Source organism: Manis pentadactyla, chromosome 3 (assembly GCF_030020395.1).
Source record: "Manis pentadactyla isolate mManPen7 chromosome 3, mManPen7.hap1, whole genome shotgun sequence".
NCBI lineage: Eukaryota > Metazoa > Chordata > Mammalia > Pholidota > Manidae > Manis > Manis pentadactyla.
The window spans coordinates 139,937,813-139,997,264 of record NC_080021.1 but is presented as its reverse complement, the minus strand read 5'-3'; the positions used below and the strand labels follow the sequence as shown (position 1 = coordinate 139,997,264).

Sequence of the window (59,452 nt, the reverse complement as noted above, 5' to 3'; positions counted from 1 at the left end):
GTTAAAAAAAAAATACATGGCAATTCCTCATCTATAAAACAGGGATAATAGTACCCATTTTACACTATTATTGAGATGACCAAATGTGTTACTATGCCTGACATGTAGTAAATTTACTGTTTTAAGATAATACATATCTTAAAATTAAAAAACCCCACAATGATCTATAAACAGTGGTTTGCATGTGTCTGAGGTAACACGCTTTCCACCTAAAGTGAGGTATTGCCTTATGCATGTAGTTCTATAGTAATGTCACTCTGTTTATTTGGTGACAGGGTTTCCAAAAGGGAATGAAACACATTTAAAAAAATTTCATATAACCTATATCCCACGTTAAGAATGATATTTTAGGCATTGCAGCATGATTTTTATCTGCTTCCTGCTGTCCACCCCTGAAGAACATTTCATGTATTACAAATTAACATTTGGTTATACATCTTAAAGTAGTTTGATAAGCCAAAATGTAATAAATGTTTACAAACTTAATTTCATTAACCAACTCCAATTATTCAGATCATTCAAGAGAAAAATAAAAGCAATAATGTGTATTTGACATAGGAAATGCTTTCAGATCTTTTTCTAACAAAATCACCTTGGCAGTTAGATTTTGCTTTTCAGCAGTCGCTAGACAGTGGGTACTAGGGAAGGCCAGCCACAGCCACAGTTAGCCGTAGTTGAGGACCAGCTGTAGAATCTGCTGCCTGGGTCATATCTAACTCTGACTTAAGATTGTTTGGCTGTCTTTATCACTTTAGTTAGAACACTGGGAAGGATGATCTTGGTGCAAAGGTGGACCAATAAAGAAAAAGGGAAGATAACAAGTATCTGTTGAGAGGCACTTATATTTTTCCATTTCATCTCCACAATTCTGCAAATGAGGTATGAATACCCCCATTTCACAGATGAGACACCTGAGGCTCAGGGAGACAAAGTGACTTCTCTAAGAACACAACTAATCAGTGACAAAGCCATAATCTGAGTCCATGCCTCTGAAACCTAGTTCTGTCAAGAGCTAACTTCTGAAAAGAAAGCAAGCCCAGGGGAAGTACAACTGAGTTAATATCCAAAAGGGTTCATTCTACTAGTGCAGGAAGCAAACCACAATGAAGCTCAATGCAAAAGGTTAATAAAATGTAAAAACAATGGGTTGTCAGGATAGGAGAGTTTAATCTATCTGTGTACTTTGAAATCCTTAAGAAATGTGCCAGTGCTTATTTGAGGTGATTCGTAAGAAAGTCCTGGTATTGGCCTGCCATATGGAGTTCATTGGAAATGAAAGCTTGGGGCTGCAAGCCACAGGAAGGCAGGAACTGCACGCATCTCAGCCTCTGCTCTTTCTCCAGTTCCAAGCATAGCAGAGTGCTTGGAACAGAGCAGGTTCAAAGCTGAATAGCTTGTTTATTAACCAAAGGAAGAAAACTGAAACCCCTATATTTCCATGTATCACACAATATTTGCACAGTGAGTTGTGAGGGAGGCCAGTTCACACTGGGCAGCCCTCCCCAAGAACCAGGGCTGGGAGGAGAATGGACACCAACTGCCTCAGATGCAAATTTTAAGGGAGCACTCACTCTCAGAGCCGAACAAGTGCAGGGTCAGGGCCTGAGAGTCAGGACCTCCTTAACTTTTGCCCTCTGGGCGCCTTGTCTAGCTCACTGTACTCCTGGCCCTGCCAAGAGCAATCTATGAGCTTGTTTGGGGTGAGTATAATGTAGTAGTTAGGAGCACCGGCTCTGGATTCAGCCAGACTTTGTCTCTTGGTAACACTAACTAGCGGGAACTTCATAGAGGTTAGCTTACCAGTAAACTCTCTAAGCATCTGCTATTACCTGCAGAATGAGCTTAATAGCTTTGCCTGTCTTACAACAGGCCTGCTGTGAGGGCTAAGTGAGATCCTGCATAGAAAGTACCTGGGCCAGCATAGTAAGGATGCATACACTCACGATTCCAGGGGAAAGCGGCAGCTAGCTGCCCAAAAGACAACCCAGAGTTGACTTCTAGGGCTCAGCTAAGTGTCTAATGGGGTAAGGATGTAACCATTACACCTAGTCAGATAAGGTTAACTAAAACAACGAAGAAAAAGCATTGATTTTGGCCTGGGTTATGGTAATGGCAGCGTACCTGTAGAGGAACAAAGACTTTCCAGGAAACCCAATCTTCTGAGAAAATGATATATCCAGGGGATAAAAAATCATTTCCTTTAATTTGTTAGTATCTGTCTGTAATGTTCAGAGAAACAGACTGCTGAGAAAACAGTTTTTGCTATGTGGAAAGCAATTTCATTCTGGGCTGGGTCTGTGTATAAATCGTCCCTTATTCTTCTCCATCACAGTGGTTAGCAATAGTGCCCAGCTACATGTGATCAGGTGAGTCAGTCTGGCATGATATAAAGGTCATGGACCCAGACCAAGGTTTGAGCACTTACGCATCCTTTCCCAAGCACTACAGTGCTGGTCATTCTATTATGGGAAACACTCTTTGTCCCTCTTCATGGATGAGAAAATAGGACATGGTTTGTAAGGGAATGGTGGGTGGTTTTGAATGGTCAGTTAAATTAGGCTACTACTGGTAAAAAAAATTTGCAGTCTCTGGAGAAAAGAATACTCAAAATGTATTCTTTACCATTTTATAACCATCATTGCAGAATCATGAATGGATGCTAAAACCAGTGGCTGGAAAAATTTGGTAAGAAGGACATTTACATAGCCTCTCATGTCTCCCCACAGATTATGCATTAATTGAAGAAAAAAAATAACAGAAACTTTACAATGGAGAAACCCAGGAGACACCAGCTTGACCAAAGGGTCACCAAGAATGGGAAAAATTGTCATCTTGTGCCTCCTGATGTGATGCACTGAGGAGGACACAACATCACTTGTGAGGTATTCCTGATCCAAATACAGAAACTGAATCAAATAATGAAGATGTTACACCCAATCCAGGGATATTTTACAAAATAACTGACTTGTGTTCTTCAAAATTGTTAAGGTCATGAAAGACAATGAAGGTAGAAAGACCATTCCAGATCATAGGGTACCAAACATACATGACAAATAAATGCAAATCATTGTCCTAGAGTGAGTTCCGGGCCAAGGGAAATGCTCATTATAACGGATGATATAGGGAAAATTGACCAAATTTGAATTTTGGTCATAGTAATGTATCAATGTAAATTTCCTCATCTTGGCAATTGTACTGTGGTTGTGTAAGACAATGTTCTAAATTAGACATTGGAGAATTTAGGAATGGAGGAATATGATGTCTGCAATTTATTCCCAAATGGTTCAGAAAAAAGCAACAACATCTAAATGTATATGAGTACGAGAATGAAAAAAGCAAACAAGGCAATATGTTAGTGGTGAATCTGATTAAGTTACAGGAGTTTTTGTTATTCTTGCAAATTTTCTGTAAGTTTGAAATTATATTGGAGTAAAAAGTCCCCAAAAGATGTTTTCTGAATTATTCACATATGCAACTGTATAAATTTAACCTCAGTTGTGTATGTGGATAGTAAAATAATTAATATCTCTCTCTGTATTTCCCTTTTGCTATTTTTATTTTTCACTGTAGTAAACAACAACCCATAATAGTACTTTGCTTCATATTCATACAGATTTTAGGAAATTACTGCCTTTTCCCCTGGTGAAATAACTTACAGGAAGGAAAGAAGTGGTACCACATTATGAAATCTGCAAATTCCAGGAGTCAATAGCTTGAAGACTACCCACAGGGGTAGGGGAGAAAATGAGTGTCACAAGAGATGGGGCAAGCACACATGACCACAAGCTGCGGAAACTGGTTGTTCCATTTTCAATGCCTCTGGCCCAGAATTCACAGCAGGCACCTTTTTCTCCTGGCACCTGCTGCCCCCACCTCAAGGGGATAATTTTTGGTCTGTGGTCTGAAAAATGCTTCCAAATGACACACAAGTTGCTCTGAGATGTGCAGTGAGAAAAGTTTATGTATGAATAAGAATCAGGCCGAAGTTCAATATCAGGAAAAGTCTATAGTGAAAAGGAAATCCAGAAGAATCAAAGTCTTGCTATTTCAACCGACTGCTTCTGTTGGACCCAGGAGGGAACTTCACAAACATTTGAGGGGTCAGATCAGCATGTACAGGGTGTAGGGTTACGTGCCTGATTAGACAGGGATCAGCTTATGCCCTGGGGCAACAGATGCACAGCCCAATTGTACTTCCTTCTAAGTGAACTGGCTTTCCTCATGATCTGGCAACTGCTTTCTTCCTTGTTGCTGGGGGTAAATATTGCCATGCTCTTGAAGTGAGCAGGTGAGCTCTGAGGTGCACTGGCCATCCTGCAAGGCAGGGGGTGACTTACAGGAGTCGGCACTTGCTGTGCTCTCGGAGTGGCTTGGACTTCCTTCAGTTCTGAGAACCTGTCCCCAAGGTCAGTCAGAGTTCATCAGCAAGCCTGGTGACCATTTACCATCTCACTGGGGCAAGGGGACTGAGTGACAGTAATTTCTGTATTGCACAGATATGAAATGTCCGTGAGTTAAAAAAAAATCACAGTTGCTCCTGAGGCTGGGCAGGATGTGGCCATGGCCATGGGCCCCTGCTGAGTCCTGAGACTGTCGAGTGGGTGGGCGCTGGCCCCAGCCCCAAAGTGGGGCATTGTGGTAGGAACCACCCACGTCAGGGCTCTGTGACTGCAAGTGGTCTGTAAATGAAGAGCCGGCTGCCTCCTCTTGGCAGGAGGGAGCCAGGGGGTGGATGTGGAAGGTAGGATTTCAGATTCACAACTGCAGGAGCTGGTGAATGAGGCCAAAGCTGGGTGATGGCATTACTCTTTCTCTGCTTGATGTAGTCCAGGCTTCCTTCATGCGAATTGCTTGGTCTTTGGAGGTGAGCCATGCGGATGGTGGGCCCATGGGAGATCCCAGACCCACAGTGGATCAGGACCTTGCCTCCCTTTTTCCCTGATACAGTCAGTTATGTCCGTTGCTTCTTCATACTGAGAGCTAATGTCAACTGCATGGTGCAGGTTGGCGAGCACCATGCACTTGGATGTGTGGTAGGCATAGAAGGATGCAACTGGGCTTCCCTGATCACTAGCCCTCACTTCCCTGATGTTGAGCACTGCTTTTCTACTCTGGCTGAAGAGGGCTCTTTTGTTTTGACCTCTTGCAAAATGGGTTTGACATCCACATAACAGTCAGGATATTCTAGGTCTTATATCCCCCTTTGAGGAAGTAGACCTGTAGGGTTGCTGCCAGCTGATGGAGTCCAGCGCTGCCTTGAATGCTCAGTGACCAGGGGGCCACTCACCGCCACTGCAGAAGCCCTAATTTTTTTAAGTCTCTGAAACTACACATGTGGTTAAATACATATTCTATACAAATTTTATTATTTCAGTTCAGATTTATTAACAACATCAAAATTTCCACTACTGATGGCAGGGGATTAAGATTTTTGGTATGGGGTTTCCTTTTATATAACATATCCATGAAACAGTGAGATTTATTATTACTAGGTCAAGTTTTGTGGCTCAAAATTATAGAAATGTCAACAGGACTTTAAATTCAAAGAACTTAGAGATTTATTCCAAATATTATAAGTTGTCCTTAAAATTTGCTCTACATCTAAAAGTCAATGTTTAAATCACATCTTGAGCTCACTTACATTTTCAGCCTCAGCCATCACTACCCAGTTATCTCACATATTGGCAGAAGCATGAGAGTGCTGGGGCTCTTAAACCAGGTGGTAGAACATCTGGAAGTTGTAGTATTATTTGGGGACACTGGGAAATACCGACATTTTATTCTATTCCATTCACTCTGCTAGAAATAATTTATGAGCAGAAAACAATCATGTTCTACATGTGCAGTGTAACAATGACAATCACAAATAGACAAAAATATATAAAATTAGGCAAGAAAACCTGTTTCCAAGTTTTCCTGCTTCCTTTAGTCATTACTGCTACTTATCATTTACTTTGTTAGCATTCATTAGCATGATTCAAAACTTACCAAAACTAATCCTTATGGGTAACTTTCACTCATTCACTCAATGCAAACTTTGATTACTAATGGAAAAGAAGAAATCTGATACCTAGCTTCCTCTTCTGAGGATTGCTTGTACTGAGATGTTGTTCACCATTGTTCTCTATTAGTGGAGGAACAGGGCAGAATGCTTAGCTCTTGCCTTATCCTGTTCTATCTTCCTTGTTCATGAATCTTCCAGGCCTCTGGACCCTGTTCTGGCCTCAGAGCATTTCCACCTGGATTGGACTGGTTCTTTCCCAGTGTTGGGTTTGAGCTCCTCAGTGGGGCTGTCCCACACCACCCAATCCTCTTGCCTGCTAGTTGAGGATGCTGAGTGCCCTGGCGCCAGAGAATCCTTGCACCAGGTGCAGGGACTGGCCTGGAGGCAGCAGAGAGCAACGCAGCTGTAGAAGGCTGTGAAGGCCCTGGTCTTGGCTTCTAAATAGCACCTCCCTCAAGGGATCCAGACCGGTAGATCTAAGACTTTCTGTGCTAGAAACAAGGAGGCTTTTAAACCTGACTGCATTGTATCTAAAGGATTGATCTGAAGAGGGCTTCAAAAGTGGTCAAAGTCGAAAACGACCTTAACATCAAAAAGAACAATGTTTAGAGTGGAAATGCATGACATTTTTGAAAACTTTTGAGTCTATGATTCTTAAAAAGAAAACTCTAGAAAAAAACCCCTCTTATTTGTCATCATTTAAGCAGGTTTAATCCCTTACTGTGAAAGTAGTTAAGGAGACAAGTTAGCACTTCTCTTGTCTGGAAGGAATTGCATTGCCAGGTAACCAAATAACCCTGGTTATGAAGAGCTGTACTTTCTGTGACGATTCCAACAGCAAATGTGGAAGGGGTGATAGGTGTCGACAGGAGTGAGTTGGAGCCCTCCTGAGCAGGGACAACAGTTGGTATTAAATTATTGGGTGGACAGTTGTAGTGCTGGCCATTTTTTGGAGCCAAGGTCACAGCCCACAGATGACATCCTGGCATGGGGGACAGTGAGAGCACAGAATAGAGACCAGGCCAGTTTCAATGCAAATAGGAAATACTCTTAAGTAGGTCCACCAGATAGTATCAGTTTCCAATTTAGGCTGAGTATGTGTTATCACTTCTGTTCGTGAATCTGTATATTTTGGTTTCTTTTTCTCAAGCACTCTGAAGTTAGATTGCTTGGCTTTAATGTTAATTCCCCCACTTCTATGCTGGGACCTTGAAGAAGTTATACAACCTCTCAGAGCCTCAGTTTTGTAGACTTCTTAGGGTTTTGTGAGGATCTCTAAAAATACTTGTGAAATTGTTGAACCAGGTGTGGAGAAAGTGAGGGTTCTTGTGGCCAAGATTCTCACCTGGCCCTGGGTGCCTAGATCACTACACATGTGTGGGCAATGTGTTGTTATTGACTCTATATAAAGAGCTCTGCCCAGTGCTCTGGGTGACACCGTGGCATGGCTGCAAGGCTGCAGGAGAGCAGAGCAGAGGCTGGAGTGGTGGCAGCACTGAGGACAGAGGCTGAGACGGCTGTGGGGACAGAGAGGCCCAGAGGCAAAGACCGGCTTGCTGCATGCAGGCTCGCTGAGTGGCTGCCATTCTAGTGATTGACCTGCCACCATGGGAATGAAGTTGGGTATAAACCCTTTCACCCCAAAAATGTTCCACTGTCATTTTTTCGGTCTCACTGAATCCATAGTGAACTTGCCAGAGCTGAAGCCCATTGGCAAGACACCAGGGCAGACACATAAAACACTCAGGAAATTAGCTATTATTATTATTATTATGCTCAACTATCTCCTGAATAAACAGATAAATGAATACTGTAGCCATAATAGCTATATGTATATATCTCCCCTTTCCCTTCACCCATGCCCGTGCAGTCCATGAGATGCCAGACTTCCCACGGCAGGAAATTTGAGAGCCCAAAAGAGTGGGAGAGCCCAGGCTGCAGACTCTCCATCTTCAACCTGCCTGCAGTACCTGAGTGAGTCACCAAGGGCTCTGCCCCTCAGTTTCCCCTTTGGGAGCCTGGAAGACAGGTGGGCAGAATGCAGGGCACCTAAAACGCATGGCAGATGGAGAAGAAAAAGACCAGATAGGAAGGCATTATTCAGCATGACCATGTTCTAAGACCCTGAGACACGATGGGTATCAGATAAACTGGGATGGTTCCCTCACTCAGTGGGCAGCACACTGACCTTATTTTTCTTAAGTTTTCCTAAACTGAGGGCTTGTCCTCATTCTACTCCTTTTAGGGTTTAGGGAACAAATATTTGTTTACTAAATTGTTCAATTTTCTTATCATCTGAATTCTTATTTCAGCATAAAACTTCCATAGCACTTCTCCCCTTATAAAGCACTACAACGTGCTTATTGACTACATTGATTGCCTGCTTCTCCTGATGGACTGCAAGCTCCAGGAAGGCAGAGATCTTTGTTTTGTTCACTGATGCATCCTGGCACTGACAATAGTGGCTGACACCTAGCAAATGTTTGGCAAACATTGGTTTAATTGTTGAAATCCTTGTTAAGTTATCAGTTTGGACAGTGATTGCTTTTGTTAAATAAATGGGGCTTAGGTCTACAGCCTATAAAATGGGTAATTTACTTGTCTCCAACCAGGACTGTTTCAAATTAGGGAAATGCCCAATTTGTTAAAGCGCTTAGGTGAAGCTGGTGTAAGTATGTGTAATATGTGTGTCATCCTACACAGCGGACAGGTTTTGCCCTTAACTCTCCCTCAGCTGTGTTACTTCCAGGAAGTGAGTAGGAATTCTGATTTCCACCCCTGTCTCTCTCTGCTGCCTCTAAGTGGGCACAGCTGACCACAAAGGAGGCTATCAAGGCTGGGAACCTAAAGTCCTTCTGGAGTTGGGTGGGGAAGGTATCAGGGAGTGGAGACCATAGTTAGCACAGTTTGACAAGAGACCTGGCTTGCCCCAGGCAGAGTTATGTGGTAAAAGGGTTGCCACACCCAGTGAACCATAATGGACCATTTAGTCAAGGCCCCAAAGAGCCCATGAGCCTTGGAAGTTAAACCTTATACCATGGGTTACATAGAATCTGCTGGAGCCAGACAAGCACCCCCCCCCTCCCAGGCTATCTACCTGGAAAACTTGGGCTTTCCCTGCTGCTTCCCTGTCTGCTTTAGGCTTCTCCAGCTCCCAAACAAATATTTACAGAGAGCCTATCACAATCCAGGCACTATTCTAGACACCTGGAGACATCAGTGAAGAAAACAAAAACACCTGGCCTGAACCACCGGCCATGGAATGCAAGCGACAGCCAAAGATCACATCAAGGACTTTGCCTTGAGTTTCTGCATGGAGCTGCTGTCCCCTGAGATGGGGGAATGTGCAGTGGGCAAACTTGAGGGTACCTTTAAAAAAATTTTTAAGGTATATGTAACTCCTGGGGGAAAATCTTTCTCCCAGCCCAGGGCAAATTACCTTTGAAGCCAAATCAGTCAAAGGGAGAAATAAAAAGTGGGACAAAACTGTTTATTGCTTACAAGCAGTTGTCTACTTCTGCTTGCCCATGTCTCTCACCACCTGGCTGCCAAAAGGGACCCCACCAGACCTCTCTGGTCAGTTATACCGTTGCTCCCCCCACCCTTGTAAATCACCTATTGATATGAAATGGATTACTTTTCTCCATCCTTGGAAATACCTATTGATATGGAGATGCAACAAGGCCAGGCCAGAGATTCTGCAAATATTGCTATTTTACCCACAACCCACCCCTCCAGAAATCTCACTTCATAATCTACTTGCTCCCCATATTCTGCAATGGACCCTGTGTGAGAAAACTGGAGCATTGTAACCAGACTGATAACATACAATAACAACAGCAATAAATCATGATAATTCTCAAGCTGAGGATTCAGCTAGGTTTAAAGTCCTATGCAGATTAAGTTCGTAGCTTGCTCATTCCACAGGCACCAGTAGCAGAATGGGTAGGAAGCTCAGAGCACCCATCATGTGGCAGCTGCAGCCAGGGGTGGGTCCAGGCCACAGGGACTGTAGAAAAAAATAACCGTAAGGACAGATTTTTTTCAGATTATTTTATTAGAAGAAATAAACAATATTAATGTATTGCTCAAAGTATAATTAAAATTTTAAAATTGTATATTATTTAAAAAATTAATAAAATCTTTATTAGTAAGAGGATTGAGCTTGGTGAGAGGACACCAGTTTTTTGATGTTTGGTGTCATTTTGTCATCAGCATTCTTAAATTGCCACGTTTCACTATTGACAATTTGTTTCTTTTCTTTGTTAATAGATTGCTGACCATGCTCAATCCTCTTTCGGCTAAATATGATGATGGAAGTGGAATGAAAAACTTCTTTGCTACATCCCCTAAGGCTGGATACAATATTGGAATTTGCCTTTGAAGCAAAAATTCTTTATATCCATTTTTTAATTTCAATTCCAACTCTTCATTTGCTGACAATTCTATCAACTCCTCCTGCAGTGATACTACTGCTATTTATAGGTTCAAGGAAGTTTCTAGGACCCAGTCTGGAATAATCATGTTGAGGAAATCCTAAAATCTATTTGTAAAATCTTCTTTAAGTGCTTCCAAATGCTGGCTATAAACCAAAATGTTGTCATCATTTGTTTCCACTGAAAAAAGATTTGGAATCTGATAAAACTGTCATTGACTCAAATTTCATCTGTACAAGTCAAGTCTTGACACAGATGCAGAAATAGTTGCCTTGGCTTTGATCAAATTCACTATAGAGTATTAATCAAACCTTTCACTGCATTCATGTGAGTATTGCCCAAGGGGTGGCAGCTGGTCCCCAACACCCCCTTAATATGTCTTAGACCAAAAATGCCCCCTCAGGTCTCTTCAGTGCCCACTGGTGGGTGGTACTGCCCCTGTTGGAAACCAGGGAGTTAGAGTGAAGTCAGAGCTGAAGATAGACATTTAAGACATTTAAATCAAGAGTTACTAACTTTTTATGCTGTGGACCCCTTTGGTGGTCTGGTAAAGCCACCAGAGTCCTCAGAATGATGTTTTAAGGTGCATAAAGTACATAAGATTACAAAGGAAACCATATAAAAATATAAATAAGTTAAAAAAATTTGTAATACAGTGATATAATATACTCCTGTATTAATACATCGAGAAACATATCCAGTAAACAGATCTGCTAAATTTGAACCCGGGCATATATTTCCTTAATCACTTATACCTCATCTAGGCTCTCCCTCCATAGTCACTTTACACACTGTATGACCTTCTAAAGATCATTAACCTTGTCTTGTCTTTTGTCCTCCTCCCTGAAGCTGGTCACAGAACCCCGGGGATGTTGGTTGGTAGCATCTGTGTTGCAGAGCTAACAAGGACTGCCAGGACCCTCTGGGCAGAGATAGAAGATGGGATGGTGCAAAATTCTGAGAAGTGTCAAGGCCCCTCAGGTTTCTGCTCTAACCCCCACGTCCTTTGCCAATAATCAGACCCATCCTTCTGCCAGATTAGGCACGGTAGATTTGGGAGAGGCTCCTGCTTTCTGGTTGGGCCGTTCTTCTGATGACAAAGTTTTCTCTGCTTTAAACCAGGTGAATCAGAGATTGGCTTACTGCACATGAGACTCCTGGAGTCGAGAGCTTGCCAACAAAATTAATGACCTGAGAAATTAATGACCATAATTTCAAAGTAAGTAAAAAATAAATGATGTCCTCAGATATCTGGAACAACTAACGTATATGAAAATGTGATTTCTACTGGTGACAAAGCCACAGGTACTGCAATACTACTGTGTTCAGATCCCTTTATTCATGAATGAAAGAAATATTAAATTTCAGTTAGAGATTAGTGAAAATAGGATATCTTTCCTCATCCAAGTTCATGGAGCCCCGGAATGGTTTTTTAAAACCACAGAACATAATGTAAGACCTGAAACCACAAGGAAAAGCTCCTTGATGTTGGTCTTGGCAATGATTTTTTTGGATATGATACTAAAATCATGCGCAACAAAGGCAAAAATAAACCAGTGGGACCACATTAAGTGAAAAGGCTTCTGCACAGCAAAAGAAACAGTTGACAAAATTAAAAGGCAACCTAGGGAATAGGAGAAAATATTTGTAAACCATATACCTGATAAGGGGGTAGTGTCCAAAATATTTAAGAAGCTCATACAGTTCAATGGCAAAAAATTAAATATTTAGGGTTCAGGAGTCCATCCTGCCTCCATCCCTTCCTTTGAACAAGTTATTTATCCTCTCCTGCCTTTATTTCATGAACTAAATGGGAGTAATCATGAAAGAGTTGTTGTGAGAATTAAAATCATGCATACTGAGTGCCTGCCACAGGGTAAGTGGCCATTATATTTGTGTCGCAGCCTTAGAACACCTTGCTTGGTATATTGTTGGAATTGAAAAAAATGAATCAATGAATGAACAAGCAATGGGAATGGTACAGTAGAGAAGAATCTAAAATACTGTTGTACAGAGTAAATCCCTATGTACAAACATAAGATTATAAATGATATATATCCTTGGGACATTTTCTTGAGATTTTTTTGAGGAATGGGGAGAGACATTTTCTTCTGGATTCTTGACTCCTAGTTCCTCTCTTACCTCACTGCCTTCTCAGTCTCTTTTGAGCTCCTCCACTTTTGCCCAAACTCCTAATGTTAGAATATCCCAGAGATTATTCCAAGGTACTCTTGTTCTTTATTTATATGCTAGTTGGTTTCACTATGAAAGGTACTCATAATTCTCTTAAAATTCTTTTTTCTCTCAGCTTTATTATGATATAATTGACATTTAACATTGTGTAACTTTATGGGGTAATTTGATATATGTATATATTATGTGAAATGACTACCACAATAAAATTAACACATCCATCACCTCACATAGTTGGAATTTGTATATGTGTGTGTGTGTTTAAGACTATTTAAGATCTAATCTTTTAACAAATTTCAAGTATACAATATGGTGTCATTAACTGTAGACCCAAGCATTACATTACATCTTTGGAACCTAATCGTCTTATAACTAGAAGCTTGTACCCTTTGATCAATATCTCCCCATTTTCTCTACCCCCAACTCTGACAATCACCAAATCTACTCCCTGCTTCTATGAGTTCAACTTTAGATTCCACATGTGATGTCATACAGTATTTGTCTTTCTCTTATTAATTTCACTTAGCATAATGTCCTCAAGGTCCATTCACATTGTCACAAATGGCAGGATTTCCTTCTTTCTCATGGCTAAATAATATTCCACTGTATATATCTATTACATCTTATTTATCCATTTATTCATTGATGGACACTTCATTGCTGTTCATTATCTTGTCTATTGTGAAGAGGGCTACTGTGAACATGAGGGTGCAGATATCTTTTCAACATACTGGTTTCATTTCCTTTGTATATAGACCCAGGAGTGGGATTGCTGGATTGCACAGCAGTTCCATTTTTAATTTTTTGAGGTAAAGTTTCCATACTGATCTCCAACGTGGCTACACCAATGTAAAATCCCACCAATAGTGTGCAAGGGCTCCCTTTTCTCCACATCTTCCCCAACATTTGTTATCTGTTGTCTTTTTGGTAATAGTCATCCTAAAGGTGTTATCTCATTGTGGTTTTGATTTACATTTTCCTGATGATTACTGATGTTGAACATCTTTTCATATACCTGATGGCCATTTATATGTCTTCTTTGAAAAAATGTCTACTTAAGTCCTCTGCCCATTTTTATTGTATTTTCTTTCTTTCTTTTTTTTATTATTGAATTATATGAGCTCCTTAGATATTTTGGACACTACCCCCTTATCAGACATATGGTTTACAAATATTTTCTCCTATTCCCTAGGTTGCCTTTTAATTTTGTCGACTGTTTCTTTTGCTGTGCAGAAGCCTTTTCATTTGATGTGGTCCCACTGGTTTATTTTTGCCTTTGTTGCCCATGATTTTAGTATCATATCCAGAAAAAATCATTGCCAAGACCAACATCAAGGAGCTTTTCCTTAAGGTTTCAGGTCTTACATTTAAGTCTTTAATCCATTTTGAGTTAATTTTAGTGGTTGGTGTAAGATAGAAGTCCAATTTCATTCTTTTTCATGTGGATATCCACCTTTTCAACACCATATATTGAAGAGACTGTCTTTTTCCCATTGATTCTCGGCTCCCTTGTCAAATATTAGTTGATAATGTCAGCGTGGGTTTAGTTCTGCTGAGCCTTACACCTTAAGCACTCTACTGTAAACACAATGGCTCTGCTCTCTGGTGGCTTAGGTGTTAGTGACTCAGCATATTGGTGAATCCTTTAGCACCCTAGTTCTTTAAAAAAATAAAGATGAAAACAAAAATTTCAATTTCTCTCTTGACTCAATGCATTCCCAGTTTTCCATTTCAACCCAACCTCTCTGCTCTTTTCACAGTTCAGCTTCACAAAATAGTCTCTTGCTGCTCTGGCTCCTGTGTCTCCCCTCATCCTCCCCACCTCATCCCATGCCGAACACATTCTGATGCCCCCACTTCTCTTGAGCCGCTCTTGTCAGAGTCTCCATGACCTCCGTGTTGCCAAGTCCTATGGCTGCTCTCTCCATCTCTTCTCTCTCTCAGCTCCCACTCCACGTTTTGAAGCCCTTTCTTCTGGCTCCTATGATTTTTCACTTCTCTGGTTTCCCATCTACCTCACTGTTCTTTCTCAGTCTCTTGCATTTTGTATGAATAATATTTCTTAAACTTTGGGCTGCGTCAGAATCATGTAAGTGTTTTGTTAAGAAACTGAAAAAAAAAAAAGACTGGGACCTGCTCCAGACATTCTAAGTCAGAATGCATGGTTGGGGTGCCCGTGTCCCACTATTTTAAATAAATGGTGAAAGTGATTTTGGCATAGACCCCTGAAACCTACCACCATCTAGGATTTTAAAATTTATTTTTTGTAGATTAGTTACAATAAAGTCAGCAAAGTACTCCTTTCATACTTTGGATGTTGCAATAATTCTATTTCTAAAATGTCATAATTGGATGTTATGAAAACAAAATGGCATTATTTCTATGATTTCAGTCCAGTTATCAAGGATACAGGAAAGTACACATTCCAAAAACCAATCATAAAGATAAATTCCCTCATTTCCATCATGTGCCTAAAATTGGGGGAGTAGCAACACTGGATGTGGGGCAGGAAAGCCACATTTAAGTCCATTTTATAGATGTGATTTTCCAACCCTAGACGGGTCATTTAACCTTTCTAGACCTCAGTTCTGTCTCATCCACAATGGAAAGATTGTCATAATCCCTGTTTAGACATGAGTCATTGTTCTGTTGGTCTCCTTCCTTCTCTTATTGCTTCAAAGTTCCAGAATGCCGGTTGTAAATGTACCCATTTGTCAGTTTCTGTCCCTGGAGGAGTTGGAATCATTACCCAAAACACAGTTTTGACACCTACACTTGCATACAACTAAAGATCATTTTGATAAAGCATGACAGGCTAGATCATAGTTTTATTGCTTTAGGACACAGGCATTTTTGGATGACTAAGTAAAAAATTGATAAAATGTGAATTGAAAAAAATCATAAATAGGAGAGAAAAGCAAGATGAGGATTCATTTCTAAGTGAAGTTGTGGCAAATCTTAAAAATCTGTGCTCATCTCTTTTAGTTCCATTAGTCATACTGTAGGAAACAATGTCCACAGGATTCTGACTATGGTGCGGGGTGGGACTGTAAGGAAACAGCTGCATAAATACGAAACCCTTTTCTTTAGCCAGGGCAAGAAAACTGCCCTGAGCAGATGTTTCTTCTTTCCCTTTCTTCCCTTCAATGTATAAAGCAAACATCTGTTAGCAAGCTGTCATAAACAGAGTTCCTACAACTTGCATCGGCACCTTGACGAAGTCCCAATTCTCTCTCTGTTAAGACCGTGGCCACCACTCCCCGTGAAGGGTTTATTTAAGGCAGATATGATAATATTCTAGAGTCGTGTTGTCCAGTGCGGTAGCCTGTAACTACCTATGGCTGTTTAGATTTAAACTTAAATTAATCAAAATGAATACAATTAAAAATTCACTTTCTTAGGCACATTAACCTCATAGGCTAGTGGCTACTGTGTTGGACCTGTACAGACAAGGAAGATTTTCATCATCACAGAAAGTTCTGTAGGACAGTGATGCTTGAGAGCGCTCTGGCTCATTGGGGAATATCTGGTAATGTCCCAAGATGTTTTGGCTTTTGGTTGTCAAAAGAGGGGATGGGCACAGGGATGCTGCTAAATGTTCCACAGTGCTTAGGATAGTACCCCACACAAAAAAGTTACCTGGGCCAAAATAACAATAGTGCCAAGGTTGAGAAGTTGCTCTCCAGGCAGGGCACTGTTAAACTGATGGTTGGCATCTCTCTGAGACTCTGGTGAGACACCACTGGAGTCAGCCCAGGGTATTGTCCCTAAGACCACAGGCAACAGACTGCCTTGGATTTCTTTATTGCATAGAGTCTGAAATATTTGAGTCAATCTGCATGTCATGAATACTAATAATTTCCCTAAATAAGAACTCACTTGTAACAACCCTTATGCCAATTATGAAGTCTACTCATTTCACCAGTGAAAATCCTTCTGTGACATTCATTATGCTAATCAGACAAGAGTCTCATACTGATTGCGTTTTGGATAGCCAAGAGAACTCTGGAATGGGAAACTTTATGATAAAAAGTGGCTGGCCACTGTCTTGGAAAAAAGAAAAAAACAGTGTATAGCTTTTGCAAAACCTGCCACCTTAAGTTATAATTATTTCGTGAAGTATTCAAACATCAGTATATCACACACACACACACAAAAAAAACCTAAGAGTGGGTATATGTGGGAATGTTCACAGTTCTGCAACTTCTTGTACTCCAGGGACCCCAAAGCCCAGTGTCCCAGTTCCTCAAGCATAAAACATCACCCAGCTAGTGTGATTAATTACCTTTTACATGGTAAATGTACCTTATTTAACCTGACCACAGGCCAATTATGCACGAATTGCATTCCCTCCACTTTCTCTGCAGTTCCCCCTATCCCAGTGCCTATGGACTGCCTTCAGGTCTCTTGGCTCTCCCGAATGACATGTATGGTCCCCTTGACTTTGAGGCCTTGTTTCCTTGCTTGTAAAATGAAATCGATCAGCCTGATAATCCTTTTTGTTCCAGCTGTCTACAGCTTTCTACACTTCAGTAGCCACTTTCTATTTATACTAAACTCAGTCAAGTGATTTTGCTCTCCTTAAAGCTCATTGTAATGGATTCTAATACACTGATTATGCTGACATAATCAGAGGTGAAGTCTTGATGTTCACAAGTTCTCAAAAGAAGAAGTAGAGAGAAAAGCAAATGTGACAAAATGCTCACAATAAGTGAATCTAGGTGAAGGATATATAGGTACACATTGTGATATTCTTGCAAAATTCTTGCCCCCTTTTATGGAAGGTGACTTATTTTCTAAATAAATAATTAAAATAAAAAACCAAATGAAGTAAAGTCTGTTAGTGTAGTTGTCCTGAGAGAAATTTTTCCTTCCTATTAAAGTCAAACTCAGAAATTTCACTACTATCCTAAGCATCATATGCTTTCTTTACAGAAGTTATTGACACATGTGAATGGAAAGATCATGGCAAAATGCTCCTCCATTGGCCTCAAAGAATGCCATGGTCCAACCCTTGGACTTCTCCTTTTAAAATAAGAAATATAGCATTTTTCTCCTCCCTGTAGTCCCCTCAAAATGTGGAGATATGGACACAAGACTTTTAAAACATGTTGAACTGCAGCTTTGATCATGAAGAAAACATGTAAGGCTTTTAAATTTGTTTCTTAGAAACAAATAAACAGCAAAGTTTTTGCTGCTTTAAATGTGTAAGTCATTTATTCATCTGTAATATTTATTGAGCACTATTGCGCCAGGAGGAGGGGGTTCCCAGCATGTGGCAAGTTCTTTGTGAATTTGGTGAGACTGAATAAAGGCGAGGGCAAGAAATTGGAGGTTTAAAGGGGGTTTTATTCTCACAGCGGTAGGTCTCAGTCTCTTGTCTGCTCTGGCTTCCCTCTGCCAGCCTCCATTCTCTCCTGGTTCTCCTGCCAGGCTTTTCTTCTCTCCTGTCTCCCCACACTCCAGTTTCAGCCCCTGGCACCAGGAGGAACTCTGTGGGCGGGTCTCTGTGACTGGCGGGTGCCTGACCAATTACGCACCAGGAACACAGGGAGAGGAGAGAATGGGTGTTTTGTCTCCACCTTCCCCTGGGCTGGTTCTCCCTGGACTCACAGCAGCTCCGTCACAGGTAAACATCCTGACGCTCTCATAAACATGCACAGCAGGCTCTTATAGATACACAGTGGGTGCTGTTAAGGCCGGGTGGGAATCCTGGTGAGAAATTTCCATTTTCTACGCAGCTGCCTACTACATGCTATGCATTGTTCTGGGGGTAAACCGGTGAATAATACAATTTCCTGTGCTTATGTTCTTACAATCTAGGAAGTGCAGATAGAAAAGAAACAACAAATATAATAAATATGTTCACTCTATTATACTGGGAAGTGGTGACTGCTATGAGAAAAAGGGTAAAGTTTAACAGAGTAAGGGGCACTGGGATGTGGGGGCAGGAGGGCTCGCTACAGTGTGCATAGATGTCCTCGCTGAGAACAATACCAGCAAGTACCTGGCACAACAGTGGTCAACTCACTGAGAAAATCTATTAAAAAATGCCCTAAGGCAGGAGCACAAAGGTGGATCAGGAGAAGGAAGGTTGAGATGCGGAATGGAGGTCAAGATGAGTCAGAGGGGTGAAGAGGGACTGGGGAGGATCCTGCAGGGTGTGCCCTGAGCAGATTCACATTTTAAAAGGGTCATTCTGGCTGTCCACTGAGAGCAGACCAACGGAACCCATCCCCTCCCAGTAGATGCGCTTCTGAGGCCCCTTCTGCTTTTGATTAGGTTAAGCAAACCTAATGAATTCTGAGCACTGGCCCTGTCTGCTTGGCTAGAGGTGACATCAGATCTGTATTTTTCCCTGGTAGCCCCATTTATCTTTATTTTTGCCCATGTCGACCTTAGATTTAAAGTTGGCATTGCTGGGGTGCCAGTTAGGGGCTTGCTGTTTTCAGAAAACATTTGCTCTAATTAGATATGATACATTTATTTCTTCTCAAAAATGAATTTTATGCATCTTTAAATCTTTTGAAAACTTGGCTTTCCCAGTGTTTGTTCTCTTCCGCCCTCATAGACCTGATAAATGCCTTAGAAAAGCTGTATTCTGACAGCACAATTAAGGCATACTTTTGTTGTATTTTCCCAATTTCTGTCACTCAGAGAGGAAGCAAAATAGAATTTACCTGCCCAGAAGAACAAGGTGGCAGTGAATTGTTTATTATGTCAGACTGGAGGAGGATATTAGTGTTTATTGAAATAAAATGGGAAAATGGCAAATGGTCTTCTAATGAGAACCTGCTGGCATCTTGTACCTGGGAAGTGGCACAGCGAGTAGCAGAGCCCTTGGGATGCTGTGGCAGGAAGCCAAGGAGAGGAAGTTTCTGTGGAGGCTTCAGGAATGTAAAGGAATCAAAGGTGCTTGAGTACTTGAGGTTGAAACAATGTAACAATCCAAGTGTGACCCAGTGATAAGGAACAGCTTTTTGATTATAGTCATGGAGACCCATTAGTTTGTAGTAGGGTATCTGGGTAACCTTTACAGAGATAGATTAAAATATGACCAGCATTGTAGCTGAACCTATAGTACACTAACAGCTACCCCTGCAACATTCCTGGGGGCTGACTCTTCTTTACTGGTGTAGTGAATGTATGAAAGGCAGGGCCCCGCTGCTCTTGGGGCTCAGCCTTTGAATATGAATCCACCGAGCCAGTGCCCGCACTAATAAACTGCTTCTTGCCAAACGTCTTGGTGTCTCAACTCCTTGTTCATAATTTCCGCAGTTCCTGCAACAATGCTTCTGTTTCAAATACAAGGGATAAATGTCAGAGTGTTACTGAACCCCCAAATCTAGATTCATGTGACCAATGTGTAGCAAGCCAATCTAAGTCACCAGGTTTGAGGCTTTATCATCAGAAGGTCAGCCCGAAGAGAAGACAGGGGGTCTTTCCCAAATCACCTTACAGGTTATATACTACTGGCAAAGAATGTGAGGGTTAGGGCAGAAATTGGAGAGGACTTGACATTTCTTGGAATTATGTGCCATCCCATCTTCCTGGAGCTGCTCTGGGTGGTTCTGGTGGTCCATGTTGACTCCATGTGTGGTGTCAGCAATGCAACATAGATATTACCAATCAATATCCCCCCAGACCTGTGACCAGCTTCAAGGAAGAGGACAAAGGACAAGACAAAGTCAATGATCCTTGCAAAATCATACAGCATTTAAGGCGAAGGGAAAGCTAAGTGAAGGTATAAGTGAATAAGGAAATATATGCCTGGTCAAGGGAAAATGAGAAAAAGAGAATGTGTGCCTTTGCCCAACACATGTAGGTTGCTGAGCTCTCTGGCTGGATCCAGGAGCTTATGCCGTGTCCATGGAATCAGGCTGAATTCCTTACCACATCCTTCCTGGTCCTCTCTGGTCCTGTACTTCTTCTGTGGACTAATCTCAGAAAGCAGTGCATCCTTCAGGCACCTTGGAATTCCTCTAACCTGCCTGTGCACTGTCTCCAAATTGCCGTTTCCTGAATTCTAAGTCCTCAAAGGCCCAAGAAGTAATGAGTGGGTCCCTCCAGTGTCCTCCCGTAGTGCTCTGTTGTAAGACCAGTTCTTGCATGGAAGTGCTCACAGTGCACCACTAGTCACAGATATCATAGCATACTCTCTCTGTCTGTGTTTCATTGATTCCTCTTCTTGGCAGTATGAGCTAAGTATGGGTTATATTTCGTTTTTCAGGTGAGAAAAGAGAAATCCAGAAAGATTAAGTCACACACTAGAAGTTATACTGAAAGACTCCCAGCCAACCCCTATATATCTGGCTACATAGAGGAATTTATTACATGAAAAAGTTGACATATCAAGTTAGTGGGGAAAATATGACTTATTTAGTGCACAGTTCTGGAGAAACACATAACCTAGAATAAAAATGGCATCCCAACTTCAATTTTCATACTGTGTAAAAAAAAACCCCACAAATCCAAAATAGGGTCACTTGCTAAGCCTAACCAAGTCTCACTACCTAACCTAATTGCAGTTTCAGTCTCTCCCAGGAGTGGAATTTTAAACCAATCACTCTGTAATTTCCTGACGAGCACTAGTGAGGTAATCTGCATGATAAGACTCCCTATTTCCCTATGGGAGGGAAACCTTACCTGAAATAATCCAGGCTTTTAACTTCCTCATTCCACCTTCCTTCTGCCTACAAAGCCGTCCATTTCATACAGCTCCTCGGAGCTCCTTCCCACTTGCTAGATGGAAAGCTGCCAGATTCGTGAATCATTCAGTAAAGCCAATTAGGTCTTCAAATTTACTCAGTTGAATTTGTTTTTTTAACAGATTTGGTGGCAGTAACAGGAGCCAAAGTAAACTTTTGATGTCATTTGGGGATGAGAAACAGGTGTGGCACATGGTAATCCCTTTGAGTACTGCCTTTTTTGCTTTTCTGGGGTTTGTGCATTAGTTCCTCTCTGTTCTGAGCTCGGTTCTCTTTGTGTCAATCTCCTGATCTAATTGGTTTTCCAGTTAGTTCCCATTTGAATAGAAACCTGAGCCCTTGATTCTCTCCCCAAATTCTACTCTGGGAATGCCTGGTGGTTCCTGTGTAGTTCCCCATTTGTTTAGAATCCTTCCCCACATTCCAAGTTGGGAGCTGTGGATGACAGCTCCAGTTATCCATTTTTACAGAATTACTCCGCCTTCCCCATTTTTTGCAGTCTGTTAGTTCAATCCTTTTCCACAGTCCAACATTCCATGGGGATTCTTTTACTGGCCAGCATTGGACTAGGTCTGAGTTAAATCTGTACTATGTCTAGGGTTGGATGGGGTCTGACTTAAGCTGCACTGGGTCCAGTAAAGGCTGTTGTTAGTGAAAATCTTGTTGGGCACAGGTTGAGCATTTAAAGGCAGTTACCAGGCTTTCCATCTCAAGAAGAGTCCTGTGATAGGATAAGTTCATCATGGAACTGGTTAGATTGACACTAGGTTGCCTGCCAACCCCAAGAAAATTTCCACACAACAAGGTATGTTGTGAAACACCCCACCTGGTGACATGCTCCTCTAAGGTGTTATTTGATTCTAAGAAACCCAAAGGCCTAGTTAAAATAAATGGGATCCTTTATATCCAAAGAATCGAGTGTGCCACCTTCCAGCCTGCCTACTTATTTCATGTATAAAGACTGTGGTCCTGAAGCTATAGATATTTACAAAAAATGGCAAAATTTCATTAAAGACAACCTAGAATTATGATGGCAATTATGGGAAAAGTTCCAATTAGATAAGATCATGTAAGAAATGCTCTTGGATGTACGGGTTCCGAATTAAACAAATGGGGTACATATTTTAATCGGCATGTAGAAGCCTCCAAAAGCCTTCAAAATTCCAAAATAGTTTCATTGAAAGATTCATTGCAAAAGACTAATGAAAAAGAGGTAAAAGGTATTTAAAACAAAACACTGTAAGACTGATGTATAAGATTAACATAGTTCCTACTGCTCCCCTCTATCCTCCTTCGAGTACTCATTCTAGTAATCTTCTAAATTGCCTTTCCATTGCGGAGAGACTATTAAACAGTTACCTTTTAAAATAAAATCACTTGAAACTACAGGTGATCCTATTCAGGTACGAGAGAGGGCTTCCATTCCTCCTTTATGCCTCCTCTCAAAGGAGGGGACAATGCAGATCTGAATTAGGAGCAGCAGTGAGTATGGAGTGAATATCAAGGAGTGTGATTATGTGATTTTAGAGTAAGAGTATGTTTAGTTTTGTAAGAAATTGCCAAACTGTCTTCCAAAGTGGCTGTGCCATTTTGCATTCTCACCAGTAATGAATGGGAGTTCCTGTGTCTCCACATCCTAGACAGCATTTGATGTTGTCAGTGTTCTGGATTTTGGCCATTTTAATAGGATTCTGGCCATTTAATTTAGTATGTGAATTATTGTTGTTTTAAGTTCCCAGTCTGATAATTCTAACATTCCTGCCATGTCTGAATCTCATTCTAAAGCTAACTCTGTCTTCTCAAAAAAAAATTTTTTTTGCTTTTTAGTAGGTCTTAGAATTTTTCTTGATTGTCAGACATGATGTAGTATGTAAAGGCAATTGCTGTTAACAGGTGTTCAGTAATTTGGTGGTAAGGTGTGGGGGTAGGAGAATAATTCTATTGTCCTATGATTGGGTCTCAGCTTTTAGTGAGCTGGTGCCTCTGGACTGCGGACTTTACAAGTGCTTCTCAGACGTTTTCCCCTCTTAGAGGTGGGGCAGGGTGGTCAGAGTGAGCTGGAGGTGAGAATTCCCCTCCCCCAGCTCAGTTAGGCTCTAATAAAACCAGAGGAGGCCAGGCTCTGGTAAAATCGTTTCTTTTGAGGGTGGGCCTTGTGAAGAAGAACAGAGTGTGTGGTGTATTTCAAAGTGGTTCCTTTTCCCCTGCCAGAAGCAGGAGGAATTTTTTTTGCCAATATTCTCTGTGAGAACCTGGTAGAGCTCAAGGAGATAAAACCCATAAAAGTGTGGGGGTCTCCTGACGACTGGATGGAAAAGTTCTGTCCCTTGATTTGGGTATAGTGACATAAAAATGTGTGTACTCTATGGATTTTATCTCTCAGTTGCAAAAATGGTGGAGGCAGAGAAGTGTGTAGGGTAAATGTCTGGGCTCTGGACTCAGGTAGATCTGGGTCTAAATCCACAGTTCTGGGACTCAGACCACTTCCACTTCTCGAGACCTAAGTTTCCTCCCTAATAAAATGTGTATTATAGCTTCTACCCTTATGGTTATCTATCTGTAGAGTTTAGCAAATCTTAAGAGTAAAGATTTAATGACTTATAAAGGAACCAATTATTTGCCTACATTATAACTGAAGATGGAATGAGGTGGGTGCGCAGTAGCAGGGACATGTCCACTAGATACCATCACAAATGTTTTTGTTAGTCAGGAGGAGGTACAATTCTTTCTTGGTAGTTTGTGAAAGTATCTCAGCTCATGTTCCAGTAATAATCTCCCCAGGCAGCCAGAGAGAGGGGGACTTAACTCTAGAGCCTGCATTAGTCATGTGACCACCTGGGGCAAGGCATGCAACTTCTCTTTAGCTCAGTTTTCCTTATCAGTCAGATGGGGGCACTCATTTCTGGTGCTATTGATGAGATGATCAAATACAAAATGAAAAAATGGAAAGGGCGATTTAAAATCCTTGTAAGCAGGTTGTTATCTGCAGGTCTAAGGAGATAACTGGAGAGGCCTGGGGGTGCCTTCCACAGGGTGCTCAGTTGTAACCCCCCGCCCCCACCATAAGGAAATGGAGTTGAACAACATGGAGGTAATTGCTACTACCTTTCTTTTTTTATCTAATCACATGGTGTTTGCTCGGCCTGGACTGGAAGAGCTAATAGCAGCATGAGACTATTTCATACACCCCTTAAAGGCTATCCTGGTGGGTTTTAAGCATGTTGTGGAAGCAGCCAGTGATGTCAGAGAGGAAACTCTGTCTTACTATTACTGCTTAGTGTGGGTGTTAAGGGACTGTGTCCTCCAGAAGCTGGTCAAAAACAATCTGGGAAATAGTTGTAGAGCATATAGTGATTCTGGTAAGCTTCTGAGGAACAGCAGGATTAGCAAAGACAAAAAAGGCTCTCAGCTGAAAAGAACTTGAAAGCATCATTAGGTGTATATGTTATGTTTTCTCCAGAGCGAGGAAGAGTAAGTGTGAAGGTGTGAGCATCAGTTATTCATAATTTAAAGCCACTCCAGCAACCAACTTCCCATCTTCAACCAGGTGCTAATTCTTTATCAGGGTAAAGCTGTTCTACATGATTATTTCCACAGAGGTTGAAGTCCTGTGACTTAACCAAATCCACTTATCATTTCTAGATATTAGTTTAAGGTTTTTAAAAATAGCTTGGTCAGATCTTATTCTAGGAAGAAGGCTATTGAAACTAGGTTTAGGGCAGAATTAAGCTTTGTTGGGGGTCCAAATAGCCAGTAATGCTACAGATCACATACTCTCAGAATTGGCAGGAAATCAAAGGTTGTGACTAGAACATGATGCCAAGCAGGCGGCCCCACTGATCCTGCATCCCTGGATCTCAAGGCCAGTGGAAATGAAGTCATCTGTGGGAATTGAGCTTTTAAGAGAAACCAGGCTTTCTCAGCCTGGGCACTAGTGCTGTTTTTGGCTGGATAATTCCATGTTGTGGGGGCTGTCCTGTGCCTTGTAGGATGTTGGCAGTGTCCTTGGCCTCCCCCGATAGAGGCCATAGTACCTCCCCAGGCCCATTTGTAACAATCAGAAATGTCTCCAGACTTTGTCAATTGTCCTCACACAGGCACAATTGCCCCCAGTTGAGAACCACTGCAGTAAACAAAGACTCAAGATACAAAAGTATCTTATGAATTTTTGTTTTTAATTTTGGTAGTCAAAATTAAAATAGCTGGAGCATCTTGGAGGGGACAGGGTAAGAGGAGGGAAAATGTGCTCAGAAGTGAGGGCTGGAACATTACTGTTCTGCTGGTCCTTGGAGATAATTGATGAAACCTTCACTTTACAGAGGTGGACAGTTTGCTAAGAGAGAGCTTGTGATCTGGAAAACACTAGGGAACTCCCATGAAACTACATTTGTTTTCCTTTTTCTGTGATTAAATTCACTTGAATAGTTAAAGAAGAAATCCTGTTAAAATGAATCTTCTAAGGACACTGTAATTTTCTCTCTTACAGTGCTGGCAATGTAGCTCACAGGTCTGAAAACCAGAAGGAAAGAAGTGTGACATGTATGGCTTCTGTGTGACTGCAGTGGGAAATGTTTCTGTTCAGGCCCTGTTAGGCATGTAGGTAAGTGCTTTAAACTTACTGTGTCATTTAAATGTCTGTCTTGCCAATGGGTTTCAGCCCCAGGCAAATTCACTATGGGTTCAATATGACCAAAGAAATGACAGTAGAACGTTCTTGGGGGTGAAAGGGTTACACCCAACTTTATTCCCACAGTGGCAGGTCAATCACTAGAATCCAATCCACTCATGATCCTGTCCCCTCAGAGCGAGTCTGCACTCAGCAAGCCAGTCTCTGCCTCTGGGCCTCTCCACCTCCACAGCCGTCTCAGTCTCTGTCCTCGGCGCTGCCACCACTCCAGCCTCATCTCTGCTCTCCTGCAGCCTTGCAGCTGTGCCACCGTGTCACCCAGAGCACTGGGCGGAGCTCTTTATATAGAGTCAATAGCAACGTATTGCCCACAGGTGTGTAGCGAGCTATCCGACCAGGGCCAGGTGAGAATCCTGGCCACAGGAACCTTCACTTTATCCATAATGTCTCTCAGCAGCCCAATGAGGTAGGTAGTTTATTATCCCCATTTTAAAGATAAGAAATTGAGGCTCAGTGAGGTTGAGTTGCCAAAGGCCAAGGCTTGTAAATGATGGGATACAAAATCAGGTGTCAAGGCTCCAGAGTTCCATTCTTTTAACCACTGAGACTGTCGGCCTAGCAAGGGAGGAAGAACTTTCTAAACAGGTAAAACTGGTTGCTCTAGGGGCAGAAACTGTCTCTCTTCTCTTTCAGGTTCTTTGGCTGGTGTAATAATTAAATCGACGTAAGACAGATAAGAGGAGAAAAACAAATTTAATTTTGTATGATGGGACCCCTAAAAATATGAGGCTCAATGATGTGACTGGCACAGGAAGCTTTTGTACCTTTTAGAGAAAGAATAATACGTTTGTGATGAATTGGAAAGACAAAGGAGCTTGGGCTGAGGCTAGGCAATTGCTGAAGAAGTAACACGGTTGCTTATTCAACCTTCTCAGCTCTAATTCCTTATTTTGGGTGATAAGGAGGCCTTTCTTTCTCCTGGTCCAGGAAGGTAACTTTCACATGGGAGATTTATGTCCTGCTTTTAGGGGACAAAGGAGGGTCAGAGTGTCCTTCTTGCACTAGTTGTTCCTTGAGTACCTTTAATTCAAAATAATCAGTAAGACAAAGAGGCATATTTTGTGGTGGCATATTCTGCTCCCCTTCACTGGCAAGAGGAGGGTGGGATTCTTGCAAACACAAAGAATGGAAGTGAAGTATTTATATTGGGTTTGAAGTCTTATATATTTGGAAGACACCCCAAGCTCAGCTCTGATACTCTCTGCTATAGGAGCTAAAGTCAGACATACCATTGATATTTTCATTATTCACAGATTCTGTGTTAGTGAACTCACCTACTCGCTAGAATTTACTTGTAATCTGAAAATCAGTACTCAGAATCAGCACTTTCACGGTCATTTGTGGATGTGTGCATTTTGGAGAAAAGTCTGAGTCTCTTGTTCCCAGCACAGGTCAAACAAGGTGATGCTCTGCCTTCTGGTTTTAACCCTCATACTGTAAATAAATGTCTTTTTCACAGTTTATTTAGTGCCACATTTTTTCTTTTGCACTCTTTTGCTTCCTGTTGGTGATTTTGCTGTTTAAAATAACTCTCAAACATATGCTGAAGTGCTGTCTAGTGTTCCCAAGGGCGAGAAGGACATGATGTACCTTACAGAGAAAATACATGTATTAGATGAGCTGCATTCAGGCATGAGCTATGGTGCTATTGGTTGGGCTCAGTGTTAATGGATCAACAATATATATTAAATAAGAGACCTTTAAATGGAAATATACATAAAATAAAGTTATGTATTGATTGGTTGAGGAAAATATGACTAGAGGTTCTCAGGAACCAAACATTGCTTTTCCCCTAGGAGCAATGGTTCAGTATTTACTAATTCAATGTTTGCAGTGAATTTATAGAACATAACTACACAAATAACAGGAATTGGCTGTATGTAGCCTTAAGCTGAAAAATACACAATTTTCAGTGGCAGTAGGAGGAGACTTACAAAATGTGTTGCACCATAGAGAAAGTGTGCTGACAAATTTGGTGCATCTTTGTGAGTAATAAGTGGCAGGAGTAACTTTACGTAGTTATACTTGATGACTTAGAAAATGTTTCTTTCTAGAACATCAGAAATATTTGATTTCATTTGATCCCAGATAGCAGTTGTTATTTTTCACTTATATATTTTCTTTTGCTCATACTTAGGAGGAAAATTCTACTGATGATAGAAATCCAGTATCAGTTTTCTTCTTTGCACTGGAAATGCGTGTACTGGTGGGCTTAGGAGACACTCAAGAAAATTCCCTATATTAAAGTGATCTGATTTAAATTCAGTCATGCAGAGGACTCAAGTGGATTGCAAAAGCATTTGGAAGACACTTGGGTGTGAAGGACTAAATGAGTGGGAAGAAAACCATGTGGGCTGGTCTGAGAAATCTAGGTTTGAATTCTTTGCCCTTTATTCTTTGGGTTGTCTTGAAACTCTAGGAGAAAAACCCTCTTTCCCACTGTTTCTCTTTCAGTGTCACTTTAACTGTGCTGCTGGCTGTACTAGCCATGTTGTTGATCTTTTCTAGTTGAATAATTGATTGATTCAGGGCTTATTTGAAACTTTTGCCCTGCTTCTTCTTTTCAAAAGTTTGGATCAAACTTTTGAGGTTTAATCTTGAGTAACGGAAAGCGCATCTCTCTGATGATCTGGAGATAAGAAAGGGGTTCTCTCCTGCATCCCCTCCTTGCTTCTGTAGATGCCACCCTGGGCTCATTTTCCAGTCCTATCCCTCCATTTCCCCAGAAAGGGGCTCCCCTGAGATGGCATCACGTGTAAGCCTTGTCCCTTACATGGTCTCCACAGAGCTGCAGACCCCAATCTAGTGGGGTTTCTAGTTCTCTCCAGGGTTTCTGAATCTAGAGTGAGAAACATTCTACATTTTAAGGACCCATAACTTTAAATAACTTAAAGTTCTATGAGGGTTCCCTTTGAAGCTGTCATTTCATCTCTACTCTGATCATTTCAGTCGAAGTATTGAAATAGAAGAATTATTTTAATAGAAGGTCTTCTAAGTCTTCCCAGCATGTTCCTCTGAGGGACAGAAATGGTCTCTGCTGCAGAAGCTGTTGCTCACAGCAGCTGAAGCAGGCACACAGGGAAGTGGGGAGACTGGGGCAGCTGGGGTGCTTGGGCAGGGCTTCACATCTGTAAGGGGCAAAGTATTAAACTGTGAATAATGAACAATTTATAGTTAACAATAGTTTTAATAGAAATAAAAAAGGAGAGCTTCAAGACACTGTGACCTGCCAGGCCAAACAAATAAACAAACCTCAAACCCCAAACCCCAGAGCAGGATGGGTGTGCCTATAGACAGGGGCAGTTGATAGAGTCCAGTTACTTTGCCCAGATACATCTGGGAAGGGTGGTGCCCCCACTCTCTTCCCACCCCTGGGTTCCATAGCTGGGTTCCTTGGGAAAGGAAGTTACTTCCCCAAGATCAAATAAGTGGTAAGGTAGAGCTCCAAGTCCTCCCTTGGGACCCTATTGCCCCACTGAGAACACATGGGTTCTTAGAGAGGGTGTGAAAAATACTGGCTATTACAATGGTTTGGGGCCCTCCAAATGGCCACAGTTTATGAACACATATAAGTATACCTGTTGTATTAAAGTTACACAAGAGGGGGATGATTGGGGAAAAGATGTCTAAAAAGGCTACTGAGAGGAGACAAAACTGCAAAAAAGGCTGAGAAACACTGTGCTGGGCATATTTCTCTGGCAGCATCTTTTCATCCATGAAAACATTATTTCAAACATCTCGTGTGAAATCATGGACCCCCTGGTACAGATTTGGCTCCCTCTAGAGTGTGAAACATAATTTTCCTACAAACAGAGAGTAACCAGGCATCAACATTTGATTTAATTCTTTAATGAGGGAACCAGCAGGGTGACTGGAGCGCTGGTTCAGAGCACTGGAAGGAGAAGGATTTGTGGGGTCCTTAGGGAAGTGGGGGGCCCAACCAGATGACCAAGCAGATATATGACTAACCTTCTACAGCACAGGGACATCAACAGCTTTGGGGGTCAAGTTTCTACCAGGTCCTAAAGTCAACACAACTTAATTTCTGCAGGTTAATTTCTAACGGTACAGGGCTAAAAACTATCTGCAATCTTATTGTGAATTGTTAGCCAAATACACTGTGACAGTTCCTGGGGATGTCAGGGGAGGGTCAGGCAGGCTTGTTGGGGACTGCACCAGCATGACTTAAAACCTGAGCAATTACCCCTCTACCTTCCTGAGTTTGGTGCATGGCTTTTCTTTAACAGGAGTATGGATTTGTGATTGTTCTTCCAATTTCACTAATTGAACATCTTTGTGGTGTGGATTCCTGATTAGAGGAGCTCAAATGATGTTCAACCTTCCTAGATGAAGAATAATCCTAATTTACACATATTTATATCTCAGATTAATACTTATTTTGTGCCAGGCATTGTTCTAAGTGCTTTGCAGGTGTAAGTTCACTTTATTTGCACAATGCCATGATGTGTGTATATTAGGTTTCTCTAGAGAAACAGAATCAATGGGATGTGTGTGTGTGTGTGTGTGTGTGTGTGTGTGTGTGTGTGTGTGTGTGTATAAAAAGATTTTTTAAAGCAAGAATTGGCTCATGTGATTATGGAGGCTGGTAAACCCAGATCTGCAATGTGGGCCAGTGGGTTTGAGACCCAGGAGAGCTGGTGCAGATGAAGTCCAAAGGCAGATTCAGGGAGAGTTTTCTCCTGCTTGGGGGAGGGTTTGTTTGTTTGTTCTATCCAGGCTTTCAACTGATTGGATGAGGCCTATGCACATTTACTTTAACTATTAAATTGTTAACCTCATCCAAAACCGTCCTAGTAGAAACATCCAGAATAATGTTTGACCAAAAGTTTGGGCACCCTGTGGCCTGGTCAAGTTGACATATATAATTAATTAACCATCACAGTATGGACTATTGTAATGTCCATTTCTCTGAGGCGAAGACAGAGGCTCAGAGTAGGGAAGCAACAAGCCCAAGGTCACACAGCCTGTAGGCTTGGGCTCTTAACCTCTCCCTGTCAGACCTCTAAAGTACACTGCAATGCTCCTGTGTGCTCAAATACTCCCAGTTTTCTTTGAGCACTTGGTGCCCCTTGCCCTTCTCAGATTGAATCAGCCTCCAGACCTAACAGCCTATCTTTCAAAATGTTGTGTCTTGCCCCCTAGCCCCCTCCACCCCCCAGTTCTTCCCATCCCACTAAGTGGAGCCCCCTTCCCGGGCCGGCCCTCCAGGCCCTGCACATTCTGGCCAGCCTTCAGCTCTCTCTCTCCCCTACCTCCCCTTCTCACCCTGTGTGTCCTGCTGGGTTGAGGCCGTTGCCTCTGTTCCTCTTTCCTTTCCTGCTTCCAACTTGCCCTCACTGGGACTTCCTCTTCCCTGTGGGCCTATATAAAAATACCTCCTGTTCATCAAGTTCTACCTACATGAAGCCTTCTTGCTTTCCTCCCTTTGGAAGAAATAAATTCTTCCTGGAAATGTGTTGAGATGCTCAGAGTCTCGATTAGAAGCAAGGATTTGGACCCGCAGGGTGAGTCATACCAGGGACAGGCCAGGGAACAATGGGTGATGAGGTTGTGTGGGTGACAGAGAAGTAGCCACAGGCGGCTCCGTGGGAGAGGGTGAAAGGCACGAGGGGTGGGCGCCGGACGGAGGAGGGTCTGCGTGGTCATTGTGCTGAGTTTATCATGAGGAAGAAGCTTCCCCCCGATGCCCCAGGCAGCATTGATTCCTCAGCCCATCCCAAGCCCCAGCCCGTCACCACTTCATGGAATCAAGTGTGCATCATGTTGCACTGCGGCAGCAGCCTCCTGTTTCTGGGACTGGGTCCTGCTCATCTGGGCATTGCCCACGCCCTGCTGTGCTCACACACTGTCGGGGAGGCTGGGTGTGATGGGGTGAGGGCATCGGCTGTATGCAAGCCTGGCTTTACCATCACTGTCTTCAGTGGCTCTTAATGGACCTGAGATGTGTGCTCGGCACACTGCAGTGCCTCTGTGTGTATACACTGGATGGGTGACTGAGAGGCAGGACAGCAGGAGACAGCATTATTTCCACACGTGACACTCTCAGGGGTGTTTTTAGGAGTTCAAAAAGTGTGGGTGAGACCATATTGACTTTTTCATAGAAACTTCCCATCTTGGATGCTTCTTACCAGATAGCCCTTCTCTCCAGCAACTGTAGGTTTGAGAGCAGCAGGGTTTTCTTGGGGCCCCTCCACCTTCTCCTGGCTCCCACTGACATATTTGTTTTCACGTTGAAAATGTGACCTTTAGTGTGTGTGGTCACATACAGGGCTTAGAGTCTTCTCTGGTGAATCATGGTAACCACCAGTATTTAGAGGTAGGTAACATCAGAGGGGCTCGGATGAAATTGTGTGCCACACAGACATACATTAAAGTACATTTATTAACGCAGGCACAAATAAATTCATACAACTCTATCTGGAGCTCAACAAAGCCCCAGTAATCTGAGCCCTAAGGTTCTCCAATCATACCACCCATGTAAGGTTCGGAGACACAGATGCAGTAATAGTGTGGAAATCACTTTCAGTTAATTTTTATATGCATCATACAATTAGAATCCTCTAACCAATGAGTGAATATAGGATCATTTAAGGAACAAGCCCCAGGTACCATTTCTACAGGGAAGGGCCCCTGGACTGGGCCTGTTCAGGTAAGGGTGGAACATCTCTCTTGTAGCAAATCCACTTTCCTGGAATGTCAAGGTTGGATTTGATCATATTTGTGCTTTGGAAAATTTGGTTCTGGCTGCTGTGTGGGGAATGAACTAGAAGGAGACCAGACCAGTTGGGAAGTTGCTGTATTTTTCTTGTTTACAATGTGTGTTTCATTTATTAATATTGCAACTTAACAAATCCTTGCTATTATTTCCCTTTTCTATTGGAAGAACATTTTTTGAGCACCTGTGTGCTGTAAACACTTCTTCAGGTCAGGGCTGTTTCCCTCTGGGTCCTTGTCCTGGGTCTGGGAGAAGGGCAGGGAGCGGCGGCGTCCTGCATAGCCTGCAGGTGATCAGGGCAGCAAGTGCACCTGGCAGGGTCTGCAGGGAGGGCGGAGTGGAGTGGGCAGTCAGGGTGTTTGGGGAAAGGCTCCAGAGAGTGAGGACCCCCGATGGCCTCTATGTGTAAATTTTGGGAGAAAGTGTCTCTTCCCATGGACAAATTTAAAAAGGGCAACTGCAGCCCTGGGCTATGTAGCTTTGGAGCAGAAGTCACTTTTGTGCAGAAAACTTACTGCTTGCCTCAAAAGGGGCATTGTCCTGGTGAGGGCACACAGGTTAGAGCTGGCTGCACACCCCTCACATGCTGAACACCCCTCACATGCTGAACACCCATGGCTCGGAGATACACTTTTCTCCCCATTTCCATCCTCCAGCAGGCCATCCATTTATGGGCAAGGTCGGCAGGCAGCTGGGACCTGCTCCCTGTTTTCAGTGGGCTCACAGGTGCACTCAGCTGTCATTTTGGGTCTGTTCAGAACTTGGGGACGACTCAGTACCTTGAAGTACCTGTTCCCAAGGGAAACCAGAGGGTTTGGATGATGCTGCCTCTGGCGACAGAAAGTGGGCTTCTCCCAAAGCATCTTCACTTTCATCTTTGCCAATTGCCTCCACGGGCCCATGTCATTCAGGGGCCAACTAGTAGGAGCTGGCATTCAGGGCTTTCAGCTGTTCACTGGCAATGCCAGCCAAAATACCAGGAGACGGGCCAGAGGCTGAACCTGGGAGGAAGGTGGTGGTGGGCGTGGATGTTGGGAGAAGGTTTGGGTAGCATCTGGGGGGCAGGCAGGGAGGGGGGGTGGTAGAAGCTGGGAAGATTCATTCAAATGCGAGTCAGAAGGAACAGGCTCTCCTCTGAGTTGTTCTAGGGTTGCTTGCTGACAGGTCGCCAGCCAGGTAACTGGTAAATTATCCCTCTGTTCCCTCCCTGGGAACTTAGCAGGGACCCATGTTGCAGCCAGCCTGGCTTAGCAGAGGTTAAACCGCCCCCAGGTCTCTCTGGTGACACAGACCCAGGGGAAGCCCACACCTGCCCCCGGGCATGCCTGCACCTTCGGGGTCATCACAGGACAGGTGAAGGCAGCATGGTCCCTGCCTCGGCTCTCCCGCCCTCCAATGCATGCAGCTGTAATGCGCACGCCGGATTATTCTCTCTGCTTGGCTGCAGGGACTTCTGGATCTACTTCCAAATTTCTCTAGAAGCAACTTACTTGGGAAGGATGACTCAGCACGCTGCAGAGAGACTTGCCCCTCCGCACCCACCTGGACCTGCTGGTGGGAAGGTGGTGTGGGGTCAGACCCAGGTGTGAGGAAATGGCTTTAAACCTGCAGCCCTGACTGGCAAGAAGTTCAAGTGCAGTGGATGAGAACATTCCCGATAGAAAGGAAGGCCACAAGGCTGTGGCTAGTTTCTGTTTTATGGACTATGATGCAAATCTGTGTGTGCTAGTTTGTGTGTGTTGAAATGTTTAGTTTTATGGTTATGGGACGGAGTTTCGGAAATTGCTCACCATAGATGTCCTCTGGTCTATCCTCCCCACTTTACTGGTGGGGGATCCGGATTAGAGAGAGCAGATGATGTCCCGGGATTTCACTGCCTGGTAGCTGCTGACAGGGAATGAGAACCCAGAGACCCCCGCATTCCTGGCTGTTACCCTCAGGAGATGATGTGTGGTGGAGTTGGAGACATGTGCAAGCCTCTGAGCTCCCTGTGCCTCCGTTTCCCCATCTTATAAAAAAGGATGTTGTGCTAGGGGTCCATCACTCAGATACCAGCTTAGCACTCCACGATCCTACATTCCTTCCTGTACACATTCTGGCTTTCCCATTTTCCATGTTTCTAAAACAAATATTTGATTCATTTCTTAAAATCAAAGTGCCAGCTAGCATTACTTCTATACATATATCATTAAAAAAAGGATAATTTGCGGATCTGTTTCATAATGATCCATTATATAGCAAGTCAAAAAGTTAAAACTTGCAGTGCACCCAATTAATTATGAAACTTTCAATTCAGGAAAAAAACAAGTAATATTTGTGTTCCTTTCTTCCTGGAATGGAGATGTAAATATTTTGCCTGATACTCTTCAAGTTAGCATTATGCTAATAGCAGTGTAAAGTGTAGCACATATACTTCACCTAAATAGGTGTATAATGTACACACCTTACACAGATAATAAAACATTCATAGCAACATGCTGACAGTCAATGCATGTTAAAAACAGTTTCACATGCAAGGCAGTCCTCAAGCTCTTTTATTATGTTTTACCTCACATTTTATGACATCAGAGATTAATTGATACACACAGCATATTTTTGTAACTTGATCCAATTGTAAAGAGATCAGAAGAGATTCTGTTAGTTCCCTTGGCCACTCACTTGAGGATTTTTAACAGTTCTTCCCATCAGAAGGTCTCAGGCTGCAGCACCATCTGGGCTCTCAGCAGCTGAAGCTAATTCTGTCCCGCTCACCCCGTGGGCTGGTGCTCTGGGCTGCTCAGGATGAGGAGAGTCCTTGGAGTTGCCTTCAGAGGCAGGCCTGGGTACTGCGGGATCAGCTGCAGAAGATGCTGGGAAGGTCAGCCCTGGGCACTTGGGAACAGGGTCCTTTGGACAGGGAGCAGGGGACAAGGCATGTGGTTAAATACAGATTGGTAACTAAGCATTCAAGGGACTCTACATGAGCCCGGAAGGCAAGTGCTGTGTGACCTCAGGAAGGCCCTTTCCCTCTCTGTTTTCACATTTGTAGGATGAGAACTTTGGACTAAAGGCTTTCTAAGACTTATTCCGCACTGGGTGGTCTGAGTTGGTTTTGTATGATCAGGAACGGCTGCTTGGCTAAAATCGCGTCTTCATTATCTCCTAGTGTCTCTGGCTGTATTTGTGCGAGATGGGATTTTTGTCAGTTGCAAATAAAAGGGACTGTGCATGAGATATAGTGGATGCAAAACTCAAGGCACAGACAGGTCATATATTTATTCAGAATGTCTATGACACGGAAGGTAGATAGCAATGATCACAACAGGCAGGCATGCCACACTGGCATGGAGAAACCGTTTCTGTGTGTGTGCTTAGAGCGCCTCCTGCAGGCCACACAAGAAATGCTCCCTTTAATTAATGCCTCGGGTGGGGAGGTAGACCTTCTGTTGTAGAGCCTGCGGACTTTACGAGTTTTATACCACGTGAAGGTATTTCCATTAACACAGGTAAAATAGTTGTTAAGAGAAGACGGCAGGGCTGTGTGCGCCCACCTGTTCCATCAGTATTGCGCACCTCACCCCACTGGAGGCGGGGGCAGTGGAAGGGGGCGGCCGCCTGTGGTGACCCAGAGTGGCCACGTGGTGGCAGTGTTTCACTGTGATGGGACTGAGCAACCGGGCTCGGTTTTAATGAACTTGCCGAGGCAAATTTCTGGGCTCCGTCCTCTAGGATCAGTTTATGGGCACAAGCGAAGATGCAAAATAGGATCCTGAGTGGAATATAATGGCTGTAACAGATACCCTCTGGCTCCCCCCTGTCTTCTTTCCTCTTAGAACGCCTCCCCCCGTTAAGAACTCCTTAGCCCCAGGCAGGGTTCAATATTGTGGAGAAGGGATTGGAGAAGATGAGGCGGTGGTTGAGGGGATGGGAGGGGGTAGAGGGGGTAGACAAAGAGCAGGTGGCTCCAACCAGGCAAGAGTGCCTGGGATGGGGTGAGCCTCTCAGAACCTGAGGAAGCGGGGCTTTCACGGAGCGCCTGGCTTTCCTCTCCCACCCGCGGGCCGGAGCCCCCAGGGCCCGCCCTTTCTCAGGGGCGCGGGGAAGGCAGCTTCTCCCACACAAGACTGGCAGAGGGCAAGGCTGTGAAAAGTGAGGGCAAGCCGTGGGGATGAGGACCCTGAGCAGCGTACAGCACTCTCCTCGGCCAAATTCCTCTTTGGTGAGACTTGGGGGCTGAGCCACTTGGGAGGTCCCAGGGCCACTGGGGAAATGAATCGAACACCCCGATCCCAGGGCTCTGCCACCGCTCAGTCTGTTCTCTGGCCCAGGAGTCTGTGGGTTTCATAAGCTTCTGGGAGAACCCAGGGGGCCCTGGAGTCCGATGTCTAGGAAATGCTTTCTTTGGTTCCTCCCAGGGAGAAATTGAGTGACCGAAGAAGTGAGGGTGCTGTGTGAAGCACAGGGCCCTGGAATCCACTCCTTGAAGCTGCTAAAGTCGGTCTGCATTCATCTCCTCAAGATTTAGGACCTTCTTGGGCCGGTAAGCAGATCTACACCTGCTGAGGCCTGCCTTTCTTCCCATCCAGATTTTCCCACGGACAGATCCGGGGTCCTCAGGAGGGTCTGTTGGCTGTCACTTCATAACCACGGGGTCTCAGCTTTAGATCTTAGATTCTTTTTGTTCTGGAAAAAAATGTAAACATATACAAAAGTAAAGAGAATAGTATAAATTCTTATTTATCTATTACCTAGATTCAACAACTATTAAGATTTTGCTTTAGTTGTGTGACCTAATCATATTTTCTTTGTTGTTTTCATTTTCATCTTTGATAAAATATTATCAAGCAAACTCCAAAAGTGCAGTTATTTCTCCCTTATGTAGGGCATTTTCTCCATAATTTGCATGCCATTAACACATGTTAATAATAATTTCTAGGTATTATCAAATTCCTTGTCTGTACTCAAATTTCTTCAAAACTGTCTCAGAAATGTCTTTTTGCATTTAGTCTGAAGTCTAGAGATTGGTGTTATCTCCTAATATCACCTAATATATGCAGGTGCAGAGATACACTGATGCGGCATTTAAAATAGAGCAAACTTCTTAGCCCCAAACACACAGGCCCATTGAAGTAGAGATCCTCACAGTTTCAGGGTCAGAGGGGCTTTGGAGATCACTTGGTACCTGCCCTCCCCAAAATCAGGGAGATATTGATGTATCTTCAACATGTTAGGGACAGTTGTACATTTAGTGCCTCCTCACACTGTTCTGGGGTCCCCCAGTGGACACAGTGGAGATTCGGAATAGAGAAGCTCATTTAACTGTCTGACCCTGAGTGAATTACTATTTTCTCTGAGGCCAAGACCTGTAGCAATGAAAGGTAGAGGAGAAGCTTGCTTAACACACATCCATTTAACCATCTCTCCAGCTAGGCCCACTCTGTCCACTCCATGAGCTGAAGAGTGTCTGTGGCCTGCAGGCTTGGCTGCAGACACTCACGGGGCTCCCGAGGGGGCATCCAGCAGCTGAGAGGCAGGCCTTCCCACACACGGTCACATTGTCCTCCAAACCTGTGCCAGCTCTCCTTGATTTTAATGCTCATTTAATTTAACCAAAAATCAATGACATATGGATGTCAAAAAGAAAAAATGTTGTTCCTACCTTCTCTGAAACAGTTTAATGCAACATAAAGACTTGGAGTAGGCAAGTTGACAAAATATACCCCCTGCTGGCTTTACTGAGATATAATTGGTATAGAACAGTGGGTAAGTTTAGGATGTACAACAAAATGATTTGATATGTGTATGTATTGTGGAATGAACACTACAATAAAATTTACATAGTTACAATTTTTTTTTGTGATGAGAACTTTTAAGATCTACTTCTTAGCAATTTTCAAATACACAATACATTATTATTAATATAGTCACCATGCTGCTCATTACATCCCCAGAACTTATTCAACTTATCGCTGGAAGTTTGCATCCTTTGACCAACATCTCCCCATTTCCTGTATCTCTCTGGCCCTCTGGCAACCACTATTATATTCTCTGCTTCTGTGAGTATTTTTTTTTAGATTTCACATATAAGTGAGATCATATGGTATTTGTCTCTCTCTCTCTGACTTATTCTACTCAGCATAAGGCTCTCAAGGCTCATCCAAAGGCTCACCCTTCAGGCTTGTCACAAATGGTAAGATTTCTCTTTTTAATGGCTGCATAATATTCCTTCACATATATGTACCACCTTTTCTTTATTCATTCATATGTCAATTGACACAGGGTGTCTCCATGCCTTGGCTATTGTGAATAATGCAGCAATGAACATGGGGGTGCAGATATCTCTTCAAGATGGTGATTTCACTTACTTTGTATTTATACCTGGAAATGAGATTACTGGATCACATGGTAAAAACTGGCTTTTGAATTATGTACATATGAGATGGTTGTAAAATTATAAAAATATAATTATGAAATTATGCAAACCTGGAAAAAGTCCCCAATTCACATTGTTTCTTAAGAGAGTTAAAGTTCTTGCTCCACTTTTAAGAAATGAAAACTAGAAGTCATGATCAGCACACAGAGTTTATGAAAGGCCATCTGGATCTAGCCAGCAGCTCTCTTCCAAGTAAAACCTTGTGTGGGTCAACACTGGCTTTGAGGAATGAAAGAATGTTCATATGTATTACATTGAAATTAAGTGCTTAAAGTATGTATTTATCATCTTTTGCAATTCCCTGCTTTGCTTTGTTTCAATGAACTACCCATCTACAGGTGGATAGTGTTGGATATAGCATTCTGTATTAATAATAAATATTTATCTCAGAGGAAAAATCTGAAGAAGAGATGAGACTACACACATTTTCCAGGCCAATGCCTGGCACACACCAGGTCCTCAATAAATACAAAGTCTCATTCTCTTCTCTTTCCTTTTCAATGATAAGTCACCACAACTTTCCAAGACAGCTGATTCCATTTTCAAACAAACCTAGGTTGTGAGACGCTCTTCTAAAGCCTGCTTATAATTTCTCCCTATAAGCTCTAGTTTTGTCTTCTGGGTGTGCCCAGAACCAAGGCAGTCTACGTGTCTTTGAAGAGGACCATCTTGTCTTTCCAAGAGCCTTTTCTTCTCTAGCCAACCCTAGTTCTTTGTAACCGTCCTCGTATGATACGTGTTTTCACCATTCCTCACTTATTACTTTATTCTTCTGCAGGCCTGCTCCACGTACCCCACGTTCTAGCCCAGACGAGTGTGCCGTTCCCTGTGCTGTGCTGGGGAGCTGCTCCTCCACTTTGCTCTTATCCTGGACGCTCCCTTCCAGCGGGACCACCGGCCACTGCCTGGGTGTTTGGACTGTGCCAAATGTCGCTACTATAGGCCTTGCTGTCAACTAAAACTTTTAAGTCTTTTTCTTCTAGATACTACTGTGAAGCCAGGCCTTTTCAATCCTTAAATTGTACATATGATTTTTTTCAGCCTGTATGTGGGAATTCATTTGAAATATATTTCATCTTGTTTATTTCAGCCTAGGTTTCTAGCTTGAGTCTTTTTCTTTTTTCTTTTTTAGGTATTTTGATGCAAGTCTTCAGCAATTGATTGTTTTCCCCAGCTTGGAGTTATTGGCTAATTTGGAAAGGCGGCCTTCTAGGTCTTTCTTCAAGCTGCTGGTAAATATATTGGACAGTGAAGGGATTGGAACATAGCCATGGGACACATTGTAAGAGGTTCTGCCCTCCCTCTAATTCATTTAGCACTCAAGTCAACAAATATTTATTAAAATGTACATGATAGGCATTGTTTTCAATGCTGGAGACACAGCAGTGGGCAAAACAAACAAAAATTCCATCTTTATGAAGCTTCCATGTTAGTGGACATCATTTTGGCTTGTAAGTTTACACTGATCATATATATATGCCTTTGTCCTTATTTAATTAAGCTCACACTTATTCATAAGAATAGTCTGTTGAGTGCTTGTTACATGTTGAACCTGAGCCTTGTTTCTGTTCTTCATGCATGTAATGTAGCAGGTGGGAGCTGATGTAAGACAGATATGTTCAGATATGCCAAACCCACTGGATTGGCAAAAAGCTCATTATCACACTGTTGGGGTCCTCTCTTCTTTCTCTATCCAAGAACCTTTTGTAACATTTTCAGCCTAAAAGGAAATTTCTCCAAACTTTTCAAGTGGGGAGAACTAGTATTGGTCAACCCTTTGTAGTGACAGCCCTTTGTAGTAGCTATTTGTTGCCACTCAGGGGCGCCACTGAGTATAGAATGTCTACTGGCCCTGTGACCCTGTGGTACTTGAGCGACCTGGCCAGGTTGGTGCCCTTCAAAGGGAGGCAGTTCTCACTCTGGGCTGCACCCAGCAGGCTGTCTGAAGCAGTCCCTGGATGGCTCAGCAGACCTCTGGGATCTGAAACCCTGCCTTTCTTCAGTCCGAGAACACTTTGGGGAGGTAGGTGGAAAGAAGGAGGAGCCTAGGGCTGAGATGTTTTTCCTTTGCAAGCCTCAAAATCTAAAAATGTATTCCATTCCCTTCTTGACATAATGTTAATTGATCAAAGCCTTCCCAGTACTCTTTCATCTAATGTGAAAAAAGAATCGGGCTGCTTCCTAAAGAAGGGGTTGGAGGACAAGGTGCTGATTTGGGGGTGCAGACCAGGGATTGCTCCCTGTGCATGTGGCAGGTGAGGGGTGGTGCTTGTGGCAGTAGTGAAGGGGGATGATGGAGATGGGGGTGCTGGGGAAGAAGTTTCAAAACTTAATGTGTGAGTTGCCATCTCAGAGGCCGCTTTAAATATCAGTGGAAAAAAAGTAATCTCTGAGCTACCCCAAAACACATACATTACCTAATTTGACCCCCAGAATAACCCTTCAAGGTGGCATCACTGTAGCCGTTTCACAGATGAGGAAATAGGTTCAGCGAGGTGAAGTAAGGGAGGTGGGGCATCGGGCGGACTTCTTGCCTGAGGCACTTTCCAAACTGTAGGGCCCAAGTAGAGAGTGGCCCTCCGGAGAGCAGGACACCAAGATAGAAGGTCAAAGTTGCTAAGTCAGGCTGCTGGAACTTCCGGGTTTGGGTACCAGAAAGAAGGCAGCTGGAGAGAAATAGCCCCAGAAATCTGAGGGTTTCCTTTAGGTTCCTGGCCAAATCTTTAGCTGAATATGCACTGAATGAGACTCCGCAAAGTCAGCTGAGACCAGTTCTAGGGTACTGAGAGGTGAGTGATAACTTTAGAAGCTGGGGCATATTAGAGAGATGTTGGAGTTCTGATCCAGTCAAAGTAGAGCTGGTCACTTACATGAGACCCCAAAAATGCTCACCACAGGAGGAAGGACTATGTTCTAGGAAAATGGAATATGCCATGGGATTGAGAGCGAAGATGCCAGAGACCTGCCTTAACAAAGCCACAACCCAAGACTCAACAGGATCAAGCTGACATATCAGTAATTTATCTGCTTGTCAGAAGGAAGTGTCACTTCTTAGAGGAATAGAACCAAATTCAGTCTCTACAACATATCGTTGGAAATGTTCAGCCTATAATAAATGCAAGATATGCAAAGGAAAAATATGTAGATCTTCTTATGATCCGAAACCCCAAACTTTCTTTCGGTTGGCTCTTTTTCCTTGGGAGTGTTTTGGTTTGATTTAAATGATTAATAGAACATGGAATGTCTGGGCTTTAGCAGTAGGACTGGATTTCTTTAAAAAAAATTAAGATATAATTGACATATAAGATATTAGTTTCAGGTGTACAGCAAAATGATTCAATCTCTGTATACATTGGGGACTGATCACCACAGTAAGTCTCGTTAACATCTGTCACCTTCCATACTTACAAAATTTTTCTTTTCTTGTGATGAGACCTTTTAAGATTTATTCTCTTAGCAGCTTTCAGATATGCAAATACAGGATTATTAGCTACAGCCCCCATGTTATACATTACATCCCCATGACTTACTTATTTTGTAACTGGAAATTGGTATCTTTTGACCCTTTTGACCCATTTCTCTCCCCTCCCAGGATTTGATTTCTGATCTAGAATCACAAGTTGTTTGTTTCTGAATTCCTTTTAGTATCTTGGCTCCTGTCTGTCCTGTCTGTTCATGGAAAAAAGAACTTGTACAGATTGATGTGCCTCCCTAACTAGACCTCAGCATTCTGTGATTCAGTTGAGGGATGACATTTTGAAACATATCTGAGATTCCTCTCTTTCTTCTTTAAAAATATTAATTCTCATTTTTTTTTCCCAGTAAGAAATTTTGGCGGATTGGGATGGAGTAGTGGAGGCAATACATGACAGGGAATTTTTATGTATTTGGGAGAATAGCCTAGATTTCACTGAATATCTGTATGATGGATAATAAAATAGGAAGGACTGTAAAATCTGAGCAACTATTATAAGATCTTCAGAAGAAATATCTTCTGGCTTTTTAATTGTATGACAAGAAGTTATAAGCATTTTCCCTAGACAGCTTCATGTTGTGTTGCATACCTGACGAGTTCAATTGTTGCCCATAAAAACTTATTCTTAAACCTTTCTATTGTGTAAGAAACCTGAAGAAGTACAAGGAAAATGTTTTTTCAGTTTCTGTCTTTAGATACAGTTAGTTGATCAGTTAGCATTTTTCGTAAAAACGGTTGTTAATATAGTTTTTCCTTTCCCTAAAATTAAAATTGCTCTCTAATCAGGAAGGAAGCAGTGGTTTCTGCTGGAGACCTTTTCATTCTGGTTGCTGTGGGACTTGGGGAGATTTACTGTTCCCGAAATAAGCACATTTATTCCATGAGGGAATAAAATCAATGTTATTAATTATTTTAAGACAGAAAACATCTTGAATCATGAAACCTTTAATTCATGGGTCTTAATCTTTCTCCTGGTTTCTAATGGCTGATAACTCATCCTGCAGAATTATGCCTCTGTGCCTTTGGAATGCTCTGCAATTAATTAATAATTTATGCTGGGTGAAGTGATATGTAGAACAGCGACGGGCATTCATTCCATGTTGGGATGGCTTTGGCTGTTTAAATGGTGAGGGAGGGTTTCCTGGTGGAGAGGCTCTGGGGAGAGTGTGGCCCCAAGGCTGAAGGGCGAAGGCTCACGGGGGGGGGACATGTGGGGGCCACGTCTCACAGCTGCCGGTTTGACCAGGTCTCTTACACATCAGTCAGATGATAATTTGCAGACCCTGACCATCCTTCTCTGGGTTGTGTGGACTTCAACAGGTTTCATAATTCGAATCTTTGAGAAAAGGTCTCTGTTTGGATATGGGAACATTAGTATGCATTTGGGAAATAGATTTGCAACCCATGAGCAGGACTAATGAGCTTTTCTGTTCTTCTGATTCTTGGACCACTTCCATTTTAGTTCAGTAGATGAGGAATTTTTTAATGAGTTATGTGATATTTACTGAAGGTTGTGATTTTGGCAACTGCTAAATAGAAGAAAAAAAAAATTCCTCCTCCCTTACCCATCTTATTATTTGGACAGTGTTCTCAAATTGTTTGCCAGGACAAGTGACACAACTGCCTTCTTGAGACAGGCTCCTGACACACTGGCCCAGATTTCCATGGCCACCAGCCAGCTTTGTGGTTAGTCTCCTCCACAGAAGCAGCAGCCTCTCAGATGGAAGAGCATTGTTCTAGAAAGGAGTGTGTAAAGATGTGGGTCAGCCAGAAGGTCACTCAGCCTAAATTCCTTAAATGGAGGGTGGTACTTTTTAGATACCAAAGTGGTTTCATTGCTTTATCAAAAATTGTAATGCTCATTAAAAATTCTATGTAATACAACAAATAACAAAAAAGATAATAAAAACCAAACCCCAAACACTCCATACCCCCGAAATCCCACCATCTATGAGCAGAGGTAACCAAACTTTGTGCAAAATGTCTAGATAGTATTAACTATCTGTGTTTGGAAGCCCAAGGTCCTTTGTCACCACAGCTGACATTTGCAGTTGTAGCTGGAAAGCAGCCATTACGTGATATGTAAATGAAAAGGTGTGACTGTGTTTCAATAAAACTTTATTTACGGCCAGATTTGACTGCAGGCTGTAGTTTGCTAACCCCTGAGCTCATTTATATTAGGGGCACATCACTTCCCAAATCTTTTTTTTTTTTTACCTTCTTGCATGTGTCTTTGGGAATGAATATATCCATGGAGGAAAAAAGACAGAGCTAGGTTTATAAAAATGAAAGCTGTATTTAAAAATATATTAAGTTCAATTTTACTTGAATTTAACAGAAGAAATGAACAGAAATGAGACTGTAGGAACTACTGAACTTCAGACTCATGTTTCTTTACCACAGTGGCAACAGTTCCTAAATAGTTCCTCTGTAATTCAGGGGAGAAAAGATGATGAAAATGTGGGTCCTTTTGCTTTTGAAAGGCCAGTTTTCAATTTTGGATGGAGCAGTTGACTTCCTTCTCTGACAGATGAAGAAAAGCATGCTTCCACTTCTACTGCCTCCTGAATTCTCATTACTCATTTGATTGTTTTTAAATTGTAGAAGCTGATGATTTACATTCTGTTATGTAACCATGATTACCTTTGGGTCCTTTGGTCTTAGATATTTAAATAGATGGGTTAATGCCTACTACCCATTTTTTTCTTTTATTAATCAAGGTTTTTCCCTTTCTGTTTTTTTTTTAAATTTTGATTCTTCTCTTACTGAGTTAGATATATTGCCTAGTAATTTTTTCAAGAAGGACTTAAAGAAATTTTATTCCCCAATTTGTCTTTTAGCTTTATGCTTGTAGGACAAATTGTCAAGGCACAATATTCCTGGGTCACACTTTCATATCGAGTGTTATGCAGCTTCCTCATTCATCCATTGACTGCTTGTATTTTGTGGTAAAGAATCTCACTTTCTCCTTCTCCCAGTAACGTGCAGGTGCTACATTTCTTCTTTCCTGTTGGGGAATGTTCATCTTGTTTTCCTGCTGGAGGGAGTGCCTGGCTGTGTCTGTCACACTTGGGGGAATCTCTGCCTGAGTGTCTTGTAGTCATTGCTCCTTTGCCTTCTGGTGTTGGATATTGTTTTTAAGAAACCTGAGCACCACTTTCTTTGCATCCCTTAGGAGTATCTCCCCTCACCTATGCCTGAAGGAATCATTCTTCATTGTTGAAATTAATCACTTCTTGAGAACGTGTCACAGGATCAAACATTTACATTAGTTTTGTGCCTTTCCTGCTTCAGGGTGAGTTCTTCCTCTATGTCATGGAAATTTTCTTCTATTTTGTTTTTTCTATCTTTTCCATTCCATTTATTGAGCTCTTCTCAACTGTAAGGCCATGCATTACTATCTTTGTTCCTGGATAGCCTGTCAATACGATTCTAGTATTTTCTATTCTGGTTTAAAACCAGAGGACAAATCTTTGATCCAGACTGAGTCTGATATCTTTATCCAGAAGTTTCCTTATAGCCTCTGTAGGGGTTTCCTAAGCATCTTTAGAGAGTAAGCCCTGCTTTTTAATTACACTAATTTCCTTATTACAAGCCAAACTCTCTCCTGCTCTAATTGGGGTTCAAGTTCTGTGCATCTTTTTGGGGATGTTTAACCCACAATAAATCATTTTGGATTTGGCTTCTCCTGTTTCCACTCAATATTTCGTTGTTTGGCTATATGTAGTCTTTATATTTTAAAACTAATACAAGGCATCTGTAGGGTATAAATAGATTATATTATATTAAAGGGAAAATAAAGTGAGAGTATTGGCTTTCAAAAATTTTTATTTAATAATGAGTCATCAGGCATGTGATTGAGAGTCCTGTGTGCCCAGTGGACTTGCCAACTGGGCGGTCTGGTGATCAGGCCCCCACCTGGACCTTTCCACTGTGGGAACCTCAGGATCTGGGGTTGATATTGCTGAAGGGTCTGGTATAAGGGGGCTGGAAGCATATGGTACATGAATATTTAATATGTAGTGTATCAGAAAAGGATGTAGCATGTCCACTGAGGCTCTGGGGAATCTGGCTCAGCATCTCTGCCCAACAACCCTCTAGTGTCCCGCCAGGGGGAAGATGGTCGTACCTGGCAGAACTGGATGGAGGAAGGGTCCAGGCTCCAAGTGCTCCGTGTTCAGACTGACCCCAGCTCCCTGGTTTCAGGCCTCGGAGCTGGGCGTTGGATCCAGGTTCTCCTGGGCATGCATTTCTGAGGCATTTATTTCTGCTGCTCTTTGGCATCTTCCTCTCTAGGCACTTGGTCTTCATCCTTTTCAACTGCATTAACTCCTCACGTGCTACTTTCCATTTCCCAAAAATTTGCCCACATTGCTAGTGCTGTCCTCTGATATTATAATTAAAAAAAAATACTTTCTTAAATTTCTCACATCTCAGTGGCATTTGAGAAGAGTGAAGGGATATATACATTTATTCAGGCCACCATGTTGAACTAGGCCACTGTTTTAATGCTCCCTCCCAGCCCCGCCCTCCTCTTACTTAGAATGTCTTGGAGCCTCATCTATATTTCATCACATCGTAACCATCCCTTGTAGTCCAGTGGAAATCTTTGCCTTCCCCCTCTTATTTACAGAAACTCTGATTAAGCACCAGCTGTGTGCTAGCTCAGGTTCTGCGCATTGAGGCACTGAGGTCACACAGATGAAAAGACACATAGCTCCTATTCTTGCTTCTGATGTACTGTTTAATGGGGAGATTGTTCAGTGAGTAGGCATTTCTTAGACAGTTGGATAGTGGACTTGATTGAGGGAAGTGCATGAAACACAGGGAGAGTGCCTAAGTCAGCCTGGAGGCTTCCGGAAGGAGGGGGCATTTAGGTGAACCCTAGGAAGGTGTTTCAGTTGGAGGGAGTAGCAGGAGTTAATAGGACAGCAAGAGAAAAAAAATGAATACTGGGTTATTTGACTGGTTGAATGTTACAGAATGTGAAAGTTATTTCCTTCCTTTGTACTCCCACTGTCATTTTAAAATTTATTACTTTACCATTTGTATGTGTGAAACCCAAATGTTGCCAAGTCCTCTGGTCTCTGTTTCTTTAATATTCAAGCCCAATCCTCCAAACACAGTTTCTAAGATTTACATATCCGGGAGGAAAAAGGGCCGTGTTTGTCTTGCTGACCCCAAGGATTGACCCCTTCCCTTTATTTTTTTGTCCCCTAGTACTCTACAGAGGACTGTTGTGCATTACAGGCTTCTATTGAAGGCTGAAGGAAAATAAGAATACAGCTCAGTCTACAAGCCCCCAAAAGTCTTTTCTTCTTCCTGGGGCCTCTGACTGCTGCAATGTTGCTGGGGGTCACTCTCCCTTTTATGTCACTTCTCTCCATTTCTTTTCTTCTTTGAGTTCCAAGAGCCTCCTAAATTCCTTCCTTTTGAGCTTCTAGGGGAAGCACTCTAATCTCCACTAATTTATTAGGTAGCCCATTTCAGCTGTCCTCGTTGAAATTAATTGTTTCTGCCAGTGGGTTTCTATAGGATTGTCTTCCCTAATTAAGCAAATTTCACCTACCATCTTTTGGTTCTGAACTTGCCAGGGTTCTCCACCAGATAGAAGCCCCTGAGGTTGGGGACCTTGACTCGTTCATGTTTATATAATAAAGTATAATGTTTCACTCACAGTAATTATTCAAATAAATCATGCCAATTGCATCGCCAGATACTCAGGGCTTTGCAAACATGAGATGGCATTTAATCCCTGCATGGTTTCTTTAGTCTCATGCAGTCCAGTTCAATTCTTCAGCTGTTCCGAATTCTTCCAGGCAGAGACAAATGATGGAGGTAAATGCAACACGAGACCTGAGACTTAGCACGCTGCAGGTCAGCCGAGGTGCAGTCCTGGGCTTTTTTTTCCCTGTAGTACCCACAATAGGCTCCTCTCTTACCCATCAGGGTGGCATCAGCACTGGCCAAGAAACACCACCTGTCAAGTGCCTGCAGAAATCTATGGCCTCAAGTGGGATGGCCTCAGAGTTCTGGGTACTTGTGAGGCCTGGGGAAGGGGTGGCTGATAACCTGTGTGGAAAGTCCTTTCCTCAGGGGACTGAAAGGTTATAGGACCTTCACCCATGCCTGGTTTCTCTGTGATATTTTGTTCTTACCAATTACCTGAGGAACTTTATAAACTGTCACTTCACTATTCATCAGTGACACCAGGACAGTTTGGCCAGTTCTATAAAGTATCCCTTTGTCAACTGGGATTAGCCAGGGCTTCTTCTCAAGGACACTAATGACAGTTTTTGGTTGTAACTGTGGTGGGTTGGAGTGGTCTCGTTGGTCATATTGATGAGTTTTCAAAGCAATAACTGCCCATCTGAAGGACATGGTAATAATAATTATTTATAGACAATCTTCTGTTAGAAATAAGCCAAATTTTATGTTGTCTTTTCTCTTCCAATTAGCAGCCTTAAGCATTGTGAAGAAAAGGGCTTTCTTAGAAAAATAACCAATAAATGCTTGACTCTCAAGCAGTAGGAGATACATGGGTTATTTTCTGAGTAGGCGTTTAGATTTCATAGAATCTGTAATTCTTTCCTCCTTCAAAGGCAAGGAAAATAGGACGTCTGCTTGCCCAGCCACGTGTTATGTGGTTGGAGAGGTCACTGGTGCCTGGTCATTCTCGTGGGAAGTAGCCGCCCATGCCTGACCTGGTCCCAGGCTAACATCTAGCAGAAGGCCCTCAGGAATACTGAGTTAGTTCTGCTGCAAATGCAGGAGTGTGGGGAGAGCTCCAGAGTCAGGTCTGTCCCATGCTGCCTTGAACTGTGCCTGGTTTCCCACTGTTCTTTGGGCTGAGGAAGCTGGTTTGGATTCCCCAGATGTGTTCAGCTTTGGAGGGAGAAAACAGGTTTCTGGCTGAATTGCCACCCTTTCTAACTGAGTAACACAAATCTTGTCAATGTTGGTTTCCAATCAAGTGATGGGACAATTTGTTCCAATTGAAAGAGTTGGCCACACAAATATTCAATGAAACTTGTGAAAGATGGAAAGGACCATTGAGTTGGGAATCTACAGTGGCAGAGAGAGACTGGGCTTAACTCTAAATACAGCATGGGCAAGTGGGAACCAGAGCCAAGGAGTAGGGTAGAGGTCAGAGCATGAAAAATGACTAAGAGGAAACATTAGGAGTAGAGGGAATTCTGTCTAAACTGACCTAACAGGGTTCTTGCTGAAGGCTGGCCAGGATGATCAGACATCACCTGGGGGATGGTGGCTGGTGAGGTATTCTGGTCAAATTGTCCTTGCTAAAACTAGATTTCACATGGAAGTGCACAGATAGGTCTAGGGGAACTTTCAGGAGACTGACTAAAGTTTGGTCAAGCAAAGAATTTGTGTCTGAAGCTATCTTCAGAATTATAACAATCTCTACAATTTAGAGTTCCCCTTCCATGAAATATCAGTATATAAATTTTACTGTGGAATAGCTGAGATTTCACTTCCAAGGTGGGTGTCTTTTGTTTTCAGATAATTAGCAGTAGTAGGAATTGTGAAGGTAGGGAGGAATATATATATATATATATATATATATCAGTCGGGGCTTTGCAGAAAAATAGAACCAATTCTCTCTCTCTCAGCTTTATTTTAAGGAATAGGCTCACACCATTGTGGGGTGGGGTCTGGTAAATTCAAAATCTGAAGTTTGCTGTCCAGTCCAATAGACTGGAAACTCAGGCAGGAGCTGATGGCTGCAGTTTTTAGGCAGAAATTTTTTCTTCTCTGGGAGACCTCAGTTTTTGCTCTTAAAAGCTTCAACTGACTGGATGAGGCCCACCCACGTAATCGTAGGTTATCTCGTTCACTTAGACCAACTGACTGTAGGTGTTAGCCACGTCTGCAGCATACTTGCACAGCAACACCTTGATTAGTGTTTGGATGAATAATGAGGTACGATAGCCCAGCCAAGCTGACACATAAAAGTAACTATTACAGTAAGTAAAGCTGGAGTTTTTGCAGTGAGGCCAAAGGAAACTGAGGGAAAAGAAAGCTGTATTTCTGAGGTAGAGATTGGTGTTGTATGGTGAGGAGGCAGGAGGAGACAGTAGTGTGTGTCTTCAGATCCATCATTCTGGGACTGGGGAGGAATGAAGAGCAACTTCCTCACCTGGAATGCATGAGTCGATTCAGGTCTTCTAAGACGTTTTTATCTGAAGCATCTCTACATCTCTGGGACCAAGTCAGGTAGTCACTTGAGCTGGGTTTGGGTGGGTGGGTGGGGGTGGTGGCCACAGATCTTAGTTGTAAAATCTGAATGGTAGAAAGACATTTGGTTGGAAAACTAAAGATAGGTAAAGCTGCCTCTTAGCCTATAGTTTATCTGTAAAGATGAAATGAATTCACCAGCCTCCCTTTGAAACTTGAGGGAAGGAGATCTAAATAAATATCCATGGAGCCAAAAGATAAGGAATATTGTGTAGAAGCCATTACTACTAATTTAAAATGTGTAAAAACTGACATACTGTTGTGTCTTGCCAATGGGTTTCAGCCCTGGACAAGTCCATGTGGATTCACTGAGACTGAGGAGTGACAATGGAATGCTCTTGGGGTCAAAGGGTTTATAGCCCACTTTATTTCCACAGAACAGGTCAATCACTAGAAGCCCATCCACTCAGAGCGAGTCTGCAGGTAGCAGGCCGGTCTCTGCCTCTGGGCCTCTCTGCCTCCACAACCGTCTCAGTCTCTGTCCTCGGTGCTGCTGTCACTCCAGCCTCTGCTCTCCTGTGGCCTTGCAGCCCAGCAGCTGTGCAGCAGTCATGCCACCATGTTGCCCAGAGCACTGGGAGGAGCTCTTTATGCAGAGTCAATAGCAATATACTGCCCACATGTGTGTAGTGAGCTAGCTGACCAGGGCCTGGTGAGAATCCTGTCCATAGGAACCTTTGCTATATCCACATGTAGTATGCTGGTTTTATCTTTGTGTATTAGTATATATAAAACTATTTATGAAAGCTTCACTCAGAACTTTATTCCATCCACTGTGTTTTTTTAATAATGTTACTGTTCTATAGCTGGGAATTCTCCTACCCAGAAGATTCTCTGGGAGCCCAACCATCTAGATTTGGGAGGGATTCTGCAACTTGTTCCTACATATAAAGGCAGAGGCATTGAATTCATCATTGTGTATATGATAGAATATGTCTGATGGGATGCTGGAAAAGATTTATGCTTCAATTATTAATAAGTTAGCACTCAATACAATTTACAAAACTCTTTCCCCGTCAATAAAAGACAACCATTTACCTCTTCTAAACTAAGCACATCAGCTTCGGTAGTTTAAGTAGATTGGCTCAGTAGTTGCATATGTTGATCCTTCTAGCGTCCTGTGTTGTGGCTTCCCACCCCAACTGCTGAAACATTTGTGGCTTTTTTTGTCTAATATGAAGGAGAGAAGTAAAATGTTTTCTTTGTTCATCTTCTTCTGTAATACTTTCTGAAAATGGCCTTTCAGTCTGAAAACGTCACATACCTGGTTGTAGACAGTCACCAAGACTTGAGTTTTTGTAGTTGTAATGGGCATCAAATACCCATAAAATCTGTAAGCTGCCTTACAAAACTGCCTTGATTTCTGTTTGTGCACAGACCTTACTGTTTCAGGTGCATATGTGCTTTTTGTAAACTTTTATTCTGGTTAAAAATTTAAAAAGGAGCTACTTGTAATGTCTTTAACATTAACTTAAGTTGTAGCAGACCTATAAAACAATCATTGAGATGCTATTAACAGTATATGAATAATTAAACAACTACCAGGAGAAAAGCTTAGAAAGAGTAACTTGGTCTTGGCAGCTCTGCCTTTTCAGAGGAACCTGGCAGTGGGGGATGGAGGTGGGGAGAAGGTTGTGCCTGAGGGGTGGCTTGGCTGTACTCTGACTATGTCCTGGGCAGTTCAGGGTTATTTGGGAACCAGGAGACCTGTACCACCATGTGTTTTTCTTATTAGGAGTAAAGGTTGTGGGACATTTTCTTGGTTGTAAATGGCCACAGAGTGAAATGCAATAATATTGCTAGGAAATCACCTCAGGCTACTTTGTTTACATGAGATATTTATGAGGGTGAAGTTTTATGAAGCTGTTTTATTGGTAAAAGTCAAAGGCACTAATATTAAAATTCTACCAGGGCCATGTGGGGTGGAACAGCTCAGGGTTTTTGGAGTAAGTACCCTTCTGGATTTGAATCTCGGTTCTGCTATTTAGAAGTGTTGCAACCTTGGGCAAATTACTTAAGTTCCCTGATTTCCTGCCTTCATAAAAGGAATGAATAGTAGTACCTATTGTGAAGAGTTTCTGAGAGAATTACTGGAGATAACAACATCTATACAGGACAGAGCACATCTTTGGTAACATGTCTGGTGCTTAATGATGTTGGTTCCTTTTCTTCTTCTTTCAGATCATTAGTGACCTAATATGATGTCCATGATATTTATTTGGTATTACCATCAAGGAACCATCTATTTTAATAGCTGTAAAATGGAGCTGATGCTTGAGATTACAGTGAGTTAAAGTCCTGCATTGGTGATACAAAGTTCTAGAGGGCTACGTTGATCAAGAAGAGATTCTTAGAATTCTACCAAAACAAAAAAATATATTTTTAAAAAAGTATATAAACACACTACAGACATCACAGAAATACTAAGAATTATTAGAGAATACTATGAAAAAGTATATACTAACTGGATAACCTAGAAGAAATGGACAACTTTCTAGAAAAATATAACCTTCCAAGACTGACCAAGGAAGAAACAGAAAATCTAAACGGACCAATTACCAACAATGAAATTGAATTGGTAATCAAAAAACTACCAAAGAACAAAACCCCCAGATCAGAAGGATTCACTGCTAAATCTTATCAGACATTTAGAGAAGACATAACACCATTCTCCTTAAAGTTTTCCAAAAAAGAGAAGAGGAGGGAATACTTCCAAACTCATTCTATGAAGCAAGCATCACTCTAATATGAAAACCAGGCAAAGTTACCACAAAAAAAGAAAACTACAGACCAATATCCCTGATGAACATAGATGCAAAAATATTCAACAAAATATTAACAAACCGAATTCGAAAATACATCAAGAGGATCATACATCATGATCAAGTGGGATTCTTCCCAGGGATGCAAGGATGGTACAACATTCAAAAATCCATCAACATCATCCACTATATGGATAAAAAGGACAAAAATCACATGATCATCTCCATAGATGCTGAAAAAGCATTTGACAAAATTCAACACCCATTCATGATAAAAGCTCTCAACAAAATGGGTACAGAGGGCAAGTACCACAACATAATAAAGGCCATATATGAGGAACCCACATCAAACATCATACTTAACAGTGAAAAGCTGAAAGCTTTTCCTCTAAGATCAGGAACAAGACAAGGATGCCCACTCTCCCAGCTTTTATTCAACATGATACTGGAGGTCCTAGCTATGGCAATCAGACAACACAAAGAAATAAAAGGCATCCAGATTGGTAAGGAAGAAGTCAAACTGTCACTGTTTGCAGATGACATGATATTGTACCTAAAAACCCTAAAGAATCCACTCTAAAACTATTAGAACTATTATCTGAATTCAGCAAAGTTGCAGGATACAAAATTAATACACAGAAATCTGTTGTATTCCTATACACTAATGATGAACTAGCAGAAAGAGAAATCAGGAAAATAATTCCATTCACAATTGCATCAAAAAGAATAAAATACCTAGGAATAAACCTACCAAGGAAGTGAAAGACCTGTACCCTGAAAACTACAAGACACTCTTAAGAGAAATTAAAGAGGACACTAATATATGGAAATTCATCCCATGCTCTTGGGTAGAAAGAATCAATATTGTCAAAGTGGCAATCCTGCCTAAAGCAATCTATAGATTCAATGCAATCCCTATCAAAATACCAACAGCATTCTTCAATGAACTGGACCAAATAGTTCTAAAATTTATATGCAGCCACAAAAGACTCTGAATAGCCAAAGCAATCCTGAGAAGGAAGAATAAAGCAGGGGGCATTATGCTTTCCAACTTCAAGCTCTACTAGAAAGCCACAGTAATCAAGACAATTTGGTACTGGCACAAGAACAGACCCATAGACCAGTGGAACAGAATAGAGAGTCCAGATATTAACCCAAGCATATATGGTCAATTAATATACGATAAAGGAGCCATGGATATACAATGGGGAAATGACAGTCTATTCAACAGCTGATGTTGGCAAAACTGGATAGCTACATGTAAGAGAATGAAACTAGATTAACTCCATAAACAAAAGTAAACTCGAGATGGATCAAAGACCTGAATATAAGTGATGAAACCATTAAACTCTTAGAAGAAAACATAGGCACAACTCTCTTGAATATAAACAGGAACAACTTTTTTATGAGCATATCTCCTCGGGCAAGGGAAACAAAAGCAGAAATGAACAAGTGGGACTACATCAAGCTAAAAAGCTTCTGTACAGCAAAGGACACCATCAGTAGAATGAAAAGGTATCCTATAGTATTGGGAGAATATATTCATAAATGACATATCCAACAAGGGGTTGACATCCAAAATATAAAGAGCTTATGCACCTCAACAAACAAAAAACAAATAATCCGATTAAAAAATGGGCAGAGGAGCTGAACAGACACTTCTCCAAAGAAGAAATTCACATGGCCAACAGGTAAATGAAAAGATGCTTCACATCTCTAATAATCATAGAAATGCAAATTAAAACCACAATGAGATATCACCTCACACCAGTTAGGATGGCCAACATCCAAAAGACAAACAAAACAGATGCTGGTGAGGATGTGGAGAAGGCTCTTACTCTGCTGGTGGGAATGTAAATTAGTGTAACCATTGTGGAAAGCAGTATGGAGGTTCCTCAAAAGACTCAAAATAGAAATACCATTTGACCCAGGAATTTCACTCCTAGGAATTTACCCCTAAGGATGCGGGAACCCAGTTTCAAAAAGACATATGCACCCCTGTGTTTATTGCAGCACTATTTACAGTAGCCAAGAAATGGAAGCAACCTAAGTGTCCATTAGTAGATGAATAGATAAAGATGTGGTACATATATACAATGGAATATTATTCATCCATAAGAAGAAAACAAATCCTACAATTTGCAACAATATGGATGGTGCTAGATGGTATTATGCTCAGTGAAATAAGCCAGGCAGAGAAAGACAAGTACCAAATGATTTTCACTCATCTGTGGAGTGTAACAACAAAGCAGAAACTGAAGGAACAAAACAGCAGCAGACTCACAGAACCCAAGAATGGCTTAACATTTACTAAAGGGAAAGGGACTGGGGAAGGTGGGTGGGAAGGGAGGGATAAGGGGTTTAAGGGCATTAGGTTTAGCACACATAATGTTGGGGGTGGGCATGGGGAAGGCAGTATAGCACAGAGAAGACAAGTAGTGACTCTATAGCCTCTTACTACACTGATGGACAGTGACTGTAACAGGGTATGTGGTGGGGACTTGATAATGGGGGGAATCTAGTATCCAGTGTTGCTCATGTGATTGTATATTAATACCATAAAAAATAATAATAATAAAAAAAGAAAGCATACCCCCGAAGACCACCTCATGACCCCCCCAAATATTCCCATTTCATCTCCTCCCAAATAATCATGATCCTGACTTCTCACGCCATTAGTTAATTTTGCTTGCTTTTGAACCTTATATAAACTGAAACAGTTTATTTTGTGACTCGCTTTCACTTCACATGTCTTGTACAATTCACACATGTTGGTGCCTCTGGTGGTGTTTGATTCATATTTCTGTATTGTATTCCATTATATGAATGGATCAGCATTATTTATCTTTCTGCTGTTGATGGATATTTTGGTGGTTTCTAGTTTTGTCTATTATGTTTAAAATTTTGTGCTTTAATGAACATATTAGTATATTTCTTTTGGTGAGCCTTTCACCAAAGGTGTATACCTTTCTGTTGGGAATATGCAGTAAAGTTGGAAATACCTTGATGTGCAAGTACTTACTTAGTAGGTAGGCAGAGACTCAATTTTAGCAGAGATTGTTAGATAGATTTTGGAAGTGGTTGCGGCATGCAATGTACCATACTTACCCCTAAAAGTGATGTATGAGAGTTCCAGTTGTACTATATATGTGTCACCCTAGGTATAATCAGTTTTTTAAATTTTAGTTACCCTGATGGATGGGGAAAGGTATCTTACTGTGAATTTGATTTGGGGTTTCCTGATGCCTAATGAACATGAACAAACACCTTTTAACTTGTCTATTGGCCATTTGGATTTTCTCTCTTTCTCTTTCTTCCTCTCTCCCTGAACCCCCACCCCCCTCCTTCCTTCATTCATTGGCCACCCATATTTAAGGTTTTGTGCTACTGCTCAGCTCTGTATATTAGCCTGAACTTTGGCTATTCATTAAGATTGAAAAGAACTGGTTTGGAGAGAGCAGCCTGGCATTAGGCAGAAAGCAGGGGCCTGAGAGTTGGCATATCAGGATTCTACTCTTAGATGCTCTCCTCGTCCTTGCGAAGCTGGTCATAATGTCTTGGGTCTCATCTATTTGCTTTTTTAGTTGGTAAAATTAAAGACATTTAAAAATGATTTATAAGGGCATGTTTATCTCCAGCATTCTGTGATTGCACATATTTTAGCAGAACATCTACCATATCCTCACTGCCTTTTGAACATTCCTTCCTAAAGTGATCTGGAATAGTGATTGTAAAAAATGGGCCCATGGATTGTTTGGTTGTGGGTATAGCTTGTCCCCTAATTTTACTGGTAAGGGGGTATAGGAGCTGGCAGTACTAAGGAAGTTAAGGCTTTTAGGAAAATGGAGAAATCTCTCCATCACATGAACTGAGGCCATAAAGGCTGAAGTAAAAACTGGAGATCCCTAAAGATGGTCAGAGTTGAAATCTTTCTTGAGAACCATGATTGTGTTTATTCAAGATGCACTAAAGTTTGGAAGTGTCCTGCCTCACTCCACCCTCTGCTGTATCCTACCTCTGTAAATTCAGAGGGCTGGAGATTCTCAAAAGAATGTGCCACTAGGGGTTGCCAGTTAAACAGCAGAAGACTGAGGGGTCAGTGATGGGTTATGGGGTCACTGGGTGGCTCACAGGCTCTCCTGTACTCAAGGCCCACTCGTTATGCTCCTTCCATCAAGGAAGTCACCAGGGCACTTAGACTGGATTCAGTCACTGTCTGACAGAACAGAATCTACTCAGATGAATTTTTAAAATATGCATAAGCTTTGTGGTTTTTTATTTTGTTACTTACAAGTATTTTACTTTACATCAAATTATCAGACCATAAAAAAATGTTAACAGGATCATTAATTTTGAAGATACATATAAACATACTGTACATCTACAGTGATTAATTTAACCAGTTCCCTGTGTTGACATTTAAATTATTTAGTTTTCCTGTATAGAAACTATAAACATCCTTTCAGTTAATTTTGTATGTATGAGTCTAATTTTTAAAAACCTTTTATTATGGAAAATTTCAAACATATGCGGAAGTGCAAGGAGTTGTGTAATAAATCCACATGAATCTATTAATTAGTTTAAGAATTATCAACACATGACCAATCTCATCTTATCTTTACCTTCCATTTTCCCCTCCCCATTTTTTGAAGCAAATCCCATATATCACATTATTTTCTCCTTAGATAACTTAGTGTGTCCTTCTAAAAGAGGAGTACTGTATAAAAATTGTGGCTGTCTCTCATGTTTGAACCCTGTGTGTATTTGTAGAAAAAAAATGGGGTGACTGTGTAACTGTGTTAGCTTTCTATTGCTATGTAACAATTTAGGACAGTCTTAGTGGGTTAAAACATAATGCATTTATTATTTAATAGTTTTCATGGGTCAGGAATTCAGACATGGCTGAGATGTATTTCCTCTTCCAGGGTCTCACCAGGCTGCAATCCAGATGTTGACTGGGACTATGGCCTCACCTGATGTTCAGAGTCCACTTCTAAGCTCAGCCAGTTGTTGGAGGAATTCAGTTTCTCATGGATGCTGGACTGAGGTCCCTTGGCTCCTGGAGTCCACCTAGCTCCCAGCCAGAAGGTCCTCTCCACAGTCCCTCTCACAAGATGCAGCTTCCTTTTTTGAGCCAGCAAGGAAGAGAAGTCTTTGGTGGTTTGAGGGCCCAGTCTCTAATTTTAGGACTTTCTTCTGATTAAGTCAGGCTCACCCACAATAATCTCTTTTTGACTGAATAAAATTAATGTATTTGGTGCCTTAATTACATCTGCAAACTCCCTTCAATTTTGTCATTTCTATTGGCTAGAAGCAAGACACATGTCCTACTGATACTGCAGGAGTGGAAACACATAAAGGCAGGAACAGCAATCAATAAAATAATTCCCAGAATTCTATTCCACTACTAATTTAAGGCAGGAGTTGGCATTCCTTTCTGTAAAGAATCAGATAGCATATACAGGCTTTGTGGGCCAGATGATCTTTGTCTCAACTATTCAACTACACTATTTACAAAAACGGGGTGGGCCGCATTTGGTCAGTGGAATGTAGTTTACTGATCCCTGACTTAGGATATATGACATTTGAATATCCTTCCCCTCCTTAAAAATGCACACCCATGCACTAATGCCACCATACTGTGATATTGTTTTATAACCTGCTGGGTTGGAGTGACATCTTATGGGCATTACAAACAATAGTACTGTCAAAATCTGTTCATGTATTTCTTGTAGAAGACATTGTTCATTACATCTTTCAAAAATTCCTGCCATGAAATTCTA

General features: G+C 42.0%; 1 long non-coding RNA gene and 1 pseudogene across 3 annotated transcripts; one reads left to right on the top strand and one right to left on the bottom strand.

Annotated features, from left to right (window-relative positions):
- Positions 1-4,514: 4,514 nt before the first annotated feature.
- LOC118931074 (dual specificity protein phosphatase 5-like) lies at positions 4,515-5,659 on the bottom strand (annotated as a pseudogene).
- A 5,960-nt stretch (positions 5,660-11,619) lies between these two features.
- LOC130683180 (uncharacterized) lies at positions 11,620-58,929 on the top strand. 3 transcript variants are annotated; one of them, XR_008996797.1, is made up of 5 exons: positions 11,620-11,659; positions 25,828-25,941; positions 37,159-37,283; positions 40,309-40,408; positions 58,595-58,929. It is a non-coding gene; the product is annotated as an uncharacterized LOC130683180 (long non-coding RNA). The 3 variants fall into 3 exon arrangements; XR_008996798.1 differs by lacking the exon at positions 11,620-11,659 and adding an exon at positions 18,238-18,262; XR_008996796.1 differs by lacking the exons at positions 11,620-11,659; positions 25,828-25,941 and adding an exon at positions 31,396-31,553.
- The last annotated feature ends 523 nt before the right edge of the window (positions 58,930-59,452 follow it).